The sequence below is a fragment of the Merops nubicus genome, unplaced genomic scaffold (assembly GCF_000691845.1).
Source record: "Merops nubicus isolate BGI_N331 unplaced genomic scaffold, ASM69184v1 scaffold1924, whole genome shotgun sequence".
Classification (NCBI taxonomy): domain Eukaryota; kingdom Metazoa; phylum Chordata; class Aves; order Coraciiformes; family Meropidae; genus Merops; species Merops nubicus.
In genome coordinates, this window is record NW_008604665.1 from 93,660 (window position 1) to 156,893 (window position 63,234).

General features: G+C 36.8%; 2 protein-coding genes across 2 annotated transcripts in view; both read right to left on the minus strand.

The window, feature by feature from the left end:
• LOC103771761 (pancreatic lipase-related protein 2-like) overlaps positions 1-1,175 on the minus strand; it is a 14,011-nt gene extending 12,836 nt beyond the window's left edge. Inside the window, exon 1 of the mRNA XM_008939073.1 lies at positions 1,137-1,175. Coding sequence (XP_008937321.1) covers positions 1,137-1,175 — 39 coding nt within the window. The remainder of the gene's footprint in view (positions 1-1,136) is intronic.
• Positions 1,176-27,147: 25,972 nt separating this feature from the next.
• CCDC172 (coiled-coil domain containing 172) lies at positions 27,148-45,942 on the minus strand. The gene is made up of 8 exons (XM_008939069.1): positions 45,864-45,942; positions 45,552-45,637; positions 42,071-42,187; positions 40,472-40,637; positions 38,385-38,486; positions 37,334-37,436; positions 28,028-28,115; positions 27,148-27,180 (listed from the first exon to the last, which is right to left on the minus strand). Exons 1-8 carry the CDS (start codon positions 45,940-45,942, stop codon positions 27,148-27,150), a joined length of 774 nt encoding a protein of 257 aa, XP_008937317.1.
• Between the last annotated feature and the right edge of the window lie 17,292 nt (positions 45,943-63,234).

Here is a 63,234-nt window from a genome sequence, read left to right on the forward strand (position 1 = left end):
GAACACAATTCAAACATTATTAAAAGTAGAGCCTGGAATTCACCTAAGGGTACCCTTGACCCATTAAAAATAAACAATTAAAATGTCACAGTGGCCACAGGATTACTTCAGGAATTTAAAGAGTTTGACCAAAAAGAATCAACACTTCCTTAAAGACAACCAGATTTCAAGAGGTTTTCAGCCCAGGTTTTCCTTTGGTATTCTTTCTGTTTGCCATGGAGATTTTGCATATGCAGGATATCCTTAAAGTATCTCTTTAAGATTGTCTTCCTGACCTTGACAAACAGGAGCTTTCTTTTTTCTGTAGAGCTGCAATTTGCAGACAATCAAATAAAACTCTTAAAGGATTTGCAAGAACATATTTTTACAGACTGAGGTTACTTCTAGCATTTGAGAGAAATGTTACTCATAGAACTGCTATCCAGTGATTGTGTTTAAAAGAACCCAGAAGTAAACTTGTGTTTCCAAATCATATAGATAGTCTTGAAAACTCATGTTGATTGCTGCTATCAGCCTGGATCTGCTTGATCACTTAACCACCAGCTGAGAGGCAAGTATTGGAGTAAATTGAACCAGCCATTTACCTCAAGGTGAAGGATAGAAAGCCTTTTAAGCAGTAACTTATTGTCAAAGGAAAGAAGATGATTCTTAGAAAACTCTAATATTAGATTTTTTTAGAGACTCCAATTTTATATTTTTTAATTTAGAGTTAGAAGACTCCAAAATCTGACCCTGACTCCCCATTAAGCCACACACATGCAGAGCCCTGCATGGCCTTCCTGACCTCCTCACTCCCAGCCTCCCCAGTTCCCCCAGTCCCCTGAAGTCCACAACCCAGTGTCAGACGCAAAGAATTCATCCCTGTTAAACCCACTGCAGGTTCAAGCTCCCATTTCCTCTCCTCCAACCACTCATCAAATACCCCTACCTTATCACAATGCACCTTTTTTCAGTTCCTTAGATGTTCTTGGCTCAAACGCATCCCATTTTTACCTAAGCAAAGCTCAAAGCAAGTTCTTTGGGTCCACCTCTCTGTTGATTGCAGCAAGCCTTGCAGAAGCCTGTTGAGAAGCCTGGAGTGAAGCAGGACAGCACTGCACCTGCTGTCTGAGGACATGTGGTGGAGGAACACTCACCTCACCACTACTCCACAACACTTGGCTTCCCAGCTGCATCTGTGACTTGGCAGGCTAGTGCCAAAAGAGATCTTGTGTCAACATACTTCAGCTGAGATAACACAAACCAGGTCAGACCAGTTGCTTTGTGACTCCACCTCTTTCATGCAAAGTTTCAAACAGGGTGTTTTTGTCATCCACCAGTAATTATTTTTAAAGCTAAAAAGTGCTGGGAAGTGTGATGTAAACCCTGAAAAAAACACAGAACCTTTCAAAGTTGGGAGCAAGGCTCTTGCCATTGGCTGGGCTACTCTTCTCTGTGTTTCCAAGTTGGGATTCAAGTGACTTGACATCACATTGGAAGACTGTAGCACAGCCCATTTTTTGGGTCCTACTCCAGAGTTTTAAAAGCAAAACCATCCTTCCTGGAGCTGATCCCTCCCTTAAATAATTTACAGTCTTACACAAAGTTTTCAAATTCATATTCGATAGTCAAGTCTACCATTACAACACCAAAACACAAAGTGTTTTGAGCTGAGCTAGCATGTATGTTTGCAAGGTTTAAGCTGTCACCTGAGAAAAGGCAGAAAGAAGACAGAAGGATAAAACATGATAAAAAAAATAAAATTGCTTAGTCTTTCATTTGTTATTTGTTCACCTTGTAGCTCTTATCTATATTTTTGCTAGTGAACATATTACCTGACTTTTCTTTGAAAAGATGACAAATGCCTTCAGCAGGGGAGAATAGTTCCTTGGGCAGATTGTTACTACATCCAATCTCCATGACTCTTCATAGTTAAATTGTATTAATTGCAGTAATTTTAGTTTTTAGTATTTTGATAATTGTGTCTTTTCACATAGTATTATATTGTTGTTATATTATTATGTTGCCACTTCTGATGAGGCTTTCCTAGAAATCTTTGTGTAGTTTTTTTTTCACCCTAAATGATTCTATGACTCTTTGTAGACACAAATAAGAAACTCTTATCTCAACATTTTAAAGTTAAACTCTTTAATTATATTAGGTGACTACTAGATATCTCCTAAGCCAAGGGTGTACACAAGGGGGAGACTCCCTTTTGGTAGAAGTCATCAGTCAGTGGAAGGGATTATCTCACATCTGGCAAATACAAATATGAATTGGGTTAAAGTGATTCTTCAGAGTTCTACGTACAAAAACATTTCCAGACTTTTCTTTTTTAAAATTATTTTTTTTCTTTTTGCTTATCCTTGAAAGGTTAATTTCTTCAGATGCAGATTGTAGAAGAAAATCCTCTATCTCTGTGCTCTATAACCCTAGCAGAAAATTAAGAAGGAAGGTTAGTATATAGCTCAAGGAGTGTTTTTTTTTGTTGCTTTTTTTTTTTATTTCTTCACGACTAAGTTACTCCAGCAATATGTTGAATTATTCATATTAAATGTCATTTGAGTTATTTTCTGCTCAAATAATTAAAGGCTGCTAGAGTGCTAATTGGTCAGTTAACCATTCACTAATAGAATTCAGCAAATGAAAATCCTGACCAGGAGCTCAAGAAACCAGAATTACCCACCACATTATGGAGCCTTTCTGGAAACTGATACTGTAATCCCAACTGTACTTCAGCCCTCTGCTGCAACATGGACTTCAACAGCATGGTGGTGAAGATCTCAGATGGCTTAAAAGATTTAGTGATGTTGCCAATTAAAAGTAGAATAACATATTTAAGGGGGTTTGATTTTACCAATAATATAAACATCGTCTCATGTCCTAGATGCAAAAATGTATTTTGCAATTCCTATAAATCATCTTTCCAGCTAGTATTGAACATCAGTTGGAGCTTAACCTCTCTAGGCTTTTCTCAGAACACATTAAGTTATTATTCAGCAATGTTCATATCACCTTTCAGCAGCCAGCAAGACACCACAGCAATCCACAAGTGCTTAAGACAAGGTTACTGGGAGAGCAAAGCATCTTCATATTTCTGACAAATTAGTCAGAGGATTTACTCCAGCAGACAAGCATGAAATGGGTTTTCTATGCTAGTTTACTAATACCAGCAAAGCTCATCTCTCAGCAGCATTGTTAGACGTCAGCACTTCTGTGTCAGCTTCTAGAAAACTTCTCACTTTAATGGAGTTCACTACTCCAGTATGATTTGGGACCTGTGTAGGAAGTAACAAGCCACAAAGTGCTGACTCTCCATTTCTTGGAAGTTTTTGCAAATTTCTCTTCCATGAGCATGTCCAAGCTCTCCCTGAACTCATGCACATTTCTAGCACACCCAGAATCCTGTATCAAACACACTGTAATTATACAACTGTGAGAAGAATCTTCTTTTGTTTGTCTTGAGGTGTAGTACTGCCAGCTTCATTTCATACCTCCTGTTAATAGTGTGGAAGAAAAGGAATAAGCCATTTTTGTATTTGCCCCCTCCATGGTACTCTTTGGTTTTGTACATCACATTCACACCTCATCTCTTTTCCAGGCCAAGTTCTATTTTTCCTTTATATGCCAGGGAGGTTGGAGAACGACTGCTTCTTCCATGCAGTGGAGTAGATGGATATTAGTCTTTTGCCCTCCACTATCAAAACTAGCATGGAAAATTTCCTCCATCATGAGATTTTGTCAATGAATTTGTGTTTTCTTGAGGGTTGAGGGTGGACAAAGATGGAAGAGGTTCTTTCTGCAGCTCAGAGACAGCTTTGTGAGTCTATTCTAAACACTCCCTTCTATAGTAACTTCTGTAACAGAGGAACTTATATGATGAGGTACAGTGCATATAATATGTTATGATACAAAATAGGATTGCTAGCAATAATTCATTTGAGTTATTGTGCAGGGCTGTTTATGCTACTCTTTACTTTTTGCCCTTTAATTGTGATTGCACTCACTTGCCATGTACTGACCTGGAGACTAAACTTTCTGGGTGGGGACCTACCTAGCAACTTACTTCTGCACATTGTTGGGCATGTAACTCAGTTTTGGGTAGTATACGAAAAATTTTTATTTTAAATGGTAGCAGTAATGCTAAAGGTCACCTTTTCCAGCACATCAGTTACAAAGCCTTCCCTAAGGAAGTAATGCTTTTGAATAAAAAATCTTAAATACCAGCAAGTATTTTTCTCTTCTTTCCAGTCTTCTTGACTGCTGAAATAAATATGAAGGGATTATTATTCTTTTTGTCTACTGTTCCTTCATTATGATCCAGTTTCTGATACTTGTATTGATGCCAGTCCCAATGGGATGACTCATAGAATAAAATACTTCTTAGCTAAAGAGAGAGCACCACAAGTATGAAGTTCCACTTGCTTTTTATTTTAATACTGTTTAAACTAACAGCTGTTGTGTGATTTTTGTCTACCTCCTATGGAAGTCCATGATTTTTTTCTTATACTTCTTGAGGTAAGCCTGGAGTTACCATGAGATTTGATCTGTAATGCTCCTGACTACTTTTTTTTTTGACTCTACTTTTGTCCCAGAGATTAAAGTAATGTGAAGTTTTTTAAGAGCTTTGGCTTCTATCTGCTGTTCTCATAGCTATATGTATTTTCAAGAATGAGTGTAATTAACCATCCATTATTCACTGGTTGCTTCTCTATGGTTATATTTAACACTCACTAGCACTCCTGAGAAGATGGGTGAGGAATGATTAAACTTCCCAAGGAATACTGCAGGAAACATTCCCCTGAGGTTCATCTGGCCTTCTAATGTCTAAATCAAGAAGTGCTGTCTAGCCTGGTCTGTTCTGAACCTAGCTCATTGATCTGAAACAAACCACTGCCATGCTATAAAGTTATTTAATTCAGTATCAGTTTAGAGCTCCTGGAAAACTAGAGATCCATATCCTGTTGATGTAAGATAGCAGAGATAAGCACCCTCTTTCAGTCCTACTACTATTGAACTTTCATTTGGCAAAACTCAGTAACATTAACCTCAGATTGGAAACAATGAGGAAAAAATCACATTTGCATTCTGCTTCTTTTTGATAAAATATTCCTCTCCCTGGAAGAGCAGAAGAAAAGAATTCAAGTAGCATTAGTGAGTTTAAGCTTTCACATTTGAAGACGTTTTATTATTTTTACATAATAGTGGTGCAACTGCTAATAACCATCTAGTTAGTAATAGGTTATGCTTGTCTCTACAGCAGCTACTTGCAGGTTGTAAGAGTGTAGGCTACATGTTTGAAACAGATACGGTAGGTCAGAGTCACTGACTGAATTCAACAGACAGATTTATACCAGGTAAGATCTGAAATTTGTGTCTTAGTAAAGGAAATAAATTTATTTCTGCTTAATTTGTGTCCAACAGCATTCCAAGTGAGTTAGCTTTTCATAATTTCTGTGATAAAATGCTCCGTGTTTGATGCCTACTCTATTTTATTGGATTTAAAATACAAAATAGGCTACTGAAGAATGTAATATAAACAGGAAATTTTAAATCTCCTTCGGCAGGGTGTTTTAAGACCTACGTCTGTTATGTGTGTTGGTCTAAATTTCAAGATGCAAATTAGTTAAATACAGTGCAAAAAAAAGAGAAAGGAATAAGTAAACCTTTGGATTTTTTCCTAACAAATTGCCATTTATTTCTTTCTCTCATCAGACAACTAGCATTAAATTATGGGTTTTGCACTTTTGAAAAGTTAGAGATTATTTTAAGGAAAGACAATGAAGTACCATAAAAAATGGATTTCACAGTTTAATGGGAAAACAGAATAAAGATTCTAATCATAGCTGTATCCCACAGCACTGTGGCAGGCTGTGGTAAATGAATTGTAATTAATCATGGTGAATTTTGTGATACAGTTTAAAGACTACACGAAGTGGTGGGATAGAAGCTCTGTTTGAAACCCTTTGATTTTATATTTCTGAATTAAAACTGGTGGTCATTAGTAAAACAGGAAGCTAACAGGAGATAACTGGGACAAGTCCCTGTCTTGTTGCATGATTACTGAAACGCTAGGCCTTTAGAAGCACTATACTGGTTTTTTTTTCAGTTGCTACTTCAGTCTGAAATTAAAGAAACTTTTTATATTAAACAAATAACATTAGCTTGTGGGATGGCTGAATTATTTTCTATATGTTGATAAAATAATTGTATATATTTATTTCTGAAAGATAAGACTAAAGATAGAGACACAGACATTCTACTTATCCTAGTCCTTTACCAGGTTTTCTCTACATTTCGATCTTGATCAGATCTTTAATAGCCTTACATCTCATTTTTCTCAAATCATTAAATGACTGTAATTGTTGGAGCAGAACACTCCATATTTAAAAATGGATTATAAAGTCAAAAGAATGATATTAATTTATACAAACCATTAACTGCTCTTAGATAGAAATACCAAATAAAACAATTCAATGGTTTCATATGAGGCCTTCAGTGTGATATGTGGCCCAGTTTATGTGGGTTTGGTTGTGATTTTGCAAGCACTGGTTCTGTTCCACCGTATGTCCTTTAACTTCTGTTGAGTACAGGAGGTTCAAGTCAAGGTGCTGTTATGATTGTGTCACTATCTTTAGTTTAGTAACTGCTCGTGGTGTGATAACACCTGTAATGGTTTAATAAAACCAGATATTGCCTTTATAGTGTCCTCTACACTTGTAACTTGACTGTGGGTTTGTGTTTGGCCCTGATTTGTGTTTTCTCTGGAGAGAAGTGGCTTTGCCACTCTGTGTGCAAAGGGATGACTTACCCAGGGAATAAGCTTTTATCATATTTGCTTGTGATATGAGACTGACGGTAAACAGGAAGGCTTCTTTATTTTGCTTTTGTATACTGCTGGTTTTCAGCCAGTTTGGTTTTTTTTCAGTATGCTTTGAGAATGCTGTTAGAATTTTAATAATTTGTGGGCCACTGCTTAAGTAAATCAGGTTTTAATGAGCCACCACCTCTGCCCTGTGCTGATTTCGGAAGATCTCTCAACTCATTTGAGGGGCACCAGCTAACACAGGTTAGGTGATGAAGAAAAGTAACTAAATTGTAGCATCTTTCTGTAAATGATGTAATGAAAAAGCGGCAGGATGGCATAAATTTCTTTGCAGACCAGATAAATCATTATCACATTCAGTATGTGTTGGAAGCAGAAAGCAGAAAACAAGTGAAATTTGCAAAGTTCAACACTGCTGACAAACATCTGGTGACAGAGCAGACAAGGAGGCCAGGTGAAGATCCAGTGGTCTGTGTTCTCATAGCACTGAGGAGGAAATGTGGCATGCAGTGAAGGCTGCTTGTCCCATTTTCCCACCTATCTCATGGCTGTTATCTACTTCGTGCAGAAGGTATAAAGATTATCCCTTTTTGGACCCAATGTGTGGGATGAGAATTTGGCACTGTGTTGTAGGGACAGACTGATGGGTTTTGTTCTCCTTGCCCCTACCCAGAAGGGACAACTTTTGGTAGGAGTTGTGGCCTCAGCTCCACCAAATGTGTTTTTCCCCGGGAGATTATTAATGTAATTGCAGTTGCATTTTAGAGCTCTAGACCTGGTCTGCAGCTTAGTGCACTTAACGCCATCAGTCTTAAAGAATCTGTGTGTATTGCACATGACTATTATGTGCTATTTGTGCATCCAGCTGCTTTTGAATGCAGCTGGATGTGCAGCAACAAGCAGTTTGTGCATCTGGTGTCAGACCTATAGACATGGCTTTAGCTGGTCTACCTATGAAGGGAGAAGTTCAGCCACCCCCAGCCCCTCTAATCTCTGAGGACAAGCTAGGAAGCAAGGAGATTTATCTCTTAACAAATTTATCTCTTACTAGAGTTATCCCTTACTCAAATTTATCCTTTCCCTTCATGCAACACTTCAATTGGTATGCATTACCATGGATAAACTACTGTAGAAACATAAGTGTGCACCATCCCAGGCAGGGATAAAATGGGCCCAGAAATTTTAGAAAGATGGGGATAATGTACTAGAGTGAACAGAGCAATGTAGGAATCAAAAGAAACTAAAACCTGAAAAAGGTAAATGAGTTATTTGAGCAGTCTTGGGAGCTTGTTTATCTCGTGGGCAAAAGGAAACCGACAGCTCCCCACCTCCTAAGAAGATTGTAAATGTAGAAATTACAACTCTCAAGTCAGAGAAGGAGGTACTTAAAACATCTTTACCTTTTGAGAAGGAAATGTGGGGGAAACTGGAAAAACAGGGAAACTGGAATAAAACAGTAAAAAGAAGTAGATGCTCTTTCAGGTAGAATTGAGCAATTAGAGCAACTGCTGGTTGCAGCTGAGAAACAAGAAAATCAGGTTTCCCCTACAGGTGGAGAAAGGGTCTTGCTGAGTGAGGAAGAGGCAGAAGGATATTGGAAGCCTGGAGTATTTCTAACTACTACCCCACAACTATTCATTAATCACTCAATCCACTTATTGGGCTGGGGACATAGACCCCTAGGAAAGAAGAGATCCTCTTGTCATTAAGACTTCAATATTCTTGGATCTGGCAGCCTCTGTGCAAAAGGCAGCTTGTATACAAGTGATGTACAAGAGAGGTGTATTAAAGCGATCCCCGATGGTAGCTCCCATCAGTCCAGCCAGATTAACTACTCTTATTTGTGACCTTCCAAATAACCTATAAATATATGTAGCAAATGCCCAAGATGGCTTACACATGAATCACGTTATGAACGCTGCTGCAGCAGCAGCACAACCACACAGAGAGCAAATGCACATACCTGCTTGGAGCACATTCGCCCAGGAAACAATGTATTACAGGTGTCATGTGAGATAGGTTGGAATGGCCTCCAGGAAGCCACCCAAACCTCCCTGGTGAGTTCATCAAATCCATACCGCTGCACATAGGCCAGATTCTAAACCATAATTTGATCTAGAACAAGATAAACCAGGACATGCAGCTGGGCACAAACCTGTTCCTGCTAGGACTGTGTCGTCAGCCCTGCAGCGGGACTTGATTGACATAAACGGTCCCTCTGACAAAAATTTGCAACCCCCGAGACCACAGTGAGCTACTCTACCTGGCAGCTTCTGACTCTACAGTGGCTCTCTAGTAAATGTCCTGAGCCAAATCCTTCCATTGCAGTAGGGACACTAAAAGTTTGTGTAGATTTCTTAGTAGATACAGGAGCACAAATGTTGATAATCACAAAAAAAAAAAAAATGCCCAGATTCTAAGAACCTGAATATAAAGTCTGGCTGCAGTAAAATAGAATTTACAGAGCTTGATGGAATAACAAGAGAGTGCCCCACAGCAAAAATCACTTTGTGTCTTGCTGGAGGGCAGAAACTAACCTGTGCTGAAGTACTGATTTGCGCTGCCAATACCAATATTTTAGGGTCTGACAAATATAAATCTAAAATTCTAAATTTATTAGAAGTGGTTTAAAGCATAAGTTACTCTTAATTATGATACAGGGATTTAGAATTGCTCTCAACAAAATTTAGTGTTACTGCTTGCTTGTCCCCACCTAAACCTGTAGAAGACACCCTTCCCATGGGTATTCTTCCCACAGACATAGCATGGAGCTTGTTGAAATTATGGAATATTTCATACGAATACCCTCCAAATTGTAAATCCTTGTTCCCTAGATAGAAAGCAAGTTGCTCTGCAATTTAGTCAACGGTTCAATTTTTCTGCCATTCGTTGTACGTATTATGAAAAAGAAAATACAACTGTACCCGGCACTTGGGTGCAACAGAGTTGCAGCCTTGGGGATGAGCAGCTAACATTCTGCAATATAATCAACCCATAAATACATCCTGGTGGATACAGTGGAATAAAGGGCAAGATTGTTCTAAAAAAAGCTGGCCATAACTGTTTGTTCCTGGTTTGGGTTTGACAATAGCCCTCAGTGTTTTACACCATTTGGCAAGGGATTTTCTTTTGCTCCAGTATCAAACACATTGTCGCTGTGGTCTTGCCACAATGTGATAAATTATTCCTACTGGAAACCACATAATTGGGTTGTGTACTATTGGCCAGTTTATATCACCCTAAAAATGGGCTGTCTGTGCCAAAATCACAGTATAAAAGAAAAGGCTGTAAGTAATTACTTATTCAAAAATATATTTTGAGAGGGTTTTAAACCCACTGGTTTTGCCTGGGAAGAAAACAACCCCAGCGGGACCCCAGTAGGATCTCCAGGGGGGTCGTCAGCGAAGAGGAGGACAGTGGCGAGTAAAGGAGGGACGGGCCACGATCGCTTTCTTCCAAAATAAAAGGTTTTAATAACATGAAAATAACAAACAAAAACACCTGAGGCAGGCACTGAAAAAGCACCCGCTCCAGGGGAGAAGCGAAAGAGCATGTGGCCTTGGGGCCAGGGGTTTTTAACAGGTAGGTGGGTGGGTTTACAAGGGCATTGTCCTATAAGGATACACGGATGGGTTACCTACAGGTCAGGGGTCCAATGGGTGTTAGGGGATTGGTCTTGTGGTGGCTAAGCCAACCACAACCTGGGAAAGATGGAAAATTCTGGATGTGTGCCCATGTTTGGGGACAAAGAGGCAACAGAAACCTCTGTCTCCAGGAGGCGCACTGCAACAGTAAGTGCAAACTTCACGCCTTGTAGTGATTTGTGTGTTGCCTCTGGTGGTGCCCTGTCTGCTTTGATCTGGGCCTGTAATGATGGTAAGATGTACCCTTCTTTATGGCCTGGACTCCAGAGTACCTTGAGCCTCCCGATGTTGTGTCCAACATGGAGAAGGACTCCTGGCAAAAATAGAAGTAGGGAGAAATGTAGAGGGGTGGCAAGACCAAGGAGCACCTACCCACATTGCTTGGGGAATGGAAGGATTTTTGGGGCTCAGAAGTGTTACTGTGTGAACAGGATTGTGGATGAGTAAATTAGCCTATCAAGTAGGGAGATTAGCTAATGCTACTGACATCAGTCTACTGTTCCTTAACAGTTTGTTATAAGCTACTTCAAGAATGGCTCTTCAGAACTGCATGGCATTGGACTCAATGCTGGTATAGCAAAAGGGACTTCGTGGCTATCTAAACTTCTCCAGTACAGACTGTTGTGTTCGTATCCCTAATGTCACACAGGGCTTCAACATCCAGCTAACGAAGATACAACAGGTGGCAAAAAGACACCTGTGAATTCTGAGAATTCTGGAGTTTGTGGGTCTTCAGTTGGTTTGGATTTGGTGTCAGTGGTTTAATACAATATATATTGATGTCTATTGTGCTGATAAGTGTCTTAAGTATAGCAATATTTTGTGTAAGAACAACGATACTGAAAACTGTTAGCATTAAGATGATTAAATTTACCGATTATAGTGATTATACCCCTTTAACTGAGGAGGATGATGAGGAGAATAACTCAGTTGATGTTCCTGATACTGAAATCTTAATTTGAGACCAAATTTAAGTGCATGGATGTGATTGTGGTCACGAGGTGAAAGTGTTGGAAGCAGAAAGCACAAAACAAATGCACATTGTGAAGCTTAACACTGCTGACAAACGTCTGGTGACAGAGCAGACACAGAGGCTGGGTGAAGACATTTTCCCACCTATCTCACAGCAGTTATCTACTTCTTGCAGAAGTGACCAAGGAATTTTTGTGCTGACCACATGGAACAGTTGTTTGACCACAGTTCCATCCCCACACTTTGTATGATAGTGATAAAAGAGGTATAAATATTATCCCTTTTTGGACTTAATCTGTTGACTTCAGAGTCACCAGTATGACTTGAGAAACATTGAGCGATGCCATTTCAATTTTAAACCTTTTGGCTTTGAAACTACAAAACCAGAGAGATTTTTTTGAAAGTTGTGAAGGAAACAATAATGAGAAACAGAGAAAGCTCCTTAAAGGGCTGCCCCAAATGAGAGTTGTAAGACAGGGTTGCAAAGCACAAAGTCATTTTAAGCCCAAGGAACGTGGGAGTGGGATGTTGCAATCAGCATAGCATGCAACATACAAAGGCATTACCACACCAATTTAACCTGATAAGTTTAACTGGAGTGTTTCATAATGTGAGGCTGTCCAACCCAGCCTCTTTTTAAGTCAGCCAAAGCTAATGCCATTGTTCCCAATGAGCATGGGTAGGAGCCAGCATTGCAATATTGATTTCAGGGTGTGTATGTTGAACTTCGTATTTGAGGTGCACATACATGTCTGAAAAAGACGTCAGGTTTCAGCAATATTTCAGTGATTTGTTACTGGACAGGCACTCCAGGAGGGGATGCTGAGACTCTGCTGTGGACACACTAACCATGGACTGATCTGAGCAATGCTGGTATGTGCAAAGGGAGCGGCACTGGTTGTTCTTGTCACTTGCAACGTTAGTGATACGTAATGTATGTAAATGTTTTAAACCACCATTATCTGCTTTCTGCTACTACCAGCCAGACTGCAGATTACGTTGGTTGAGATTAATGTAAAGCAGCTAATGATCAAAGCTAGAAATCAACAGTTAAAAGGGGTGAGAGCCAAATGATGTGTGGGTGGCAACTTAGGAGTTTACCGCAGCCTTTGCCAAACTCATCAGGACCACTGCCACCACTTTATCTTCTCAGCTGCAGTGGTTCACTACTGGGGTAAGTGTGCCAGGCACATAGTCAGCACGCTCTATTATTCATAGGCAACGAAGACATGCTAGGCTGCCTCTGTGTCCAGGGGAAGGGGAGCCCTGAGCACTCCTTTGGGATGAAAATGCACTGCCAGGCAAGTCAAGTTTGGGAGCCAGCACTTTTCAAAGTTCCCAGGGCTACTGTTGATATGAACAGCAGTCAGACCCTGCATCAGACATGAAAAAAAGTATGGGGTCTCCAAGACTGGTCCATCACCTCTGGCTGCTGGAGACCTAAGCCCAGTGATCTCACTGACATTAGAGCCTGGTCTAAGAAGATGGAGCATTTGGCCAAGAAAACAAAGGCCATCCTTATGTCTGGCAGTTTCACGGGTTCTGAGAAAACCAGCTCTTTTTTATCTCCAAAAGACTTCCTGCTAGCCTCAAAACATACCTCAAAGGGATTGTTTTTTCATGGCCTACATCTAGCTGCTATCACTTCTTAAAGCAGCAACCCTCTCTTTGCTATAAATATAAAATTTATCAGGTGGGGCAAGCTAATAATTTTTCTTTTTTTTTCAGTATTTGCAACTTATAACACAAAAAAAAAAAAAAAAAGGCAATAAGGAAGTTAAAGGCCTTTTAAGCCATATTAGGCTGTTGTTATAATAACAGGAAGTACATTCACTGGCCTGAAATCTTAAATGTAGTGGAAATGTCACTTCAGGAGTTCTTGGTTTTGCCTTTATAGATTTTCTCTGCTGCACCCCTTATCCCAGCAGGATTCCATCATGAAACTTTTCTCATCTCCTGCAGTAATTCTTTACAAACTCCTGAAATTTAATAATCTAAATTATTATTTCTTATGCACAATATACTTGTGTGCCTTTTAACATGTTTGCTGAACTCTGCTTATGTGAGTCTGTATGATTCATTAATATTTACTGGGTGTAATTTTTAAAGCTATTGAAATTAAGCTGTTCAAGTGATAAAAAGGAATTGTTTTAGACAACTACCCAATCTGTAGACAGAGAGTGAGTTAGGTATGTGTTTTCAAGATTTACACAATCCTTCTCCCCATTATGCAAATGCTGATTACAGGGAGCTCTGGGACACAACGAGAATCAATTACAGCCCTCCCAGTCTTCAAGGAGCACATGTAAGAGTACTGTTCACAATGGCCAAAAAAGTCATGGCATGTTTGGTATTCCATTGTAAGATAATTTCTTTCATCAATGAAACATTCTCTGTACCCTGCCTGTAAAGAAAAGGTACTAACAACTTCAGAACACTGAACTGTGGAGGAGTAACTGTCCAGGTTACTGAAACAGCAGAGAGAACAAGCCCAAGTTCTGCTTGCTTCTGCTAAAGATATTCATGTGCCTCAAACTGATGCAACATACACATTTAGAGATTTGATAAATATGGATAATATGCCTCAAAAAACTATTATTTGATGAACACAGAATCAGGGTCTCATTTTATTAGAAGGCTCCCTGCATAGTTGTGTCCTTCCAAAATTAGCTAGGTTGATGTGTGAATACCAGCATCTCTAGCCATAGTTTCAGCTGATTTGGGAAGACACTCCAGTCCCTAATTATATGTGATGATTCATCTGAATTATCAACTTCAAGAAGGAATGTTTTCTGGTTCTCAGGCTGGGGTCTGTGCTCTGGCAAGGCTTTCATTATGTATAGGGGGGCAAGACCAAATATGTACCACCCTTTCTCACACTACAGTCATCTGGGAAGAGAGCTGTATGGTGCACCTCAGACTGCGCCAGTCTTTAAACCTGAAAAAAAAGAGCAGCTTTTATTGCATTGCTGAGCAGCACCACTAGTCATTATTGCCTTAAAATAGTATAGCCTCTAAACAATGCATAAATTATTAGCTTGCCTCATTAGTTAATCCCATTAGACTGATATATGCAGGCATTTTATCAGTAAAATTGAAAGTGAATTCCTAGGAACATCTGGTTGTGTTTCAGATTGCATAGTAGATCAACAGATGACTTGAAAAAGCTCTTGCTTTAATCTAGTGCAAGTCTGGTCTCCTAATTTCTTGTGTTCAGGTAAGAGAGGGTGTTTGATGGCTGAAAATAATGCTTCTGCCAAGTGATGTTTTGGGAAAGGATAAACTAAGCATATAAAATGGTAGTACTGGGAAAACACTCTACTTTTATTACCAATCTGTATTACTGATGTTCCTAGTAAGCTTTGCTTGAAGAGGGAGTGCAAAATGCTAGTAGCATGCATGAATACCACATGGAGATATGTGCAGCTAATCTTCCTAAATTAGAGCAAGAGTGACTCTTCTCACCTCTGGAGTTTGCATTAACTCAAAGCTCCACACCTGAGACAGGTTTCAGAGTCTGTGAGATGCTGGGACTGCCATGGAGGTATCATTTTATTAACACTGGCATTTTCAGATCAATTCACTAGCTGCCTAAAGGCAAAATACTTTAAAATATCTACTTAGAAATAATTTGCAAGTAGTTTTTATTATCAGATATTAATCCCGAAACTATCTAAGAGCCTGAAGTACTGAAACACTTAATGAGGGTTTAGAAGTGATAATAAAATATAACAGACATGCATTAATCAGAGAAGGACACTTTTGTGAAATGAACTTGATGGTTTAGGCCTTGAAAAGTGTTGGGAGCTTCCTATGAAGCTAATAAATGTGATTACAGTTGTAGATATACCTCCAGAGAACACACATTTTAGTACTCAGGATGGGGTTAACAACCACGTGTACATATTTTATGCAGAAGAAAAATCTCAGAAGTTAATACAGAGGGTTATGAAATTGAGGGAAATTATGCATGCACCTTCCAAGTCCATTTTAAAGTGTCATTTCCATCATCCTTATTGCCAGTTACTTGCATGACAGCAGCACCTAGAGGCTAGTGCTACACAGACTTGAAAGGGAAAGGTCTTGATCCTGCTGCAGCTAACAGCTGAAATACGCAGGAGGGATGGAGGAAGCAGAGACTGACAGCAATGAACCAAGCAAAGTATGAGACAATTGATAGCAGCCATTGCTGCAGACCCCGTTAGCTGCCAGGAATTAATGGGATTCTCTAGGTAAAACTATGCTGCAGCATCTCTTTGATTTGAAGGATTTGAAGGAACCAGATGACAACAGGTCTGGTATATTTATCCCTTCATATTTACTGTTCCATGACATTTCTACTGTGAAATTTATTCTATTTTAGTCTTCTGTTCTCACATATGAACAGTTAGAGCTGGTTAAATTTTTTAAGAATTGGAATTAAATTAGATGAGCTACACTTTCCTGTTCCTCATGACTGAATAAAAAAAATTTTGTGATGCCTTATTTCCTTGCAGAAATTACAGTGAGAAATTGTATCTTAAGTTGATTAAAAATAAAAAAAAAGGAAAAATCCCTGATAACTACATTTCTGGTAGTGAAGCAGATTCTGTTTGAAAACAAAACAGTGCTATTCCATCAAGTTCACATTCTCCTGAAGCACCATATCTGAAAGAAAATAAAAGTTAGGAGTGTTGGCAAGTGGATAGTAATATTTGTATGCAGTTGTATATCCACAAATGGCTGTTGCATGTTGTTATTAGAATTAGGATATAAGTATGTATCTGTACATTTGAGAATTACAGTTTGTGTTATTTAAATCTTCAAAGGATGTGAAAATCTCTGTTGATGTGCATTCCATTCAATGGGAATAACACAGACCCAGATTAATATAATCTTCAAATATGTTTGATTCCTTATAGTGTATTTTCTTGAGTATTTTCTGAGAAACACTAACACGAACCATTTGGTTTAACTAATGGCATTGAAGGCATCGTTAGAGACAGCAGTGCTAAAAGGATTTCACTAATCACTTGGTTGAGGTAGCTTCCCTGGAAACTTGAGAAGAATCTTTCTCACTGCATTTTTTTTTTTAATTATTTTTTATTTATTTATGCTATTTTGTTTGATAGAATTGTTAGCAATATGTACTGACTGGATGACCATTTATTTTCACTGACTCTGGCATAGCTACAGCCAGGAGCTAGAGTTATGTTTTATGTTTCTGAGTGTGACAGAGAGATGTTGATACTCAGTTGATACTCATAAATATCCTCCAGTGAGAGTCCACAGGTTGGTTGTTTTAGTTTTTTAGTTTGTTTTCATTGATAATTTTTCTTTAGAGCTGGTTAGCTAAGGCAAGTGAATTAAGATAACTATTTCTCTACTTAGTTTCACAACTTTGTTATGCTCTTCAAGCTGCCACAGTCACTGCTGAGCTAATACTGCCAGCCTTGATTTCTTTGTTCTCCTCTCCTGTTCTAGTCCTAGAACTTGAGCTCAGTGTCTGCTTCCATCACCTCTGCCCTTCCTACCCATCCCCTGCAAAATGTTCCTCAGCTTTGGTTCATGTGTAAGTACCATAACGATGCACTCAGCTCTTCTCAGGGAAACTCTGCAGCCTCACTACAGGAGTGTTGCTTCTCCTGCCTGCATCATGCAGATGTGCTTCCTGCCTGGGACTGACAGGAGAGTTTTACCTCTTCTGTGATGCCACGTAATGGATCTGTGCTGTGAGGCACCACTTCACTTCCAGGTACCATAAACAAATATGAGTGCTCTAAATTTGTAGGTGATAACTTTTGTGTGAAGATTATGTCTGTGCCTACCCACATAAAACTTGCACTGAGTTCTAGTGGCATATTTTAGGAGCCCTTATGTGTGTGGGGTTGCACCCAGGGACCTCCTTTAAAGTCTCTGAACCTCAATGGGAAGTGCTGCAGTGGGGTGTTGAAACTCAACCAGCATCAGAGAGGTAAACCTGAGCCATGTTGGTGATCATGTAGATTTTAAAAATTTAGTGTGTTCTTCTGAACTCGATGGTGATGCTCTTTAGAGGAAAAGTTTGGAAAATTGTTAGCATGAGCATCTGAAAGATGCCTAGAAAAACTTTGGTGCTGAAGATACAGGTAGGTAAGGCAAATGGAAAAAGAAAGCATCCCTAAAATAAGTGTGCAAATTCAGAAAACTCAGAATGAAAAACCTTTTTGAAGGAGCAAAAAAGGATTAAAGGACTGGAGGGGAAAAAAAAGTATTAGAACCCATTTGCGTTTTGGTCTCCTTCTTGGGTATTTAACCTGTAAGAATTAATGAAGCATTAATATACATTGTATGTGTTTGGCTATAGATGAATAGGCATGAATATGAGACGAGGCAGAGTTCTATTTCTTATTTTGGAAGTTAATTTCTGAAAAATGTCTCCCCTTTTTGGTGTTTACTACTGCATTCAGCTTTATAGTGTCTCCTAGGCAAAGTATTTCTGGTTACAGGAACAAGCACTGCAGATATTTAATGAGTATCACAACTATTACTGTTAATCCTAGACCATATTTTTCATGAGGCACAAGTTGATACTACCACCTAGTGCAATTCATGTTCCAATGCAACAGCATTATACAGTAGTATGTCCTTCGTGTTAATATTAATCATTTTTTAATGAGTTTGTCTGAATAATTAATCTAGCTGGTGTATTCAGTGGCTATAGTAGTAAGTCTATATTAATGCAAGAAACAGAACCAGAACACGATAGTTCTTCTACCTCTAAGCCCTGTGTAAATAGTACACTGACTTCCATGCTTTGCCTGCCTATTTTCTCATGTTTATAGTAATTTCAAAATAGCAACTGCTGCTGTAGCACTATAATATACACCTACACTCCCGCTGAATTATGCAACTGTGGGTTTAGATGAAAGAACTGTAGGTCAAACATATGAGCAACCTGTTAATATTTGAAATGTGATTTGGAAAAGAAGAGTAGATTGTCTTGATCTCCTCAAGACAAAGTCCATTTTTTTTAAGGTATGTCCAATAAACATCCTCAAAGGATATAGGGATTATTTAAATAAAATTGCTTTAGGCCAAATGTAGTGTTGATCCTTAGTATAACCACATAATAATGAAAACACTGCACATTTAGAAAGGGCTGGGGTGAATTTTATACCTGAATCTTCATTTTGTCTCTATTGATGAATTATTTTAGAGTCACAAGGGGATATTATAATATTTGTATAAAAAGAAGTTAGACAGGTTCTGCTTCCTATTATTGTTTTTAATTCTTCAGGCCTATTTAAATGCTGTGTCAATAAGGAAAAAAACAACAAAGTTCATTTAGTGTGCATCAGAACTTTCTCTAATACTAGCTGTATTTACCCTTGCTCAAAAATAGTGTACAAATTTCATATAAAGAAATAATACAAATATATTAGTAATAGTTCTGTTTATGGGCCAACTAAACTGAAAGAACTAAATATATTTTAGTTCAATAAGCAAATATTTTTTCCAGGTATCTTCTTTTTCTGTGTCATCTTCATTTGAAAAAGTCAGATCTAATGAGACAGGAAACATCAGATTCCCTATAAACACATAAGTAGCAGAAGTTTTACTAATTTGGAATTCCAATGGACAAAGGGATCTTACCTACAAGAAAAGTCAAGTGTTTAAAGCTTAGAGGGACAAGATTGTACTTGATGGATAGATAATTTCTTGAACTTTAGGGAGACTGGAAAGTGTTCAAATATGAGCAGACTGCAAATCTGTTTATTTAATAAGCTATATGTATCTTTTCTGACAGAGTGAACTCTTCTAAGATAGACATCTAATGAGGTGCTGTGGTTTGTCCATCATACCAGCAATGGCTCTTTCTATAATGTGGTATCACTGGTTGTGCTTTTGCTATCATGCTTACCTGGTAGGCAGATGTGGCTATAGATTTATATTAGGAGCTTTAGAGGAGTGACTGGTGAACTTAAAACTTCTTTAAGATTCTGGGCAGCACTCCCAAATTTCATATGGACCCCTCAGATAGATCAGTGTTACAGCTATTTAGAACAGGCAAAGAGCGTAAATATATTGTTTCTGTTTTGTGTTTGGCAAGAAGCATGCTAATGCACTCATGCCACTGAATTCATTGATGAATAAAGAAGAAATTAGCTGTTTGCTAGGGATAAAGTTTTTCAAAATTATCAAGTCTTGATCATTCCGACATGGAAGAAAAACGTAAACACTATAAAAGTCTGTAAAGAAAACACCCTTGGCTGAGGCACTTCACATACACTAACCAGCTTTTGAAATGAATTTTGGAGTGCTGGAGAAATTGCAGGAGCAGGAAAGCTGTGAATAGCTTACGAGTATTTCTACAGGGCCTGTTAACCTGACGTGAGCTCCAGGTGAAATAGTGGGAAAGGGCAAAGTATTTCAGTGATAAAATAATTGTGATAGGAACAGAATTAATGCTAGTCAGCGTGATTTTTGTAGCAAATAGGCCTGATTTCACTCTCTGAGAGATTACAGATGTAATCATACTGTGTAGATATCATATGCTTTAACTTCTGGAAGACATTCAGCTAGCACAGAGTACTACTGTTCATCTAAAATAGCTGGCACTGTAGCACACAGAGCCTATAAGCAAGGAATTAAAACCTGAAACTAGTGGTTTGGAAAAACAATGCCAATGACAAATAATTATCCAGTGAGGCTGTTCACAATTATGTTTTCCAAAGAGGAGTGCTCAAACCAAAGCAGTATTACAGTTTTATGTATAACCTGGACTTACACATTTGATAAAATATGCAGATGAGACAGAAGTATGGCATGATAGGTAATGATGCTGGGGTTGCAGAGTAACATGAATAGTTTGGTAAGCAGAACGAACCCATACAATTAGCTACTGGTTTAATATATTCGCATGCAGAGTTCTATATCTAAAAAAAATGCAGTTTATGAATATGGAGGGGAGGACATACCCTTGAAAACAGCAACTTTGAAAAGTGCTTATAAATCATATTGAACAACTGAGTCCCCGCAGACTTCTAATGTGATGTTTGAAGTAAAAAGGATTAACAAGAATTTATGAATCTATTCAGTGTGTAGGAGTAGGAAGCCAATTCTATGCTTATATAAGCTCTGATGGAGCCAGTACTAGGCTATTGTTTACAAGTCAGGTGTTGGTGTTTTTAACAGTAAAAGAAATGGAGGTGCAAGAAGAAAACCACAAAGATTATCTGAGCACTGGAAAAATGCCTTGCTGTGAAGGACAGAAAGAATTCCATTTGTTAAACTTATCAGTCTGAGAGGTAACAATTTTAGCACAGCAGTACTAACAGAAGGAGAATATTCCATCTATTAAAAAGTTTTTGATGTCAGAGAAGAAAGCATAAGAAAAACCAAGGACTAGAAGCTCCAGTCAACACCTTCACACTATCAATTAGGCAAAGATTAGCGTGCCAATTAGTCATCAACAGGTTTGATGCATTTCTACCCTTGAAATCTTCAAACATAATCTGTGTTCATTTCCAAAAGATAGGTTTTAACCTGGTTAGATTATTGATCCTAGACTCAGAGTATGATGCTTCCTTCTTCTACATAATAAAGTTTAGTGTATCTCCACACTGTATAGTATTTATTCTATTTTTGCACAGAAATAGTATGTCCTTAGACAGGCCCAATATAATTATTTTAAAGATAATGTGCCCAATATCTTTATGTATAAACCAGGAAAAGTTAAGCATATAACACTAGCAAAAAGTGTTTTCTGATTACAATTGTAAATTGAATATTATACAAGAGGGAACATTTTTTATTAATATGAAAAACCACTAGATGGCAGTGAAACATCCCTTAACAAATCCTCTGGCTGATAGCCTGATTATCCATATTTCTTAATCAAGACTTAAAAGGAATTCATGTACCATAGTATGAAGAACGTGAGAGACAAAAAATTCTGGTATTAGCAATTCTTTCTGTTTATGTACACAATACACCATTCACTGTTTATTTTATGATTATCTGAATTATCTTTATGAACTTAAATGTTCGGAGATTTTGTTTAAGGGAACTTAACCAGTACTGAATTATACCAAATGGTCTTTAGAATATGGAATTGAACACCGTTCCAACCCATAGTGTGATTTCTGGCTAGGTCTTGTTTTCCTCCTTCTAAATTAAATTTAGTTGAATAAATTACAGCAATTCTCTATTCTGAAGTGAAACAGAGGCTATGGGCTCCTCTCTCACTTGGAAATTGCATCAATACTGCTTGGAAATTTATAAGTGCATAGTAACAGGAATGATTGTTTCAGTAAAACCCAAGAAATATGCTGTGTACTTACAAAGACTCTTTTCTGGTATTTCATCCATTTAATAAACTATTTATATGTAAAATTCACTGAATCACAGAATAGCAGGAGTTGGGAGGGACTTCTGGGGAACATCTAGTCCAACCCCACTGCTAAAGCAGCATCACCTAGAACAGGTTGCACAGGATAATGTCCAGGCAGGTTTTGAAAGTCTCAAAAAAAGAAGGAGACTTCACAACCTTTCTGGGCAGCTTGTTCCAGGCCTCCAGCATCCTCTCAACACGAAAGTGTTTCCTTATGTTTAGGTGGAACTTCCTGTGTTCTAGTTTGTGACTGTTGCCCCTTGTCCTGCCGCTGGGCACCACTGAAAAGACACTAGCTCCACCCTCTTGACCCTGCACTCTAGGTACTTACAGCCACTGCTAAGATCCACTCTCAGTCTTTTATTCTCTAGGCTAAACAGACCTGGAGATTGATCACTGTAAAGACATTCCTTACAAATAGATAGATGTTGTCTTTAAATACTCAAGACATTAAGTGGAAAAAGAGAATCAGCTCACACTTCACACATCCAAAGACATTTTTAGGTTTCGCAGCTCTTCAGGTTTACAGACTTCTGTTGGTGGGAGCGATCATAGGAGTGGTGAGGCTGATGATATTGGGGAATTACTGTATAGGTCACTATACTGCACGTCAGCAGCAATCAGTTAAAGAAGCAGAACTACTACTTAAATACTCTACTGACAAACAGGGTATTGGTTGTTACATACTGAATGACTTCCTTTAGTAAGTTAAGAGACTATTATCACATCTCATTTCAGAGCAGAGGACTGGAACTATTTTGCTGGTCTCCTTTACCCTGTATCCGTTCATTGCATTGTCATCCTTGGAAGTGGGTGTGCAAGCATATCTACTAAACCTGTTACCTTTTCCACAGAAATCACCTGGAGGTGTTTTCTCTTACTAAAAGTTTCAGGGCAGGTTCCTATTTGCTACTTCAGCTCAGTCAGTGGAAGAATCGTTTCTCATGTAACAAACTCCTATCAAATTGGAGAAGACTGGTAAGCCAGTTGGCTCACTCTACACCTGAGCTAGTGTACTGACTTACTATGAGTTTAAGCTTGGACTAGCATGACAATAGAGAGATACCCTTTGTTTCACCCAAATTTACTCTAACTTGATACTATGGTATCAGTTAGAGCAGGAGGTGCCCAACAGGTAGACACTGAGATAAGCACATAGAGCTCTTCAAAATTCTAATGTTTTTAACCCCCATTATATAGTAAGTTCTAACACTTTACATTTGATTGAATCTGTAGCAGAAATACAGTGAATGGCAAATTCCAAAGCAGTGCTCTGTATCCTGTTGAAGGATGAGGAAGATCTGCTATGGATAGGCAGCAGTGCTGGTGAGGCACAGCATCCTTACCCAGGGAGACAGTGCTGGAACACCCCTTCTCTGTCTGGTCTCCCCCTGCTACCATTCTTGCAGGATCTGTGCTCCCAGGTTCTCTGCTCACCTTTGTGGTAGGAGTTGGCCTCGCAAGGACTTTGTAAATCTAGACATGTAATTCAGTCACAGGTTTTAAAAACAAATGTTCCTTTCCCTTGAGGTCTAATTTTTCAAGGCTAGGCAACTGCCAAAGTGTCAAGCTCTACATAGGCAACTGGCCCTGTAGAGGGAAACTGTCGCTTGCCTCTGTGAGAGAGGACCCCATAAACCAGACTAGCAGACCAGGGTTGTGTGCCCTCAGTTGACCATTTGCCTCCTCTGTCATACATAGGAATTTTTTTCTCACTGACTCAGTGTGTCATTCAGTTACAGGTACTTTTTTTCTTTATGACTTACTCTTTTTTCTTGCTGTTCTTCATTTGATAACATTAACTTGGCACTATCACCAATTCAATCACATTTATGTCAAACAATTAGATATCATTTGTGTGGGTACTGTTGCATTAGCTAACTGTAATTTTATTCTGTGGTCAGATATTCTAGTGATTTTCTTGGTAATCTTTGAATTGGCTGTTAATAAATAACATGAAAATGTGGTAGCTTACCTCCTTTTAATAAGAAACAAAATAACTGCATTTTGGGTTTTGTTGTTGTTTTTCCTCTCAGTTGTAGCTGTTTTTTGCTTCAAGAACAGGTTTGTATGTGGGTAAGTAAATCCAGTCATGGGAGAGCTGTGCTTTTTACACAGTTAAGTCACATCTCTCACTGTGGTTTGTGTTCTGTCTGCTGGCTTGTTGACTGTTGAGGTTCTTGAGTCTTTTGCTCCTCAGCGTGGCTTCTGGCCATGTCTTTGGCTTAGTATATCTCCCAGTTTCTTTGGCCCCTCTCCTTGGGTTGTCCTTGCTCTACCTCCAAACTCATTAAGTTTCTAAACCCATAATTTTGTAGATTCAGGGTTTAACAGACTTTCTCTTTTGAGCCTCTGTGGTCAGACCTAACTCCTCTTGGTTGGCAAACTCTTTTTCAAGTATCAGTGATTTTTCTAAGCCTTCTCAGGTCCATGGCCTGGATTAAGTATTTTCCTGTTAGATTTTTTTTAAACGGATCTTGGATTCTCCTTTGCAATAATCTGTTTGGATTTGGCTGCTGCTGCGAAGCATCTTTTCCAAAACATGGCTGGGAGCTGTGATTTGACAATAAAACAATCAGGCTGCTCAGCAGTGTCTTAGGAGAGTGGCCACAGCAGAGGAGAGGTGCTGTGGAGTCGGTGTGTAAGCCTGAGATAAAACTGCAATTCCTCAGGTCTTTTGTGAAGGATGTAGGGCTTGATACTTGTCAAATCTCAGTCGTTACCAGGTAAATTTAGTAATCTGTCTGTCTTTTTTCTTGGGCTATCTTCCTCTTTCTCATTAACTGCTTCAGGTATTTCTATGGCTTTAGTTCATCTTCTTTAGTCAGGAAAAGGGACAACTAATTCCTCTGCCTGCAGAGGTTCTGCTGAACTCTCACATATACAAGGTACATATATAATCTATCCTTTAAAAAACATAGTCATCTGTGAAACTATTTATAATAACTCTCTGTATATTTTCATGGCAATTTGGCAATGTTCTGTTCTTTAACATATTTATTAAACATGACAAAACAATTTGGTTCTTTTGCACTCATTTAAAAGATTACTCATCTTTGGTTTGAAACTTTTGAAGAAAATCCAAAACCCACAAACTTTTGCTGAGTTTTTAGTCTGCATCTTTCAAACAGAAATATTATATTTGTCCCAAATTACATTATTCATAAGACAGTGGTGACAAATGTATTTTTATACGTGGAGAAATTAGTATGTTTTACATTTACCCTGAAGCCACTGGTTTAGTCTGATATTATATTTTTTCAGAGCTGTTGAGGGATTTGTTTAGTTCAATGGGATTTGTATTGATTTCTGTTTCACTTTTTTTTTGTGAGTGTTATTCTTGTTTTGTGGTTATATTGATTCTGAGAGCTTCAGCCATCTGAGGGATTACAAATTTTGCTGTATTTATGCTGTAATTTTATTACAATAATCAAGAACTTAGACCTTTATGGCTATTAAAAAACGAAACATCCCCCCAACAAGCAAACAACATGACCCTTCCCAACTTGAAGTTTTAGGTGGTTTTCTGGAATCTGAAGTATCTCTGAAAAGGGTTTACCATATTTTTTTTCCCCAGATTTTTTTTCAGGTGACTTAGGGACATTAATTTATGCCATTAACTGATAGTTATTGGATGTTGTTCATTCCACCTGCCTGAAATGTATATGTAGAATGTTGGTATAAGCCAAAGAATTGTGTTTGGTGTCATATTTGAGTATTTAATCTGTGTGGACTAAACATTGGTATAAATATGAGATCATTGCAAAAGAGATGCAAGGGTTCTTGTAAGTAACAGCAACTGTAAGTAGATAAAGTAGGAGTTTAAAATAAGTTCTTCCTGGTTGATTAATCAATACACTTAACACAAGCAAGCTCCCTGAAATTAATAAAATGATCAGGATAAACTCAGCCATCCTAGCAAATCCTGAATTTCTATCTGTTTCCAGTAATTAAACCCAGAAACAGTACTGCTTTAGCTGTCTGTAGACACTGATACGCAAATGGATCACTTTGCAATATGCCCTGGATTTGATCAAAACCCACAAGCAGTGCTTGCCGAACTTTAAAAGAGTCAGATGATCCCACACAAATCAGAGAGACTAAGATATGTTAAAATTAAGCACTTGTTAAGAGGATCTGTCTTAAGGAAGAGACAAATAAAAACTTAGAAGGATATCAGTTCCAACAGCACTGGTTATTAAGAACTGTAATTCCAACCTCTTGAAATTATCCTAGCTAACCCAGTGGATCAGAACGCTCTTTGATACCAGATCAGACCTCACCAGAATCCAAACTGTAACTGTGTCCCAAGAGGAAAAAGCTTTCTCCATTGCAGGCAGAATTTGGTTAGCTTCCAAATGGGATTTATTCTTCCCTCCTTAATAAAACACCTTTTGCAGTTTCATGTGTGACAGACACCCTCTGTAGTTTGGAGAGCTCTGGGTGCAGAAAAACTAGTGGAGTAACTATCCATCCCACAGCCGCCCTAGGTGGGAAGCAGATTTAAAATTATTTGCTCACAGTGTTGGATGTGATGAGATGATGCCCAGAACAGTGAAGGCTTTCACGTGGTCCATTTGTAAGCCCTGAACCATAAAGTCAGTTTCTCCTGTGGGGCTGGGAACTGCTGCAGCAGCAGTTACATGTCCTGCATGCCCGGATGAATAGGGTTCCTCACTCAGTGGAAACTCTTCACCAGTTCTCTAGAAATGTGGACTTTTCATTAAGAATATGGTTTTATCATTTCTGCCAAGTGCTGAGGTTAGCACTCGGTATTTTGTGGGTTGTGAGAGAGGAAGGAAAGAAGACTTCTCATGTAATGAGAAGACAAGTGCTAAGCAACAGACTGGCTTAGCATCAATGGAGGCAACTACTGCTCATTAGATTTGGAAACTATTATGGGCTGTCATGCAGTATTGCTGGAGTTGAGCTGTTTCAGAGAACTTGTTACACAATTGCATTGTAAAGGTATAAACTAAATAGCCAAGTCCCTGTTGAGTATTTCCTGCTGGTGACAGCAGTCTTCCTCTCAGAGAAGACCACATCACTGCCTTAAAACCAGGAGAGCTTCCATTCCAGTCATATAGGAACATGGCTGTATGTGCAGTGGACTATGGACTGTTCAACATGGACAACAGAGAGGAAACTGAAGATGTATAGCTGTTGAACTTGAGGATAAAACACAACACCCCCACCCCTCTCCACCTTTAAATGAATACAACTTTATTTTAATTAAAAGTCAAGGCAGATACAAGCTGTGGTTTAATTGAACAGCAACAAAACAAAATCAAACCTGATAAAGCCTGAGTAAAATAGCTTTAAAATACTCAGGCTAGCTTCTGTGGCACTCCATATCATATGCCACATATTATTCATTTGTTTGAAGACTTTTTTTGTGATAGATTCTGGAAAAGAGAAAGAATTGAATTACAGAAAATGAAATCTAATTAATTCAGTCTCCTTTTTACAGTGTTTTTGAACATTGAGCTATTTGTATGTTTGTTTCTGAAGCTTGACAAGCTTAATAAAATTAATGGATAAAGTACAAGTAAGCTTCATTCCTCCAACAGAAACTTGAAACTGATCATAAAAGTGAATAATATGAATTTCCAGTGAGTGTTTTTCTCCTATAGATGTTAGTGGCAGCTGCACCTTCATACGGCCCAGTCAGGGGCTCTGAAACAGACCTTTAAAACCCCTTTATTTCCAAAAATGTGACTTCAAAATATTTTTTATCTTTGTATTGTTACATAGATTGACAATCAAGAAGCTTGAAGTTAGAACTTACATTTAGAGAAAAAACTTTTAATATTTTAAGTTTTTGTAAGGATTTTTTTCAGTAGACATAATATAATACATAAAAGAGTGTTATTATTATCCTATTTCTCCATATTTTCATCTTCTATTTAACCAACAGCTGGAGGTAAAATTCATTTAGCTCCTGAATGCATAAACTTTTGCAGTTTTCAAGAAACAAATGATTAGTACTCTTCCCCCAAATAGGTCTTTCTTGTGTTAAGACTGTATCTTTACATTCTTTTCTGTGCTTCCCTTTTCTTTGAAAAATTATATTCCTGAACATTCAGAAATAATAGGCTAAAACAAATGAGAATTGGAGTGCACCTGCAATGCAAGGATGTTTGGCTGTGTACATAGTACAAAAAACTGCTTATTTAAACCTACTTCTAGTCAAATTACACCTTTAAAACTAAAATTATCCAACATTTAAAATACGTAATGAAAATGACATACCATTTGCAGAATTTCAATTTCTGCTCGAAGAGTCTCACAAATACTTTCCCAGTCGTCATCTTTGCAATTTTCCAATTCTTTCTTAAGCCTGTGTCCAAAAATAAATTTTTGGATCAGAGAACTATTGCTTGGGTAAATATTTTTTTTCAGCTTTGGTCCTAATTGTCAATTTGACTTATGTGAGAAAACCCCCATTGATTTATTTGCATAATTATTTGCAGAGTTTAAGTTTGCTGGTTTTGTAGTTGGCAGTCCAATATGCTGCTCCTCACAATATTGTTGGATTTCATTCAGATCTGGCAATTGTGATGGCAATGTGAAGAACTTCAGAAAATGACATTTTGGGTTTTTGCAAAGTATATCTTGACTTTGTTAGGCAAATTTCTGGACTGTGTTGTTTTCATAAACCATGAAAAAATTATAGCCTCATTAGTCATCATTTTCTTTATTTAAACATGTGAATTTGAATGTTGATACTCAGGAAGTACCATATGTTACTGTTCTTGCTTTCTCTGGGTATCTATTTGTAGCTGCTGGTGCAGACAGAATATTGGACCCCTCTACTGACTTCTTTGATGTTGCTGCAGTTCTCTTCCCACTGCTCCTATTATTCTTCAGCACTTACTGTTTCCCAATAGTCTCAGCCAGGAATTCTCCACGTTTTTTAGAACGTGGACTAGTTTTAATATAGTTGGTTTTGTATTTAAAAGAGTATTTAGTCCCGCTAAAAGGATACACTTAAAATTTGCACATCAGTGACTGTAATGGTTTGAATTAATACTCAGTAGTCCAAGGGAAATCTATGCCAGAGCTTTCGGTAGTCTGATGAATGCAAGGTGATGAGATTATACTGAGTCTTTCCATGGCTGTCATAAGAAAAATGAGAAAGCTGGAATTGCTTACACTTAATACAGCAAACAATGTGACTATTCTGGGACACATAGACAGACTGAAAAAGAGGAGGAAAAGTATATATTCTGCTTCTCATTTAACAGCTAAGCTGATGCATCAAAGCATCTTGTTTTTTCTGAAGTTGAGAGACAGTAGCAACCATTTCTTCTTTTATATACTGTAATAGGGAATAAATTATTTAACCCTATTATATAGATGTTGCACCTCTTTAGCTGTCCCACTGCTGATAAGAATTTTTACTTTTCTACACAAGAAAATGGCTTTATTAAAAGTAAAATGAATGAGAGGAATAGCTGAGTCACCATGTGGCTTTAGAATAGTGGCATGACTGGACCATAAGTTAATTTTACTGTTTCTGTGGAACATGGAAATATCTTACCATCAGTATGGAAACAGTATGAGCTCTGTGTGTTTGTATGACAAAGGAGTAAATACCTCTTCTTTCAGGAGTATTTCTCCTGCATTTGTAATAAATACAAGTGTTTGAATAAAAGGAAATTATGAATTACACCTTAAGAAATGAAATATTGACTGTAATGTAGTACAGTGCTAGTTTACTGACCAATTTCATTGAGAGAGCTTAATTTCAAGAGCTAAGATCAGCTTCTGAACTTGATTAAATCAGCTTAACTTCATTACATTGCCTCCTCATTTTTTTTCTTTCTGTGGTCTCTGTTAGTCTGACATTAGAACCCTAATTTAAGACAAACAAAAGCCCTATTTTGCCTAATTGACTTTAGGAAAAGACACAGTCTGTTAATTTCAGAGAAAATTCTCTCTCATTGTCTTCCACATTGCAAAACTGATGCATTATCTGTTTGCAAGTTGTCAGCTAAGAAGGATACTAGTCCATGTTAGGTGTACGCTAAGGATAGAACAACCAGAAGATAAGCAGTGAGAGTTGCTTATCTGTGTCCTGGGATGGTGAATTAATTACTATTGATGATGTGCTTTGAAACTGTAACATTCTGTATATGGATTTAAAAATTTGATGTAAAATATAAAATTTTAAATGTGGTGACAGCGCAGCTCCTTACTGAGCATGCAGTAGAGGTGATAAAAAACATCCATTCAAATGTAGTGGTTAATTTTTACATTAATCAATTGATTCTGCTTTCAGGTCTTCCTTCTTTCTTATTTAGAAGATGGATAATTACAGTATGTGCCAGGAATATTATACTCACAAAACAAGGGCTGTCTGTTAGGTTACAGTCAGCACAATTAATGCATTGGAGGTGCCTGAGTTACTGAACAAATGATGAAGTTTTACCAGAAGGAATGTGAGACAATAGAACTATTAAAAAAATCCTTAATCTTAAAGCAAATTTATTTTTTTTCATTTTACACTTAAGATAAGCAAGACATTCATATTCCTCTTTCCACTATCAGATTGAATTTGTAAACCCATTATTCAAGGAACTATACTGTCTAGTTGGAGGACAGGTTTTCTGTCACCTTTGGAAATGGAAAGAGATGTACCTTTCGCCAGAACAAGGATTAATATGACAGTTATAGTCTCCTTATGGCTATGATAAAAAGCAAACCTCTTTAAAAAATAATCTGGAAAATCACATTAACATTTGGCATTTGGTGTCCTTCGGTTTTGTTTATTTCTAACGGTTTGGCCTCCTTGATGACAATAAAATACATCTTTTAAAGATGTCATTGCACTGAAATTAATAGTTTATTGGTAAGCTACAGCATCACAGGTAATGGCTTCTAATGAACAGCTGGAGTTGAAATGCCCCATTTGTGAAAAGAGGTTTGACTATTCCTTTGAAAAAGATTCAAGATAAATAGTGATAGCTAAACCTAGCCCTAAATCAAGTAGGTGGGACAAGAACATCAGCCCTTTATTGAATGCTAGTTTGCCTGAGACTGAGCTCTGCTAGCAGTGGTCCATTCTCCTTTACTCTTCAATGCCAGAAGTGACAAAGAGATGAAAAAGGAGGAGATCACTGAAGATGATTGATTTTTGCAGCTTTGAAATGAGCACAGCTATTAAATGTCATTGGCGCTTGTGGTTGATACCACTCTTGAATTTCAGCTGTATATATGCAGAAGACAAATAGGAAAAATAATTGTGAAATCAATGCATGCTGGTCTTATGAACTGAACTATGACGAAAAGAATGCCATTGTCAAACAGGTTTCTCTAAAAGTCATCCCCAGATTCAAATTACTGGATCAAGACTCGAGTAGCCAAAATGTATTCAATGAATAATTTTATATGAAGAGGTCTCAAAGAAGAAATAATTTGTGTGGAAGGCAGGGTGAATATGTATTTTTAGAGCCTTTTTTTTTTTTTTTCCCCTAAGTGGGGGAGAACAACCCTACTTTGTTATTGTTGGAGTTGCAGAAGGAGAAGACTGTTCCTTTGCATGTTTTTCTGACAAGTAAAACTTTCTTGTTCTTCTTTCTTTCTTGTCTTTGCCTTGTCTGTGACCACCATTTTATTTTTTAACCATAATACAAGGGAAAACATTAAAGTGTATTATAAAAGGGAACTGCTTGACACTGATATGCAGGGCATAGACTTTACAGTGCAAAAAAGTTCCAAGAAGCTGTAAATAAACTTGAGAGCATATATGTTGATTTTCCTGAATTTTATCATAAATCTCAGGAGAAACTTCTATTGAGGTTTTAAGACTTTATTGAGTCTGACGAAAAGTAAGAAGACTTGTTTATTGTCTCAAGCCAAAGTAGAGCTAACACAGAGCTAAGATTTTGCTAGATGTTTACAATTTGCTGACACTACTAAGCAGAAAATGTTATTGATACAGCTGAGGAAGTCAATAAATTCCAGACTATTATCAATTGATTGAGGAAGGGAGAAAATAAGTCCTAAATGGAATTCAGTATCTCAGAACATAAACTCAAGCACTTGAGCTGAACAAATAAATTATAAAAGTATGTGCTTGATGGAGCAGAAATAGAATAAATATTAAGTGATCTAGTAGTAATAATAAAAGCTAGCAAGAAGATGAAACATGAAAGCAAACAGGGTACTAAGCTACATAACAATGAGAATTGAATGTAAATTAAAATAAATAGAAATACCTTAGGTAAAATGAGAAAATTTCAGATTTGTTCTGGATCAAATCCTGATTGTAAATACATAAGTATCATTGATTAAAGTGTTTTGTGACTGCTACCAGGCAACTATTTATAAAAATAGTTCTAGGTCTTGAAAAGTGTGGTTTCTTTTTGTTTGGTTGGGTTTTGAAATTTATAGTCTTAAAATACATAAAACATCACAAGAAGTCTTTAAGTAATACATCATTATAGATGAATAAGCATGGAAAGGTTAAAGTACACTGAATTAAACTGCATTTATGATGAGCTTTGCTTTTGTGCAGACAGCAAACCAAAGTTATCTGGACTGCTTTCCATAGGAGCTGTAAGAACAAGTCACGCAGGAAAGAAAACATTTACAAGCATCAGAGACATCAAAACTGAAATGTATTTCTAGAGGTTAATAAGATTCTTACTGAAAGGCAGGAAAAATAAATATAGGTCAATGATCCTTCTAGTTCAAATATCTTGATTTTTCTGTTGTATAGGGAAAATAAGATCTGAGTTTGGATATATTAATATTGCTACAATATTAGTGAAATTAATATCCCTATATTGTACTGCTTTGTTTCCTGTGAACTATATATCAGAGTTAGAAAGAATTTAGAAATGTCCTTGCTCCCTTCTGCATTGTGGGCTCTCCATTCTGTGCTCATCTTCTGTGCTAAATGCACCTTCCTTGAAAAGTAGGTGGGAAGTTTGCACAGAATATTCCTACATCCTCCCAGTTTTTGTTGGAAATATCTCTTACTTTTATCTTTTCCACAGCTATATTTACTTTTGATGTTTATAGTTGTCTTCTGATTACACAGAATGCTCAGGCCTCTTTTCTTTGCTTCCAGGTACATATTATTGAAGTTCTTAGTTGTGTGATAGGTACATAAACTTGCACTGTATGTAATTATATTCCCTCTCTTTTTTTTTCAGTGACTCCAGTCTACAAGGTCTACAGTTTTTCAGTTTTATATTATTGTCTCAAAGCCCTTTCTATTCAAAGTCAGTATTTAAACATTAAGGCAGACCAAGTGTGACTGTAATTACCTTCTTCCAGCCCAAATATCTCTTTACTCAGACCTATTACTGTTATTACTATTAGACATTTCCTTACTCAAAATTTTTAATATGTTTTCCCCAGGTTAACAGGTAGTAGTATCCCATGTGGGATCACATCAAATACTTTACTAATGTCTAGATAGATGTCATTTGCATTTTCTTTCTCTAACCAATCATTTGTCTTATCACAGAGAGATATCATTAGTCTGACTTGATCTACTTTTTATAAAGCCATACTTCAATTTATAATGGAAACCTATTTTAACATAATTCAGACTATGATAGTTCCACTGGGTGCTCCTATTAAAAAGAAAAGCTTAAGAAATCGATGAGGAGATTGTAATTAAAAAACTCATTTTGAACCACATATATTACTCCAGAGGTTTCTATTTCCTGATTATAAAATTTAACATAAAATTAAATTCAAAATATTTTTTTTTAAAAACCACAAGAGCCATGCATGGCCTTTGGCAGTCCACTGTTAACATAAAACATTGTTCAGTTCTAATGAGCGTATTTCCTGTATGATTTGTATGAATGAAAGCATCCCTTTTTCCTTCTTAATTTTGGTATTGGAGTTTCTTTTTCTGCCTTACAAAGCTTAAGAAACATTTGATTCCTTTATTTTCAGGAATTAGGAAGCCTTCAACTATTACAAAGCACGCTGACTTCATGCACTTCCCCTCTGCAACTGCTTTTCTTAAGCAGAACAGAAATTCTGGTTTCAGAGAACCAGTTCTACATTTAGAAAAGTGTGAAAAAATACCAGTCTTAGGTAGAAACTGTTTGTTCTTAGATCTAAATAAGCTTTAATTAAAATTATTCCTTTTATTATTATTATTTCTAAGTTGCTTTACATAAGGCAACACATTAAAAAAATAAATATTTAACATAGTAAGTTGTTATAATGAATATAATATTGAGATGGCATAACTAGGAATATACAGGTGTCAGTCTCTGCTTGACTCTGTAATTGGTATGGTTCCACCTAAGTGATGCTGCTTGCTGAAATGTGACTCAAGGGAGCTGATGCCAGAGTTCTCTCCTGCTGTTTTGTGTTTGGGGTTGGCACTGGCAGAATGGATGATTAAAATAAGGCTTCTGATTGTAATTACAACTCTTTTCTGGAAAAACAAAATAAGCCCTCTTTTCTTAAATATTTCTCTGAATTATGCACCTGTCTCATGATATGAGACTTACCATTTCCAAGGTGCTTGCTTTAAGGAAGAGGGTCCAGTGTCTTCTCCATAACTGTATCTGTGCTTAACATTCAAATTTTGGTTAGCTTTTTCCTGTATCTGATGTGTATTAGAACAAACCTATAACTGCAGCACCAACAGCTGTTGGAATTACTGGTATGTGCTTCTCATGACCTTTTGTAATTCTTTGATGGATTTGGGAGAAATTTTATGAAACTGCAGACATTGTGTAGAGCATTTTTCTGAGATCAAAGATGAATTGCTGTAATTTGAATTAGCTGGCTACACTCTTCAGCTGAAATGCAATTTATTTTAAGATAGATACTTAATTGTAATGAAGATTCTTGCTTTGCCAGCTACTTTTGATATTGATTTTTAAGCTTGGGACTAGGTATGTGGTACAATAACAGACTTACAGGGTGATCTGGGAGCTACATATATCAGATTATTGATGCTGACTGTCTCTCACATTTGTTCTAAGGAAACACTAAAAACATTAGTATTTTTACTATTTAGAAAGTGGTGCATTTCCTGCTCTGTAAAAACAGAATCAAATTTTCTACTTATTTCATAGAAAAATAAGATGTATTTTTGATACACATTACTTGTGGCAAAATATTATCATCTCATATATATATATATATATATGACTTCCAGTAAAAACTAAAATACTACCTTAGCATTAGACACTGTTTGGGGGGAAAAAGCTTATCTTGTCAGGTTAAAAAGGGTTGTTTCTCAAATGTGGTTGTCATTTTGATTAAAGGAGTTATGTCCAGCACTCAGCTGTGCTGGACATAACTCCTTTAAGTATTTCATGCATTTTGAATGGAATTTATATGTAGGTACATGACATTATATCTTAATGTCACTACAAATATATCTTAATCTCACCCAATGCCAGGCAATGTGCAGATGACTCGTTTGTTGCACTGTTTCTGTGCAGTGTAGGCACAAGCCAGTGTATATGTATTTACCTGTGGGCTGTGCAACCCACAATAATTGGCTCATTGGATAATTCAGACTGGAAGAGTTGTCAGGAGGTCATCTAGCCCAATGTCCTTCTCAAAGCAGGGTCAGCTACAGGGTCAGACCTCAGGGCTTTATCAGGTCAAGTCTAAAAACCTTCAAGGGTTAAAACCATGCAGCCCCTCCAGGCAACCGTTTATTGTGAGGATAGTATAGCAAAGGAAAACAGATTTTCCATAAAATCTTTCTAACCCCCTCGTTTCATCTTATGCTTTTTCCATTTTGTCCTTCTGCTCTACAGCATTGTGCAGATCCTGGGTCCATCTTCTTGAAGACCTCCTTGTAGGTACTAGAGGGCAATCAGGTACATTCAGAGGGACTATTTATATACTGCACTATTTCTAGCATGTAATACTTTAAATTCCCTTTCATTCTCTTAATTCAGTAGTCCAAACCTAGAGGTGATGTGTAGGTTTTTTTAAAAAAAAGAAAAAATAATTGCTAGAGCTGTATAAGTCTGATAAGGTTTGGGGTAATTCTAAACATCACTATGACATGCAGAAGTAGACAAATGAACAAATGAGGACTGCCTGCTTGGCTCTGCTGAAAAGCAGAATCTATTATTGCTGACATGGAAGTAGAGTAAGATAGCTGTGTTGCTTCTGGCACATGGGCTAACTTGTTCAGGGCTATCTCTCAACAAAGCACTGAGCTCTTCTGATCCAAGGGAAGTGAAGGATTTGAATGATTTCCCTGGGATCTCATAGTGATCGCTGGAAGAACCAGGGATTAGCAATATAATATTTGCTCCTTCTGTACCTTATACACAGGAAACCTGTTATAGAAAACTAATTACACTAATCTGAATATTAAGTGGCATCATGGCAATAAACTACTCCAAGGGAAGTACGTTATTTAGAAGGAAGTTGACAACCTCATGTATCACAAACCCCAGTATATCACGATGGAATGAATAATGTAAAAGAGTGAATTATAACATGCTGTCTTACAGAATTGCTGCTCTTATTATTATTTACACCGTGCCTTCTACGTATTTGTTGAATGTGAAGTTTTTGCTACTGTATGCAGAATTGTGAGCTAATTAATTTTTAAGCTGAGGGAATTTTGGCCATGTCTCAACACCATGTCAGAGGTTGAAGAGAGTTAGTAATAGAGCTGATATATAATTTTCTTTCAAAAACTGATATTCAGCAAAAAATGGGCCTTTACTAAATTATCTTTCAGAAAAATGCTCAAAGTTCTCTTCAAAATTTTATCTAATTTCTGATAGAGAATATTTTGGAGATGCTTTGCTAGGAAGAGTTCTTTTCACTGTCAATTTATTTTTGAATATCCATAGACATATTCAGCTGGAACACCACAAAACAGGGAAAATGTGGTTAATTCTGTAATATGGAATAGGAAGAAATTTTATTCCTTGAAAAAAACCATTATTTTCTGTGTAGTGAAAATGTAAATATCACTTAAGCAAAGAGACATGAAACGAATCATTCCTACTCAGTGTCTGGGAAGTGATGTTCACTATTAAGGGAGACTGTGTAAGGTCTTCTATCTTGGTTAAATCTTCAAAATGTTGTTCTAAACCAGCTTAATTTGAAGGCAAATGGGAACTGATGATAGAGATCACAGGGAAAATAAATCTGCATTTAGTCGCTTCAGTACAAGGCCCATATGACCCAAAGAGTCAATCTGTGAGCAATCTGTTCCATTGCAACCAGGCTCTGCTGAGACAGACAGAAGTAGCACGTATAGCATGGGGTACTTCATCAGTACTTTGTGTGCCAACAGTATTTTCACAGAAACTTAAGAACTGGCCTTCCACTCAAGGACCAGTCTTTGTTCCTCCTCCAAGTTTGACTGACTTGCAAACAGTCAGTTTTTAGTTCATTGAAGTATGCATGTAAGGGTGAAAGGCTGTAACAACCAGGAATTTGTGTTCTGCAATAAAAATAAACTATTCATATCTGATTTCAGAGGAATATTGTACAGGAAAGGTGAAACAGTCATTGCCAGCAGGACTGGAATGCACTTACAGATCTAAAATTAAACTTAGGCACTTATTAATAAGAGACTCTTACCTTAAACATTCAGGATCAGTCTGAGGTTTTTCAGTGACTTGAACTTTTTCTGCTTCTAGATCTTTTGTCATTCTTTCAGCTTCTTTGATTGCTGTCTCAAGGTCTAAATATAAAATAAGAATTACCTTATAAGGATATATTAATCATCCATATTCAGAGACTTCTAATGTTTTCTAAATTTATCTTTTCTAATATTTCCTAATGAAACAGTCTGTAGGGTAAAGGCATCTGAATAACAAAAATGAATTATTTTATTATTGTAATTGATATGCATATGGCAATCTTCTAGAAAATTGTGTTCTTTTTCCCAAACAATTTATGACCATGTTTACATCCTGTCTTTCTTAGCTCTCTTTCCCATGGCTTGTTATTTACATATTTGTGAAAAAGTTACTAAACCACTTCTACATTATCTTTTATTAATCCAGATTTCAAAATCATCACTATTCCTTGTGATATCACAGAATCTGTATATTTTTAGTTTTTTCTTTTATAGAGTTTCCTGTGTCCTTGACACATTCCTCCCAGCTGTGTGTGTAGAATTTATGTACAGACTTTCATACATGAACACACAAAAGTCAGTGAAGAGTGGAGAGTTGAATTTACATCTCGCAGATCTACCACCTAGACCAAATCTGTCTTTATTAGCCCAAGCCACATTACTTGTTAAAAACTTGAATTTTAGTGACATTCTTTAATTATATGTTAGTGGGTTTTAAACAATATTTATGCAGATTTTAAGTTCCCTTCATAACAAAAAAAAAATCTCTAAGTATATAACTTACTATCAAAGTAAAAAGTTATTTTTCATATTTATAGCTTGTGATTCAGCAAATTTGTAGACCTCAGTATCACTGACATTTAAAATAAATCTTACTGAAATCCATAATATTTTTTACAACCATGTTTAGAATATAATTTATTATATAATGTAAAAATATATTAAAATCTTGCTTCTGTTTCTTGAGAAAAATAACTTGACTTAAAAGATTTTTTTGAAAGCATTTGTCACTCACAAATTGTTATAATAAGAAGTGGTTATCAGGCACACCTTTGAGTTTGTTTTGGAGAATAAACAAATCTTGCTTTAATTCGTTCTTCTGCAGCTGGAGTGCATTTAACTGAACATTGTTATGTTCCATTGACTCCATTTCTAAGAAAAAAAGGTATTTTTAATTTAAAATGCATTGCATTAGTCTTCACAGTATAATCTCAACTATTCTTAACTACTTCTAATCTTCGGCTCATCAAAAAGAACCTTAAATATAAACCTAAAATCAAATAAAATCAGTCACATAAAACCCAGTTCACAAGAAATTATGTGTCATATAATGTATTCATAACTATGAAAGAAAAGGGCTTTAGGTTTTAAAAAATATTATTAAGATATTTGACATATTTTGTTGACTGGGCATAGACAGAATGTTTTGCTCCAGAGTTACTTCAGCTATAAGGGAAGATGACTCATTGAATAGGTGGTAAATAGACACTCCTCAGCAGGACTAAAAAAGTCCCTTTATTTTAGTATTATGGATATTTGAACCTGACCATTGACAACATCTGGAATGAATTGTTATTGTTTCCCTAACAACTGGAGGTCCTCACATAATTTCTTTGTTATGAGGTACTTAAAAATGTCTCTTTAGTGTTGTCAGTGTGCTCAGTACTGTAGCAAACAAGTTGTACCTCAAAAAAGGTTCAGTTTAAAAGGATAGAATCAAGACAGCAACTGAACCTACAAAAGAATCTTAGTCACCTTTCATGTCCTACTGATCATTTGACTTATCAGATCTGCCTGAATATGTAAAATTTAGCCATTAAAAGTAACAGATGCCCCAAACACAGAGTGTTTTAGGGTTGTAGATCAGAATCAGAGACAAAGGAAATACAGAAGGAAGGTACCACCCAAGTACACACTCCAATATTTCAGCAACTTCATATCAGATATCATGAATTTGAAGTGCTGGCACTTGTTGAATGATATAATCATGAGTCTGGAAAGGACTTTAGGAGGTCATCTACAGCGTTCCTCCTCCGGAAGGCAGGATCAGCTGCACCTCTGTCATTTCTGACAGATCCTTCTCTAATCTGTTTTTGAAGACCTTTGGTAATGGAGACTCCTAATTCCTTTGGTAATGGAATCTCCTAAGGCAGGGTGTTTCAATTGTTCACTGCTCTTAGAAAGATTTCTAAACAGTCAGCAATGCTCTCCCCTATTGTGGTTTACATTTGTTACTTTTTAATCAGTTTATCCTAGGTATGGAGAATATATTCTTTTCCTTTTTCCAGAATCATTTCACTATTTGAAGACTGATACTCATCTTCCATCAGCCTTTTCTTTCATGGGTTAAATAGTCCTAATTTTTAATTTTTTGTTCTTCATATGTTCTCCAGACCTCTCATCACCCTCACTGGCCCCATGTGGATTCTCTCCAGCTGGTCCACGTTCTTTCTTGAAGTGTAATATCCAAACCTAGGTGCACAATACTCCAGCTAAGAGCTTAACTGCCCTAAATAGAGTGAAGGATTAATTTGTATGTCTTAGAGGTCAAAATTATGTTTATGTCTCAGTATGGTGTTGGCTTTCTGATGTCATTGACTCATGTTCAGCTGATGATCCATGACAACTCCAATTTCCATGATGAATTTTCAGTTTTTCAGTTTGACTCTCTGTTCTGAGAAATCTCATATTTTGTATCTTAACTCAAAGATTAAGTTATACCATTGCAATAAAAGACCAGTCCTAGAAGACATCTGCACATATAGTTTTTTTGAAGCAAAGGACATTTACATAGCTTAACCATAGGTGATTATAAGCAGTGCAAACCTAATATAGTAAGCTATGTATGACAGAGCACCTCTGTGCTGGTTGACATCAGACTTGGGGAGCCACTTCTGCAGGTCTGCTGCTCCTCATAAGGTTCCTAGTCAGAAAGGACTGAACAGAATAAAGAACAGAAGAGGCTTTAATTGCCCTTGTGTAATGTGCTAGGTCAAATCACACTCAGTTTAGCACTAAGAGGAAGCTCCAGACAGTAAGGATATGAAATGAAAATTATTGTTTTGCACGGCTATATTTTACTGATTTGTGTTCATTCTCTGGTAATACAAGATAAAATAGTTTAATGTAAGACTTACCGTTTTTCAGCAGAGCTACCTCATTCTCTAAATCATTTAATTCAGTCTTGACTTTTTTTTTAATCAGAAGTTCTCTATTACTTGTTAGTCCATACTCATTGTTAAATTCTGCTACTTCTTTAATAAAATTATCTTCCTCTTCAGTCATTTTTCTCTTTGAATCTGTCTGAAAAAAAGAAAGGGAAAACTGAATGTCCAGGTGAAAAAAGAAAGTCCCTGTTAAGCTAGGCAGACCTAAACACACTGTTGTTTATCCTTAAGCTTGTAGTATATATGTAGTATATTTACTTTTACTGACTTATGAGAACCAGAAAATGGTCTACAGCTCTATAATTTTGTCTGTTGCTTTAATTTTATTTATTTTTTATGAAAAAGTGAAGGATATATTCTTAATAATAAAAGTTTGAAAAAAATCACTACATTATGTTACAGGGTTATGCCAACAGTTTTTCAGTTCAATTGTTTACTGAAATTAGTAGAAAGTTCTGTTTATAGTCAGTACCATAGTATGGCCACTCTTTAAAAGAAAAAAAGTTATTAAATGAAATAAGGGTGGTGTTTATTCCTCTCAATAACGGTTTAAGTAAGCTGTTTAACTCTCTTGATACCTATCAAGAAAGCTACAGTTGATAGGAAGTTACAGTTTCATTTTCTAGAAAAAAAATTCTAAAGAGAAAGGCAATATTAAATTTATTTTAAAAATATCCTAACTGATTGATACATTAAATTAAATAAACCCTATGCACAGGAACAGAGAAATTATAAGATATGTATCAAACTTGACTGGTTACAATTAAAGGAAATTTTACAGTTTTTCAAAGGATTTTTAGCTTTCATACCTAAATAATATTTCTATGATACTTATTTTTCTTTCTTTGTATACATAGGATTTGGAATATTTTAGATGCTGAAAAAATTTTACTTAATTAAAATGATATCTGCCTAAATATTTAGGGTTAATACTGGTGATTCCTACTGAATGTTTAAAATATAGTTCTATTGATTTAAAGTATAAATGCATATGCAGAGAAGACTACTTGTGTGGTGTTTCTTAATATCCACAGGTCCAAGGATCCACGATAAAATAAGAGGAAGGCAATACTCCCATTGGCACGAGAGAACTGAAAAACTTGCTGTCTGTGCATGTTGTGAGTAGCTACCTTTTAAGAGGTGGCTGGGTGTGACTAGCATCAAAGAGATGGTGTGGTATGTCAAGATTCCTGAACTGTGGTGCTGGCCTCTCTGAGTTTTTCCTTTGATCTTTCTCAGTATGTTTTATTGTGGATGAGGCAGTCCAATTTAAGGTGAGACTTGCCTAGATTTCTTTTACAAAGAATTGGAGTTCAGTCTTAGAAAAGCAGGCATTAGAAAATGAAGTCAAGAATGTTAAATCAGCTTTGTATATAAACTGCAGCATACATTATCTTAAATCATGGATTAAATAGTGAGAATTTATACACATTTATATTGTCAAGTATGATAGAGAAAAAAATATTTTCCATATTTAAAACATTACTACTTCCATATTTCCAGATTTTAAAGCTCACAACTCTCATACAGTACAAAAAAGCTGTTTGAATACTGTAGCTGGAAACGTACAAAGATTTTAAGAAGACTACTTTTTTGATTTATAAGTTCAGCTTTCTGTTTCTCTAAGCTGTCTTCACGTTTCTTCAGAATTTCTAAGTAGAATTGTCTTTCAGATAGATGTTGAACCTTCCAAGAGAAAAAAAACCAAAGGTTATAATGAAAGGTTATTGTTTAATATGCTTTGATACTGTACATAAGGATCTTGGTCCAGTTAAAACACAGCTGGCATAGCTGCTGGACTAATAAAAGCATAACAGCTCTTCCCCCCCAGTGATCTTACAATATACCACTAAGCCTTTGAAAAGTATCCTTTCTTTAAAAGACACATTAAGTGCTGCTCTATCTATCTAAAATGGCATTTTAAAATCTGTTTAGGAGAATTTTCTTCAGGTTAAAACTAGGACAAGCATTGAGCATACAGCATCTTTTATACAACATAGTACAGTGTCCTCCATCTATGGTGTAAAGCTCATCACATACCAAATCAGACAATAATATCAGAGGGACAGGAGTCCAACATCATGGTTTGGACTGAATAAATGTACACATCATTAACTCTGTAATTCTACTGTTGCATATGTGAAGGAGGAAAGGATATGCTCATATTTTCCTGAGCATCATTTCTGAAATTCTTAGCCAAGGAAGTGTAATGTAATTAGCTCGTTGGTTGAAGACTGACCATAGCCCTCTCCCAAGGCCCAAACTTCTGTTTTGCATATAGTTTTATTTTTAGTTTTATTATTTTTAAACAGTAGTTTATCTGATTGAAGGGTATGCTGTTCAGCCATTGCATTTTCAAAATCTGGTGAAGATGTCCTCAATTTTGCAGCACATTTACTGTGTTATCATGTAACCTAAGTTAAGATATATAGTGGGGTACATTATAACAGCAGATAAATAGGGAGCAGCTAACTGTTGAAGACTCTTAACGGATGAAAATCTTTCATCTAATGAAGTGCAGAAAAAGGTCAAGAAAATTACTCAGACTGTAATACTCAGAAAAATGACTAGGGAAAGTAAAGTTAGCAGAGTTGCCCATGGACTGTAAAGGCACAGGGTAAGTAGCAGGAAGTAAATTGAATACTCGGGCTGACACATGACTGTGTGTGTAGAAGCAGAAAAGACTAAATAATAGTGCTAGTACAGAGGTAAAATAAAAAGATTGTAAAATTAAATAATTTAGAAGATTTTGGAGAGGGTGTAGATGAAGTGTATCTGATCAAAAAAGGGATGATAGTGGAATCAAATGCCCTAAGATGAAAACGTGAGAGTTGGAAAAGAAAGGACTAGATTTCTTCCTTATCCTTGATATGTTTGGCATGCTATGTGTCCATGAAGTGCTTGCCTCAGGAATATTTATTTTACATATTAATTCAAAGAGATGGTCTTATACCACTGTATTTATATTACTGAGCATAACTAGCTGCAGTGTAGTTCCTCCTTCTGTAAGGTGCCAGCTTTATGCATTTGCAACAGATTTGTGTTTTAAGAAATCATTGAACCATGGAAAGCAAAGTGCTGTAATTTGGGTTCTAATTACATGCTCCCTGATTTTACAGAAATGAGGTAAAAAAAAAAAATAGCATTTCCTAGGATTCTTTGACTGACCACAGGCAATCTCTGTGAAAATAGATGTCAGAACACTTTTGAACTCAGTCCCATCTGCTTGTTCAGGCATAAGCTGCTGTGCATGCATGTGCTTGGATATATGTGTTGATAAAGAAATGGCAGTTATTTGGTGCTGGACAAATTGAACAGCATTAGTAGAACAATATTATTTAATATTATTTGCATCACATTTACTATTGTAGACATATGTAACCTTAATTCCTGTGCTGAAAAATAAATTACTTTAAATAATTTCGATGACTATATAATCTTTAAACCTAAATACAGACTGAGATGCTTTTGCCCATTTTATTTGGTTTCTGTATTATTTTGTATCTATAAATGAATCCACGTCAAACTAAGCAAGCAAGTAAAACATATTTTTGTGGATATCAGTGAGAATATTGTTAACCCTGGTGGGTAAAGCACATAAGATTTAATTAAGAAGAGTTCTTCAGCTCTTCCCATTAGTTGTTTACAATAATGGCTCAACTCTTGGGACCTTCTGTACCTACCACATAAACCTTGATTATAAATCACAATGCACCAATAACATATTAGTAGTATAAACATAAAACTGTGATGTTCATAAATAAATTTATGAGCAAGACTACAAAGGACTTTCCGTAACAAGCAACACCCAGATATAATGTGTTGGTTAAATAATTTATTAAATCAGAGCACTTTTGGACTCTGAGATTGTGGCATGCATAAGTGCAAGCACTTAAGTAACTGCTTGCATGATTATAGTCTCAATTTGCAACCAGTAAATATTTCTAAATGAATTCCCTTTTATTCTGAGCCACTCACTGTAAAGTTGATATGTATTATGTGTATATTCAGTAGTCTTTTATAAAAGGCAGAAGATCCTGCTTTTCGAAGGGTCAAAATCATTCCCCAAATATTTATTTTCACAACTAGGTGAGGAAATATCCCAAAGGTTCTTGAAGATATCGAAGTGTTAGGATACAGCATTTCTGATTTCAAATGAGGGTCCCTATGGTTTTCTGTCGTGTATACACATTCTGCCAGCACAGATAATTAAAAGGACAGGGGATGAGAATTAATCTTCATTTTCAGGCACAAGCAAAGAGATTTTTTAAAAATTTGTAACCACAGGTATTAATAGTGAAGCTTAATCTGAAAAATGTCCAGTTTGGTTAAATGTAAAACAGAATAAAATCTTTAAAACACTAATTAGATCCAGAAACTTTCCTCTGTCCTTGGCATTCCTAGAAAATCTCTTAGGCCTTGTAAGCTCTAACTGTGAGCTCAGGCTCATGGGAAGATCTTTAGCACATGACTCAAGATCCTGCAAAGTAAACACAGGCACTATTTACATATATTTTCAGTGAAAGGCCTTTAATGATTGGCAGCGGGCAACCAAGGGATGGTTTCTGGGCCTCTGAAGGGCAGTGCCCTAAGAAGCTCCAGGACTGCAAAGACAGAGCTGCTCACACCATACTGATCAGTCTGCCCCAGCTGATGTCTGGTGGCTGCCTCTTGTGAACAGGCTGACCCGGCATGGTGTCCACACCCTGCCAGCCTCCCTCTGCAGAGCAGGAGTGACTTGGATGTGCATATGTGCTGTCTCCAGTGCTTCCAGAGTTTGGAAGCGTTACCAGGAAACACTCTTACCCCTGAGGTGAGCAAATAGCCAGGAGCCAGCTTGGAGGGTGAGGTTTGTGAGAGAGGAAAGATGTTGACAAATCTTTTTTCACTACAGAAACACCCAGTGTAAGTTTTCTCGATGCTGTGTTACTCAGTAGGTGAAACATATTCCTTGAAAAGTGTTTATGAATCTATTCCGGAAAGAATAGGTCATATATTTGCAAATAGAATGTATTTTGTTATGAAGTCTACTATAAACATGCCTGCTTACCTTTGTTTCTAATTTCATTTTTGCAGTGCTCAGCTCTTCTTTTATTTGGTTAATTTTTTCATAACTTCTGTTTATATCGAGTTTAGCTGCAAGGCAACAAAAACACGTAAGAACGTGTGCTCAGTTTGTAAAAGTTACATTCTTATAAAAACATGCCATTGGTAAGAAGCAGCCAGCCTGGCTACCTGCCAAGCTTTCGCTGACAAAATGACAGCACAGAGGGGCCACCCTGCTTGTCCCCTGGGGAACGGAGAGGCCATTAAATGGTCAGTGCTGCTCTCGGGCCCACGAGATGGCAGCCATGGGACAGACCTTGTTGGATGAGGCACCTTTTCTCCCTCGCCTGCTTCTCTGTGAACTGTATTTGCTGGAACAAAGCATCCAGGTTCATTTCTGCCTTCTTGTGGATTCTGTGGGTCCTCTGGGTCTTGCTGTCCCTGTGGAGGGCCGGCTGAATACAGCTGGGGTGCCCTGGAGGAAGGTGAGGAGGGGCCTGGCCACAGCCCTTCCCTCAGGGCTTGGCTCTGGCCTCTGCTCTCCTGGGGTCAGGACAGAAACCTCAGACCACAGAGGGAAGTGAGGGAAGCCAACGTGGGAAACAGGGGAGATGGAAATGAGCAGGCAGAGGTGCAGCACAGTAGGAGCAGGAGAAAGAAGATATTTAGCTAGGCAAGAGGCAGCTGATGCTTTGATGCTTTTTGTCAAACTTGTGCACATTTGTGAAGCATTGGTTCTGACTCATGGTCTGGGGAGTTTTGATCAAACAGCTCTGACTTTCTGTATTTCTTGGGGACCACACACTTTATACTGGGTTTGTGTTGTTCCAAAGCTGAGGTTTTTACCCCTTCCTTCTCCTGTGTGGTGATCACCATTCTTTTAAAATATTCTATCTGCTTAGGTTTCTTTCTCTTTTGAAGATTGATGCCAAACATTAGCAGTTAAGGAAGTAGGCTAAAATCTACTATGATACAGAAGGAGACAATAAAGCTCACTGCATGAAACTTAAGCAACAGTGATCAGACTCAGCTGCATTTCACCATTAACATAAACCAAGTGTTTCTTTTCCAGTTCTTAGTAAGCAAAGATGGTAACATAGCCTGTCATATGCTCTTCTGAAGTATACTTGTGCATGATTTTTCTATGCTCTGAGCTTCTGCAACTTTCTAATTTGTACATTACTGGATGATATGCCTGGAAACGTAAATACCCAGACGAAAATATAATTCATATTACAGGGTCTACATTACACTACATCTTGAAAAAGATTAACTACATTCTCTGCAGGGAATATGTATGTTAAGTTGGCTTGTTTCCTTTGAGGCAGAAAAAGCCTGGAGGAATGGAACTTTATACCCTTATAGCCTTTTAAACATTGGAAAAGATTTTCATTATTGACAGTCCTATCTTGTTAAGGCGTTTTCCTCAGAGGAGATACTGTCTTAGAATAGACTGCAGTGGCAAAGTTCAGAAATTAGAAAGTCTTTGACTGCAAAAAGCAAAACAATATACATGAGAGCACAAATGTCTTAGTGAAAAAGCTTTTCTAAGCAGAATTAAAAAGAATTCTAGAAAAATGTTATGTTATAGCATTTACTGCTTAAAAAGTGCCATGTTATAGTTGATAATGTACTACAAAATGGTGCTTTTTAAAGAAAAGACATTGTTCTATCTAAGAAAGAAAATGTGGGTTCCGATGAAATTTGAAAACCTGAAACTAGTACATTACATTGCAGGAAATGCAACTATTTTTTAAAATGGAACAAAGAGCAATGAAGGGAGAAGAGTTCACAAAAGTGAATTTAGAGAATGTTTCAGAAGTGAAGCTTCCTACCCAAAGGGCAAAGGAAAAACGGGTGAGTCAAATGAGAACATTTGATGACTGAGACAGTGATTTGTTACACAGGTCTGATGAGTGAAAAAGTCATTTTACAAAATTCAAGAAAATGAACTGCTCTATCAGTGGATCAAGGAGAAAATAAAATGAAAAGCCTTCTTTTAAGTTTTTGAGACTTGGTTGCTTTTGTGTTTCAAACTGAGAAAGCTGCTGTAGACTGGAATGGTGTTCAGTCACTTATTAAAGAAATGACTGTGTTTTGTGGAGGGTGCTTCAGTGCCTCTAATTATGGCAAAGGAACTGCTCTCCCTAGAAAGAAAAGTCTGGCTCCAACTATACTTCTCACTGTCTGAGAATGACTATTCAGCGCAATTAACAATTCTGTAAAAGTTTCCTTCAGAGACTGAAAAAATTCAGAGTGGGACAAATATTTGACATTAGGCTTCATAGCTTTTGACTCCTGCAGCTATTTGCCATGTGCTTGATTTTTACATGGTAAATATCTCACAGTAATAACTGAGGATTGTATAAAGTGAACCACATCTGTGAAACATGTACAAGTGCTTTCAGAATCAAGACAAAGGTCATTACTTCAAAGTTGTTTAGTTGCCTGGCTCCCATGGCAATGGATGAGATGGTATGAAACGAAATGTTTCAGAATAAAAATAAAATGTGAATTACCTTTGTTTGACTCCTTGCAAAGTATAAGATCTTTTGTAAATCACTAGCTGTTAGAAAGGTGACTTTAATTTTATTCTGTTGGTCATATCAGTACATCCTAATCTTAATCTATATCTATATCTTAATCACTGTGTTGTAATCAGGTCATGTCTTTCTAGTGTACTTCAAAATTAGTAATTGCCTCTTGTAATCAGGCTGCTGTGCTAATAGTAAAGTTTATTCTACAAGTTTTTTCTCTAGTTTGCATAGGAGAAAGAAAAGAAAGATTTAGTTTGTAATTTCAAGTCACTGTAAAATGATTTATTAATGTAATTTATTTCTACACTATATATGCTCAGATTGTTTCAAAAATTGTTTTTCTGGAAGGCAAAAATGAAAGAAGCAAAGGTAAAGAAGTGGCAGGGTAAAATTAGATGATGCAATATAGTCTTCACTATAAAAATAGTAAAAGTAGAAGCTATGAATTATAGGACTATAGTTACAAATATTTTCCCTCTTTTGTTCTTAAACACTGATACTATTATTTTTTCCATACACAAATTATACTGCTTATTTTTGAAATCTTGTATTTATAGCAAACCACCTCAAACTACATCTCTTTGGTCTTCCTTTGCTCTTGCTGGTTTTGTATTTATCATCTATTTTTGTGGTTTGGTTTTTTTTTTTTTTTTCTTTTCTACAGTACTTGAAGGAATAAAGAGAAATTATTCTGTGGCATAAATTCATAGCTATCATTTTGTGTTCAGTGCTGAAGTCTGAGCTGTCCTTCCTTTACTGGCAAATAACGTGTGTGTCTGTGTGTGTAAATATATCTATAAAAATAAAGGTGGAGCACTAACCACTTGAAATGCAGTGTTGAACAGCAATGCTGAAGGAGTGAGACAACAAATAGTGAGAAGCTCAGTAATTATTTGTCATACGCAGCAGAAAAAATAGCAGACATTTAAAATTAATTTTATAATGTGGCTTTTAAAATCAAAGCTTTAGCTCTACTACTTAAAAAATCACTTTTAAATACACAGCAAGCAGTGTGAAGTGGTAACATGTAATAAAGTGGTTTTAATGCAAATCATGATCATTTTGAGGTTGTTCTCCCCCTCCCACTGGCCACACATTGCACTACAGGGGAGGCTGGAGCTGTTCAGTCTCTTCCACTGCCTGTCTCCTGCCTGGGTGGGATGAGAGGAGCACAGGAACAGCAGAACAAGCACTTGGTGATCTCTGCTGGAATATGTTTGAGTTCCTATTAATAAAAAGCAAAGAAAAAAGTACTGCTGAAAATGTAGAGCAGGACAGCAGAATATTAAAATGCAGTAATAACCTATAATTTACGACCTAGCTCCAATTTCCTGAGGAACTTAGGTTAAACACAGTCTAGTTATTATCTCTAGAAGAGTGAGAGTAAACTGCTAAGCCACAGGCTGGAAGATCTCAATTTCTAGTAGCCTGCTCAGCAAGAGACCCATGAATGGGCACTCAGTTTCCTCCCTGTAATGGGGAGGAAGTAAAGTACAAAAAATGTCTATAATAAAATATAAAATAATGGAAAATTGTAGAAATAAATCCCTATCAAATTATATACAAACAAATACAGAAAGTTTCTCTGTACCCCATATCCCTTTTTGTTTTTTTTTTTTTTTTTCAGGTGATGAAATTGTGAGTTAGTGAAAAGCCTTACGTACTTACAAAGTACTAAAACCCATGAAGAAGCAACTTCATACTCCCCCGAACGTGTCTGGCTGCCGTGGAGAATTAGCTATAGTCTTTTTCATTTTGGTAGGAATGTAAACAACTTCATAACAGATGTTCTTTATAAGGATAGAGCCTGCTATTTGCATCGTGGTATCTCCGTTTGAGTGTCATATCCAAGATTTTGTCTAATTCCATCTGGAAAGGCTTCGTTGGATCCCTCTGGGTTACAAAAGCAAAGATTACTCTTTATGTTTTCAAGTCTAAGTTTTCTGTTGTCTTTGGTTATAACCATGCAGCACCTGCTTTCTTTGCTGACTAGTAACTGTGCTGTTATGTAGGTATCCACATTGTTCCTGAACTTAAATATATTCTTAAATACATTTCAGTTGTATCTTTTACTGGATCTAAGAGTCTGTCCTAAAACTTTTTTCCTATGCTCTTCTGTGTTATTTGGATAAGCAACACATGAGACTCTCATTTCAAAACATTTGTCAGAGCTCTTATTTATCTTGGCATAATGGTAGTAACTTTTCTAATGTAGAAAGAATTTTTAAGATCTGGAGTGCATATCAGTACAAAATACTGCTTTGGCTTCGCATCGTCATAGTAAATTTTCTTAATTATTTGGCTGGAAAACTGCAGTTTGCTTTGTATCAATACTGGTTATGACTAAGTTGGCACCTAGTGGAAGCTACAACAGAAATAGAACAAAAAAAACCCAAACCAAACCAAACAAAAACAAAAACAAAAACCCACCAAAAAAAAAACCAAACCAAACGAACAAAAAAAACCCCAAAACCCAACAATAAACAAACAGCCTTCATAGATTTTAATTGTTTTTATCTTCTATTTGTAAAAGAGATTGGCTTTTTTCTTTTGTATTAGCAGAAATGAAAATGAATTATCTGTTATGTTGTAATGTCCTGTAAGAAGATGGGTAACATTAAAACTTCTGAATAAAGGGCTGTTAAAGAAACATTTTGAGGACTGGGACTTTCATGCAAGAGATGTAATCTTGGATTGAAATAAACAATCTGTTGAAAATGCTTCATTTTAATCAATTAACTCTGGTATGTGTCTGATAACCATATAATGCCAGTATGCTAGCTTATCTCTGTCATATAAATTTTACCATGATCATAGAAAATCCTTAATGAACATTGAAACATAGAAAGTAATACTTCATCAGAAAAAAAATTTTTTTCATGCCAGTTGAAGTTCAGAAGTTCATATACAATGTTGATAAATTATTAGGTGAGCAGCTGTCATTTCTTCTAAAATATTTCAGAAGAGTTAAAAATCTTTGTTTGCTCCTTAATATTAATTTCTACTTGCAGTTATAGAAAAAAAATGTGTAGATGACTGAAATGAAACTGCTTTATTGTCTTTATTCATAACAGGATCATTGTTTAGTGCTAGGTTGGATAACTGTTAGACTTTTTCTATATGCATTAATGCCAAATTAGTTTCTTTGCATGCTGAAAATAACTCTCATGTGAAACCAAGAGCTGTCTGTTACACTTTCAGGCTTCTCTGTTAATAGTTTTCATAAGATTAATTTTAGGGTTCCATCCACTTCCCTGCTTAAAAAACTGACAGCTTCCTTGGACATTTGGAGGGCTTGGACACACAGCCATGGCCTGAATTAGGCAGCAGTAGGGATTATTCCACATTCCATGCAAATACCCAAAGCAAGGAAGCACTGCTTATTTGAGGAAGGGCTATTTCAGTTTGACTGAGACACATATCCTCAATCTGAAAACCTGCTCTTAACATAACTATTTGAAACTGCATGATCTTATAGAACCTCTCAACAAAATTGGACCAGATGGTATTTTTTAGTGACAAACTGTTTAGTAAAAAGTTTCCAGTTCTAATTATTTATTCAGGAAAAAAAGCTATTGCTCCTACTCCTTCAAAATAATTTCAACAGTTTTCAAAATGCTTCTTTCCTCCAGAATATTGTAGAAAAGGTATGTTCTACCTTTAGGTTTGAAAAGCTGCTTTGCAAAACCCAGTCTAATAAATAATCCCCATAAAACCGTGCCCTCTGTTTTCTATACAGCCCTTTGTGGGCAGAGGAACGTGTTTAATGAAGACTTAACAATGATAAATAGCACTATATAAACTTAACCGCCTATTGATATAGATATTATGCTGTGATTTCATCTTTTTTAAAGATGACATAAAAATAGAGAACCTATAGTTGTGCTTCTATCCCTTCCATATTCCTTCCCATCGATGCTTCTGGGAAATTAGCTATCTTTAATCCTGAAGTTTTCAAAGGCTTCATGGCACACATCTGCATACACATGCCAGGACTGAGCACACAGGCAGGATAATAAAAGCATTAAATCTGAGTAGAAAATCACAGCTGCGGTAAGCATGTATTATCAATTGTGCCACATTCATAAATTAATAATTTGCATTGTGTTCCAGTGACTTCTTTTCAGAAGCATTAAACACGCCTGTTCACAGACTGTGTGAAAAGAATGTAAATAATTCTTGTGGGTTTGTCTTTTTGCAGCTTGTCATTTTAGAAAGACAATAACAGAAGGAAAGCGAATTAGAATAAATTGCCAAAATGTTGCTTCCTTTAAAATAATTACATTTTTCCTATTTTGAGAATGAAATCAGAATATTTAAAATTCTCTCAGTAAGTTAGATCTTGGAATACAAAATTAATATCCGTAGCTGTTGCTGCAGAGTTTATAAAAGTGAATAACACAGAGTGGTTTCATACATGTTCTCATACAAGTTTTGGCCTGCTCCTCTTTCTCTTTTAAAAAAATCACATCATAACTACTATATGTCTGTTGGTGGCATTATTAACCTCCTCTTCCATTGCCAAAAGAAATAAATATAGCTTAAATACTACTTCAGAAGCAATTGTTGATTGTGAATACTATTAGGTCTTCCAGTGCTGGAAAGAGAAAAAAAAAAAAAAAGTTCTTTAATCAAAGAACTTAATGATGAACAGCCTGATGCACTCACATATTTATAATTTTTATTTATAGCAATATTCTGGTAGGACAGACTAAGTAGATGGCATAAGAAACATGGGCATGGAAGGCTAAAAAGCATAGCAGGGGATTGTCTGTTTTAACTCCACAGCTAGGACAGAGAAATTGCACAGGGGTTGCCTGACTCATGGGAACACGGAACCTCTGCAGAACTGAGCAGAACTTCTCAGGAGGTCCTGGCAAATTGCTGTCTTGCATGGCTCTCCCTGTCCTGTATTTATCTCAAATCAACACAACCATTTTCTCCACTCTTTCTGAATCAGTCATATTTTCTTAGCCTCTTGTTTTTGTTTCTTTCCGCATATTGTCCATCCTTGATGTTCTTAGATCCTTTTCTACTGGGGAGGTTCTTGGCCAGACACTCGCTATCCTGCCTGTGTGCATTGCATTTATCATTAAATGTACCATGTTGATCTTGCCCTTGGTGAGTATTCCACACAATCTTTCCTGTTTCTCACAGTATTTTGAATTCCACTTCTTCCCTCCAAAATTCTCTTCTTTTTGTCCAGCTTCTATCCCCTCCCCAATACTATATATTAAGTTGTGCACATTTTTGTAAGAGCACTGTTTTTCATCTTCCAAGATGTTAGAAACAGTAAGTAGAAAAGCACCTTGCTCAGACTTCTGTGGGTTCCCTTTTGTGAAGTCCTGAAGAGTAAAGAACTGAAAACTATTCACTCTATGCACTCTGATAATAGTGAATATTGTAGACCATAGAGACAACCAGGATTGCAGTTGTGCTGGCCCAGACCAAAGGAGTATCTAGTGACAATGACCAGCAGTAGAAGCCCAAGGAATGTAAGAACAAAATAGATATGACATGACTCTTCGTCCAGTATGGCCTATTTTGCAACAATTTGGATTTAGAAAAGAGTTTACATGTGAGAATATGATATAAGACACTGTGAAAATCCAGTGCTGTCAAAAATCCTTTTCCACTGTCAAGGTACAACACATTTACTGCTTCACTTCCATCCTTCTGGCCAGCTGCCATATCAGGGAAGGAAGTCAAGTAGCATGATGTGATTTGTTGATGATAAAACAAAGCTGACTAGTGGTTTATATTTGTTTATTTTTCTTCCAAGTATCTGCAGTATAATCGTTTAATAATTTATCCTAGTACCTTTCTTAAAACTTAATCCAGGTTAAAATTCTGCCAAAGAATATAGACAAACACTAAGTTTAGCCTGCCATATTTCTCTGGGAACTTCCCAGTCCTCTCTGAATTCTTTAAGATGGGCTATAGGAAATCAGAAATATCCTTGAATGGTTCCTGCAAATTTTTGTATGCTGAAAAGCAGGAGGACCTATCAGCATGCACACACCTAAATATTTAGTAAATTATTTCTATATTGTGCCCAATACTCCATAGTCCTTGTTGAAATTTGTGTAATCATGCCTCAAGACATAATTCACTTTTCTGGGGAGCACTGAAGGAAATAAGGGATGGAAATGTGTCAGTCTTCTCAGTATCACACTCCACACCCTTTCCTAGTTCATAAAGGATCTTCTCAAGAGTGATATAAAAATAGCAGCAGGGGCAAGAATTTAGCTGAGCTGGCTTGCACAATTAAAGCAAACATGAAATGGTTCTTCAGACACATTAGTATAAGGGAGCACAGAAGTAAGAACTAAGGAAACTTAGAATACCAGGAATGAAACGGGGATTAACTACAATCTAGGTATGATTGAAATATCAAATTAATACTTTGTCTCATTTTTCCATGGGGACAGTACAGGGACTAAGAATAGTAAAAACATGCTTAAAAGAATGAAGACAGGGCAATAGAAGTTTGCAGAAGTGAGCCATCAGCTAGACATAACCTACTTAGCATGATGAAGTGCAGAGGGTTAGACATTACCCATTTTAGGGCACTAAAAGAATCTGTAAATGCAAATGCTAGTTTGCATGCCGTTTTCTGTGTATTTGTTCAGTTCAGGGCTAGCTCAATACAACTAAAGAATTATAAAGTTATTCCCTGTATTCATAAAAGGGAGTAAAGGTGCTTGAGTAAAATGCAGGCATGATTGTTTGACCTCAACACTAAGCAAGGTCTTGGAGTAGATTTTTAAGGAAATAATTATCAATTACCTGGAGGTAAATGGAAAGTGGGAAAAACTACAACATGGTTTTATCAAGGGTAGATCATATCAGGTCAGCTTAATATCTTTCTTTGATAAGATAATTGTCCCAGAAAAGTGTAATGCAGTAGAGCTAATCTACCTTGATCGAAACAGGGCATTTTATTGTTCCTTGTGGGTAGTTATTTAAGGTGGAGAAAATCAGTTGTAATGCAAGAATTGTAAGGTGGAAGAGGAAAGGAGTAAAGGGTTATACTAAAAGAGGGTTTTGTTAAAAATGGAAATATCAAAATGAAAGGAATTTGCTAATAGAATTCCTCTAGGACTGATCTTGGTAGTATTTTTGAACTTGGTAAGTATGGCTATGGCAGAAAACTGGAATATGACTAGCATATTAAAAAAAAAGACCTTATGGACTGATAAAACGGAAAAGTATTAGTACAGGAAATAGAGCTGGGTGTTTGAGGACTAATATGTTCTTTTAGTGTATAACTGGTGTCTTGCTAATTGCTGGTGATAGTAAACAGAAAAGGTTTAATTCATCAGTCAGCTGTACGGTGACTAGGAGCCATCATTATGAAGCTATGAAGCAGTTTCAGGGTATCCTAGATGAAGGATTTTCAGTGAAGACAATAAAGTGTTAATATTGCTCTACAAGGCATTGGCAAGACAACTCTCAAAACATTGTTTACAGTTCTCATGACCCACATTGATTCACAGCAGGTGCAGAGTGGGATGGTTAGGGGAAAGGAGTACCTATTTTCTCAGCTGAGGTGAAAATAGCTTATCTGGCAAAACAAAGCTTGAAAGGGCATATGGTTGTGTCTTTATAAGTACATGTGGGGGTAGATGTGAGGGAAGAAGACATTTATGTTAAAGGATAACACTATTTCAAGATCAGGTACTTAGAAACAATTATGAATAAAAGAGAAATTTAAAAGAAAGTTCTTGGCAATCTGTGCAAAGCCCTGGAACTACTTTCCAGACAAGGTCATGAAGGCAAGGGCCTGAACTACTTCAGATGGAAATGTATAAATTAGTGAAAGGATATGTGTGACCTAGTGAAGTGATTGTGAGGCAGAATATAAAGTTTATAGTATAAAGCTTTGGATACTTACTGACATTGTCAGAGAAGTTTAATGGGAAACTTTCTTGTAACTTTTCTTGCACAGGCCCTAAACAGAAATGGTTTTAACTCATCCATGTGCCAGTTCTTCTATTCATCTGCATATACCAGGACTTTTATGTCCCTTCTTGGTGCATAGCATAGGAGAAAGGGGCTGCCCTTTCTTAAACGATAAGCTTGGCAGCAGGTGAAATTTGGGCAGGTTGTTTTGGCTGTCAGGTGTTAATTGGATATAACTCGCTTTCATCCTCAGGGTTAAATTAATCACCTGATGGGGATCAGGAGGTAATTTTTCTCTAAGTCATGTTGGCTGGGGTTAGGGAGGGTATTGTTTCCCTCTCTAATATAAACTGTCTGGCGTGTGATGTGAATTTTTACCTCGTGAAGTATCTGATCTTCCAGACTGCTAAGGTGTGGCTGGTCAGGATATCTCATTGCTTTAATATCTTCTACTGTCCTGTGACACACCTGTGTTTTTCAGCCTTTTATTCTCCTGAGATACAAGGGGTTGTGACTATAATATAGACATTATTCCAGTATACTACAAGACTTGTATCAATGTTTTCTCTTTCTGATCTTTCAAGAGTTTCCTCTGAATAAGAAAATCTTACTTTTTTGAGGTAGTGTGGAGCTGAGTAAGAGGCAGTCAAGGATACTTCATATGTATCAGTAAGTTCTGAAACAGAAAATGTTGATCATTTTTGTGTACCAGATATTCCTGAGACCTTATAGCAGTAACAGTCCTTTTAGCTGGTGATTCTAGCTCAAAGAATTTAAAAAACAATGTAGAGGTTATAATATTTTGCTAACTGGGATTATCAGGGCTATCTAGCTTACTAACACACTTAAAGGTGCCTCATCTTATTACTAAATTACTGAGGTTACTCAGAATTCATAAAATCCATTATAGAGTAACTAAAAAAAACACATTGTTTTTCCTCCTGAATTGGTTTCTTGACTGCTATTGCCTGAAAAGAAATACTTGAAAAGTGATAATGCTTTATCTCACTGAGTGTAAAGGGAATCTATGGCAATTAGGCTCCTTACTCACCTGTCATAGTTAAGTGGATACAGTTAGATGGAGTGTAAGTGCATTGTATTTATAATATTTAGTTCTAAGATTCCTTTTTACACAAATATGGATCATCAGACTAGAGGCCACATAGGAGATAATGGAGTTAAAAAATCTACTATGTAATTTAGTGTGAATTACTGATATACCTATGCTTGTAGTGGCTATGCTGATATTTTTCTTGCCACTAACAAAACCAAGATACTCAGTTTATGTCTGTATTGTTTCTGGACTTCTGCATAAACGCATTCCGAAATTGTGCAATTTATTTTTCATAACCTGTACAATGGTATCAATGTATCAATTCTGTGGTGTGGCTTATCCTTTGCAACCTGGGAAGCTGGAATTTGAAAGTTTTTCTTACAACAGAGATTACTAAATGGCAGTATAGTTAACTGCTACTCAGTCTGCCCCTCTCCTTACATTTCTTGTCAGAGAAATAAAATAGTAGATTCATAAGTCAGGTCAAATCTAGTCTGTTTCTGTTTTCTTGAGTGCTATCTTGACATATTCAGATAAATTATCTTTCAGTGAAGAGATGGCCTGAAACATATAGAGAAAATTAATGTCTCTAAACCTTCCAGTCCTCCAAAATCTTCATGTGACATTTGCTTTGAACTAAGGAAACACTTTGTTATCTGCTAGTGATGCAAACAGCAAACTCGCCAAGTAAAGTTTTAGTTTGTTCTTCATATTGTTGTCTCTGCAGAGTCCAGTCTGAGAAGCCACAGAACTGTTTAAGAAGCAGTTGGCAGTTGCATGGCATATGTAACTTTCTAAATCCAAACCCTTCATAGATGGAGAACAGTTACTCCCACGCTTCTAAGTCCCTTTTGGCTGCCATCTGGAACAGCAATAAAGCTCTATTTTTTTATTGTCATCTTAGGTACATGAATCCAGCTGAAAATAGTTTTTTTTTCTAATAAATTGTGTTATTAAATTTAAGCTGAAAAGTTTCTACTGAATCATTTTAAGTTTACATGGTTTAAGTCTTGGTTAGAAATATAGAATTTTTGAAGCTGATTCTGTCAGTTTGCATTTTAGAATTGTAGATAATACCCCTCTCCTACCACCCTCCCTTATTACTGTTGTCTAAGTTATTTTTATCAGACATTTATTTTCCTTTTATACCACAGGAAAACTTTAATAGATAAATGAGGACTGGGGAAGCCTTTAGGCTTGTGATATCAGAAAAGTCTTCCTGCTAATAGGACATCAGTATTTGCTGGCAGAAAGTTGGTTTCCTCTAATCCTTTTACTTGTGTGCTGTATGTGTTGAAGATCACCTCAGCCTGAGTAGCAAAGTGTCTGGCAATCTCCTTTCAAGGTCCCTGTTGGGAACAGAGCAGGGCTGAATTTATATTTACAAGTCCACCCACAAAATGGAGAGTGAACTCTACTATGTAGAATTGAAGAGTAGTGCAATACTTCATTGTTCACTTTAACCGCCAAGATAGTTTGTTTCCTTGAAAAGCTTTGGATTGAGATCTTAAAATGTGCTAAGAATGCAGTGATTTGGGTTGAGGAAGAGGAAAAGGAGGCTGATCTCTGTGGAAGGCCTGTATTGTTAGGAGCTCTGAGAGCACATCATGGTAAATGCATTCTGGAGGCTAGAGTATTTATGCAGGACAGGAAAGGTTAGATCCTGTTCCCTCACAGCACTAGGGGATTAAAAATCTTACTTTTCTAGCATGTTACCAGGCACGTCTTTCAGACAGGGGTATTGAACAGCAAATTGTACAAGAGTTAGGGGGTAAGAAAAAGAAGAAGCAGTGTGGTGCAATATGGTATGTTAATGATTATGATATGGTGCTTCCAGGGCCATTTTTGTCTGGCAACGGTGAAAAAATGTATCTAGAGTCTTCAGAACAGTTCTTCTACTCTGACATATTAAGTCTGAAGTATATTCTTGGTTTATTACAGACCAAGCTTGTCTTTTGTGTAGTGTCACAATTGAACCACGGTGGGTTTTATCCACACAACAAATGGTTTAAAGAAATGAGTTATCTTGGGGAGAGATTTAAGAGCATGGGTTCAGTATTCAGTGGATAAGATTATCTTCCAAAAGTCCACCATAAGTTTTTATTCTGTGCCTTAGGTATTGATTCAGCAACAATATTAGTCTGAATATATATCCCTAATCAAAATGTAATTCCTACTTCTAACTCTAGAAAAATTTACCAACCTAGGCTTCTAACAGATTCCAGTTGTACTGGGGAGAGGAATATATCTCTTTATTCTCTTTCCCAAGAAGGCTTTATGTTGTGATTATCATCTTATTTTATAGTACTATATTTCATTCAGGACAAATACACATCTGGTACTCTAGAACAGGAGCCAGCAGTAACTGCTGTATGCTGCTTCCTCTGAATTCCTGGCAGCAGACGGGCATAGAGAAATGGCTAGTATTCAGAAGGAAGGGAAGGGAGAGGATCTTTGAGGGTGATGTCAAGGTTTAGGGTCAGGGCCACCTACTAGACCTATAAGAGATGATCTCTGTTAACCCCTCACCCTGCCCAACGGGGAAGATAAAGGGAATACAGGAGAGAAACTTATGGATTAGAAAACTAAAACAGCTCTAATGAAAATAGTAACAATCAAATGGAATATGTACAAAACCAGTATCAAACCAAATCCCCTGAATGCAATTGCATCACTGTCAACACTGTTGCTGTGGGCCAGGCACTGGGGAAGTCATAGACTACTTGGCAGCAGACAGATTCAGGAACACAGGGTTTGGGATTGAGGGCAGAACAGAGTCCTTTTTGGACGCTGGCCACGGCAGAAGAGGGCTTGACCCTCATTATCCCTCAGCTTTATACAGAATATAATGGATATGGGATGGGATACTCCATTGGTCAGTTTAGGGCCACCTGTCCTGTCTGCTTCTCCCTGCAGGTGTGGCCTTTTACTTTCTGCACCCCCAGTGTGGTACACAAGATTTAGTAATGACTTTGATCTGTGTACCAATCCTTGATAGTAACTGGAGCGTTATCACTGCTAGGAGCAGGCACTGTCTGTGAAAATATGCCATTAACTTCAGACAGTGCAGTTCATTAGGGACTTGGCTGAAAAGTAAAATCACTGAACAGAATTAGTTGTGTTCTAACTCAAACCAGGACATGTTGCTTCTAAAAAGCCCTAAGATTATGAGTGTTAACAGGGAAGCACTGAAATAGGACTTCAACTGGGAGGGCACATTTGAGGTAAAATATAGTGTTTCTTTTCAACTAGGAACAGGGTGAACAATTCAAACAAAGCAGAACAACTCATCACAGTATTGAAACCAAAATGTAGTTTAGTAGTCATGCAGATGTTGTGGCCACCCTATGTGTTATGCTTTGTCTAATCACATGTCTATTATATGCCTGTGATTTATTAGACTAACCTCTGGACTCTATGCAAAGGGATTTTGAGGACATTATTTCTCAAGGTTTTCTAGATACTTGGTGAGCTTGCCTTTGCCTCATATAAGCTTCGAGGTATCTGGACAGCTAGGATAAATGGTCCCTGTGAAGGAATACATTGCATGGTGAGGCCAACATTGGATTTATTTCATATGAGCTGCATTTGCAAAGCTTAGGCATAGATTCTCTTGCCTTCTGTTACACAGAGACCTGGTGACCCTGCCTTGCTAAAGAGGTTTACGATATAAGGCCTAGTTCTCTCTTGTCTTTAAAATTTTAGACTTCTCTGGGAAACTGACTTTTCTCTAATCATTGCAGAAATAAAAACAGTCTTGAGTTGCTTTAAAGTACAGTAAACTCAATTCAGCAACCAAGTGTTCTATTTTAGAAACAGTTTTATTTCAGACGTGAAGCTGTCTTCCAAACTTTCTTTAAAACACCTTGTGCAGATAGCTTTGACAGCCCAGTCACATAATTATCCAAGCCATGAACACAACTCTATCAGCTCTTTATCACAAAGCTCAGAGAAGGACTTTGCTGGCCCCCAACCACTAGAAGATTTCTGTTTGGGTATGTTCCAGATTTACTGTCTAAGCCTGGGTCAGCACTGCAAGTCGTGTTCAGGGGGGTAACCAGGGAGCCTGCATCAGTTTGCCCTCTCTGTCTGACCAGCACGTGTCAGCTTGGCCAGGAGGGACACAGCTGGATACATGTAGGCCTCCCTGTCCTATATTCATGTGCTGGTAAGCATCTTCCTGTCTCAGCATGTCACAGGATTTCGGATACCAACATCTTAGCAGGATTCAGAACTATAGGTCTCAGACTTTTTACTGATCCCCTCAGCCATTCTGTTTCACCCTCAGTTTAGAATTTATTTACTCAGCATTACTGCTAGTTAAAAGTATCACTGAAAGATTTTCAAGCGACTTAAACAGACTGAGGAAAACTTCTGTGTGCTTGACAGTTCTTTTAAACATTTTTTTAGTCAATATTAATCAACTGAGACATTCCACATAAAGTGAAATCTTAAAAAAACAGGACTTGTGGTTATGTGAGAAAATCTTTCAGGAAGAACACTTTTGGTTATACCTCCAGGGGTAAAAACAATTACATTATCTTCTTGCAGGGATTTTTTTTTTTAATATATCTGATATAAGATGATTGAAAAATTAAGTTTGTTTGTTTGGTTTTTTTTTCCTTAAAAGTTCCAGACATCAATTTTAAATTAATATTGACCGGGCAGTCAACACATTTTCAGTTTTCCTTCCGTACAGTGTCTCTGTTGAACTGAGCAGTTTGAGATGTCTGAAAAAATACACTTGTCAGAAATCAATAACTTTGGAATTTGTGCTATTTGTACTTTAAGTCTGGCATATCACTTTAATTCAGTCCATTTACAGTAGAATAAAAGTGGGTATGGACGCTTGTCACAAAGCCCATCAATGTATTGAATAATATTCCTTTAAATTTTAGAAAGTTAATATTGTAAATATAAAAATTATATCTGTATCTTTATTGAAACTCTGTAAAAAAACCCCACAAATTCAAAGTATAGGAAATAGCATTGTTTTGGTGGTTGTATATAACCTGTGGATAGTGACCACAATCACACTAAAATAATTTTTTAATAGGAAAATATTTTCAGAATTTATGAAATGTACCACTAATGAAGAAAAAGCACATTTTCAAGATATTTTAGGTAAGCAAATGATTAGCAAATCAGTGCTGTCAATAACACGAGCTTTTACTATTAAGAAGAACAACACAAAAGAATTCCAAATTGCATTTTGAGAAGGAAGAAAAGGGAAGCTGTATGTGAGTGTTGTATTTTCCAGCAGACAAAAGCAGCTCCACTGAAGTTCAGTTTTCATACTGCAGAGGTGTCTGCATATCAGATGAAATTTATTCACTTTTGTTATATAAATGTATGGTCAACTCTAGGTCTTTGATCAACTGTCTGTGGAGTATATTTAGTAGTAATGGGGTGATTTTAAGCATTTTCAGCAAGTAAAATTTGAAGTTTAAGCATCCAAATGTAAGAATTAAAATAAAACAGTGTTCTGGCTGAATGTGAAGTAGAGACATAACCAATTAGGCTGAACTTTTAGATGTTTTAATGCATTGCACCAAAATGTGCAAAGTATGCATTTTCAGCTAACACTGGTAATGCAATTCACCTTGGGATGAACAGCTTTCTCCTTTCTGCTTCTCCCTGTGTTCTCCAGGTCTCCAAAAACTACTGTGGCCCAGCTAACTGTTCTGAAAGCAAATAATCTAATGTTCCATCACCTACCAGTTTTGTTTGACATTTAGAATCAAGGTCCTATCTCTCAACATGTCCTCACAAAACCAGTTTGATTCTAATGTTCTAGTAATTCCTGCAGTTCTAGTCAATACTGTAGCCTCCCTTCTAACACTCTGAACAGTGCCAAAGCAGTGCCTGCTTCAAAGCATTTACAACATAAATTGCCAAGACCAAAACAGAAGGCGATTGTGATTGCCCAGTTTACAAAGACAAAATCTGAATCTCAAAGGTCTAAGTGCAAGGATATATTTTATGGAAATGCACAAGTATCTGTTTATGAGGATGTCACAATTTGGGTCAGGACAGGCTAAAGGCATTCATGAATTACTGCATGACAAATGAAACTATGGGAGGTATTATCCTGTGCATTAATAGTTGCTCTGTCACAGAGGCATGTCCACAAATGTCCAAAGCTGTAGGAATGTGGTTAGCTCTGCTTCCCCTCTTCCTGCTCATAAACG

What these genes read in the sequence shown, in the direction of transcription:
- CCDC172 (XM_008939069.1), bottom strand. Translation starts at nt 45,942, where the DNA reads ATGAACCTGGATGCTTTGTTCCAGCAAATACAGTTCACAGAGAAGCAG. An exon ending in AAATGAAATTAGAAACAAAG is followed by an intron (nt 42,188 to 45,551) that starts GTAAGCAGGCAT and finishes TTCTCTTGGAAG; the next exon opens with GTTCAACATCTATCTGAAAG. An exon ending in ACTGATCCTGAATGTTTAAG is followed by an intron (nt 28,116 to 37,333) that starts GTAAGAGTCTCT and finishes TTTTGGACACAG; the next exon opens with GCTTAAGAAAGAATTGGAAA.